Source organism: Lactuca serriola, chromosome 7 (genome assembly GCF_051521515.1).
Source record: "Lactuca serriola cultivar US96UC23 chromosome 7, Lser_US96UC23_V15, whole genome shotgun sequence".
NCBI classification, from domain to species: Eukaryota; Viridiplantae; Streptophyta; class Magnoliopsida; order Asterales; family Asteraceae; genus Lactuca; species Lactuca serriola.
In genome coordinates this window covers 61318837-61390925 of record NC_136414.1, presented here as the reverse complement: position 1 = coordinate 61390925, position 72089 = coordinate 61318837, and the positions used below count along the sequence as shown (strand labels likewise).

Here is a 72089-nt window from a genome sequence, read left to right as displayed (position 1 = left end):
ACTTTTCACTCTGTTCTTCGAACTAACAACCAAGGACCCAAACAGCCTAGGGTACCTAAAGTTTTCCACTAATTGCAGGTTTTATGTGACGAGCAATATGACGAAAAATTGTATATTAATAGTGGTTGCTCGCGTCACATGACTGGGAGGAAGGAAAACTTACGAGACTTTCGAAGTTTAGAAAATGCTGGAGTGGTGAAGTTCGGAAACAATCACAAGTGTAAAATGAAAGGATACGGAAAAAGTAACGAACGGACAGTTTACTGTAAATCGTGTTGCTAATGTCGAAGGTCTTCAACACAACTTGATAAGTGTTTCTCAACTTGTTGTGGGAACTGGCAATCAAGTCGTTTTTAACGAAGAAGGCAGCATAATTTTGAATGTTGAAACCAAAGAAGTTTTGTTAAAATCCAAAAGACATGGTGACATGTTCACTCTCGACATTAAACCAATTGTTGGGAAACCTTCTGTATGCTTACTAACGAAATCTTCATCAGATGTTAGTTGGTTATGGAATAGAAGAATTTCTCACTTGAATTTTCAAAACTTAAACAAATTGGTGGTAAATGATCTTGTTCGTGGTTCGTCGAGTGGAGAGGCCTTAGTGTTCAACGCACCGAGTGAGGTTGCGTATATAATAGAGTGGCATTTGGGCCCATAGATAGTCTGACCTTTCCATTTAATCACTGACAAAACCTACCTTTCCATTTTTCTTACATGTATTAAAGTTTGATAATGATACATTGTGTGAAGCTTGCGAACAAGGAAAACAACATAGGCAAGGACATCCAATTGTCATAGATTCGAAAATTATTGAACTGTTGGAACTTCTTCATATTTACTTATGTGGACAATCAACTGTTGAAACACTCAACAAGAATCAGTACATTTTAGTTATTGTTGATGATTTTTCACGATTCACTTGAGTTTATTTTCTCAGGTTAAAATCTGAGGTAGTTCAGACAATGATCGATTTTATCAAGCAAATTGAGAAAAGTTTAAAGAAGAATGTTCGAAAGATCAAAAGTGATAACGGCATCGAAATTAAGAACAATGTTTTTGACTCGTTCTTAATAGATAAAGGAATCTCGCATAATTTTTCTTCACCATATACACCGCAACAAAATGTTGTGGTTGAAAGACGAAATCGTTACTTTGCGAAGCAGCAAGAACGATGCTCACATATGCGAATCTTTCTCAATATCTTTGGGCTGAAGCAGTTTCTACTGCATCTTTTACTCAAAATCGTTCATTCATTCATCGGCGTTTCAGTATTACTCCATATGAAATTATCAATCGTCGAAAGCCTAATGTTAAATTCTTTCATGTTTTTGGTTGCAGGTGTTTCATAATGAATCTCAAGGATAATGTTTCAAAATTTCATTCAAAAGCTGATGAAGGCATATTCTTGGGATATTCACATAATTTGGTTGCTTATCGAGTGTTGAACAAAAGAATACGGAAAATAGAAGAAACGTTAATCTCACATTTGATGATTATTATGTTAAAAGAGTCGAAAAATACTTTGAATAACATCCAATTATTAATGAATCAAATATTGAATCTATAAATGAAAATTCAATAGATTTTGATTATGATTTATCTTTGGTGTTCTTGATAGGGCGGTTGATTCAGAAGTTAATGCAATGGATGATCACATTCCTGAAGCATCAAAACACACTGATGATTCGAATTTAACACATGAAAGTTTAGATTTACTCTCAACGTCGAATTCTCCAAGAATTATCGAAAGTATGCTAAATGATCAAGTGGAGGGGGGCACTTAAATTTGTCTTCTCATATTGAGGGGGAGCATTATTTCGAGGGGGAGACAAGGAGAATGAATGCAAATGTTGAGGGGGGGGGCAAAATCATGATAATCATGTCCAGGGGGAGCAATTGATATGAATATGTCAAATGGGAATCAAAATGAAATTTTTCATGATTCAACTAATAATGTTTCCTTTGCAGGATCAGAAAATGAAGAAATGTACGAAGATGCACCATTGGATTTTGATCTAGCATATCCACCACTGGAAAAATGGACAAGAAATCATCCAAAAGAACAAAGCATTGGGAATCCACAAGATGGAGTTTTGACTAGAGCTCAAATTCGTGCAAAGAATGAGGTACCCAATGCTCATCAAGAGTTTTGCATGTTTAATGTTTTTTATTTCGAAAATAGAGCCAAAGATAGTTAAGGTTGCAATGGAACACTCAGATTAGGTTGTTGCTATGCAATCCGAACTTGTTGAATTTGAACGAAACAAGGTTTAGATATTAATTCTTAAACCTGATGATGTTTTGATTGTTGGTTTAAAATGGATTTTCAAAAATAAAACTAACAAAGATGGTAATATTGTTCGATATAAAGCTAGGCTTGTAGTTAAAGGTTATTCGCTACAAGAAGGTATCGATTATGAAGAAAACTTTGCCCCTGTCGCAAGACTCGAGGCGGTTCGAATATTTTTAGCTTATGAAGCTCAAAAGGATTTCGAAGTGTTTCAAATGGATGTTAAATGTGCATTTCTCAACGGTGAACTTGAAGAAACAGTATACGTTGAACAACCTCCAGGTTTCGTGAATGAAGAATGTAATAACGTAATTTTTCAACAAAATTTTTCATTTTTAACACAATAAGACTAGTATCATAATTCTCAAAACACTTATTTCTCAAATGTCAACAAAAGGAAACACAATCCCAGAATCATAAAACAATCTTTTGCCGGCGTGTACAATCATGTCGGTGCCTTGCCGCGATCCTCGGAACTACCTGAAACACATAACACACTAGGTGTGAGACCCGTATATTATACGGGTTGATTAAAACAAAATGTTAATATAAATGATTAAATGGAAAATTTATTTGAATTTGAAATTTGAAATAACTGAAAATTATGAGAAAAAAAACATGCAAAAAATAAATAAATTAAAATTATGTGTTTAGTTATCAAATTTGTGTACTAAACGGGTAAATTATAACAAAATGCTAAACACAAAGGTTTAAATTCTAAATTTATTTGAAATTGAAATTAAAATTTAGAATTTGAAATTTGAAATTAATAGTCATTATGGTAGGTTTAATTTATGGAAGTTATATTAATGATGTATTGGAAATAAAAAATGAAGTAAATGACAAGTGGAAAATAAATATATCTCAAAATTATGATAAAATGACATGTGGCCAATTGAATGAGAGAATGACATGTGGCAAAATCATTCTTATTTATTAGGGTAGATAACACGGTAAGCATAAAAGCTTAGTGAGTTCCCCAAAATACCACACACAGCACAATAGCCACTCAAGACTATAACTCAGGTAGACCCTCTAGTCGATGTGTCTCAGTGGGACCCTATGGTCCCACAACTCATATGGACCCTCCAGTCCCTCAACTCAGCATCACAATATAATACTCATAAAGCATAAAACAAGTAAATAGCAGGATATCTCATTACACAGTTCATGCACATAAGACCCTCTGGTCACACATAAGGTTTACCACACAAGGTAAGTATAGTGAGAAGACTCACCTCGTAAGCTAATGAATGAAAATCTCGTAATCGGGACCGTGATCTCTACTCTCGGGTCTAGCTCCTGCCTAACACATAATAGTTATCTCTAATTAATATTAGCCCTCAAGAAGCTGGACTAATCCCTTCCTATAATCTTACAGAAGGGGAATATACCATTTTACCCCTCCAATGGTCCAAATGTCCAAATGTTGACCAAACCCTAAAAGTAAACGAAAGTCAACTCCAATCAACGACCCAACTTTGATCAGACTCGTCAAGTGCACTCGGGTGACTCGGCGAGTCCATGCGTGTCCTCTGAATCCTCATAAGGCCTCACTCAACTCGTTGAGTTGACCTTTCACTCAACGGGTTACCACTGATCACGAAACGCAGAGCTACCCGATCCGACTCATCGAGTCATTCCATGGACTCGGCGAGGTTCCTCCATGGAAATGCTCAAACGACCTTCTGAGGTCATATCTATTTCTCTAACTTATAGATCTGACCTTCTAACACCCAAAAGTCACGTAAAGGTCTGAACTTGGCGTTCATGCATGGTATATTTTGCATAATATACCATAAAAACTCCATAAATGCCTCTTAGCTTCAAACCCGAAGGTTTACTCAACTAAAGCTTCATATTCTCAGCTCTTTGGACCTAGAAGGGTCCAGATCTATAACACAAACTAGCAAGAGGGGTTTGAGGCATTCAAAACCCCAAGGATGAAATGATTCAAGCCCTAACCCCAAAATGGAATCTACATAATAGGGAAGGAAAGGGGTTCGATTTTATACCTCAGAATGAAGCTTCTTGCTTGAATGACTCAGAACAGTAACCTTCCTTGATCCCTCTTACTGGAACTCTCCTCCTTCCTTGCAAAATCACACCAAAAAGCTCAAGATAGTTCTTCCTCTCACTCAACACACTCAAGCTCGCTAGGGTTCTCTCTTCAGGGAAGGTAGCCGCTAATGAAGGCCACAAATGCCTTTAAATAGGGCTCATGCCCAAAGATTTAGGGTTTCTGCCAACAGCGCGGACTCGCCGAGTCGCCTCATCGACTCGTCGAGTCCATTCATTAATCCGAGTCATCAGTCGCGATCATACTCGACGAGTTTAGGCGTCAACTCATTGAGTCCCTCTTCCTAACTCAAAAGAAATACTTAAATTATGATACCTGGAAATCCGAATGTTACAAATCTCCCCCACTAGAATCAGACTTCGCCCTCGAAGTCTCACTTAGCAAACAACTCTATGCTGCTCCCACATCTCTGTCTCCAGCTCCCAAGTCAGCCTCGGACCCTCTTCGATGTTGCCACTGGTCCTGAACCAAGGGAACCTCTTTGTTCCTCAGAACCTTGATCTTCTGATCCAAGATTGCGATTGGCTTCTCAATGTAATTCAGGCTCGCATCCACCTGAATATCCTCTAGTGGTACCATTTCCGTCTCATCGGCCACACACTTCCTTAGCTGGGATACATGGAAGGTGTTATGGATCTGACTCAACTCCTCAGGTAGCTCCAAACGGTACGCTACCTTGCCCACTCTTGCGGTCACCCTGAAAGGACCAATGTATCGGGGCCCCAGCTTGCCCTTTTTCCTGAATCAGATCACTCCTTTCCAAGGAGATACCTTCAGGAGAACAAAGTCTCCAACCTGGAAATCGAGCTCGGATCGCCACGTAACTCTTCTGGCGGATCTGGGCTATCAGTAACCTCTGTCTGACCTGTTTTATACGCTCAATTGTCTTAAGCACTATCTCTGTGCTTCCCATCACTCGATGCCCTACCTCTCCCCAACAAATGGGGCTCCGACACCTCTTCCCATATAAAAGCTCAAAGGGAGGCATCCCAATACTCGAATGGTGGCTGTTGTTGTACAAAAACTCATCCAAAGGTATGTATGTGTCCCAACTTCCACCGAAGTCCATAACACATGCTCGAAGCATGTCCTCGAGCATCTGAATCGTCCGCTCACTCTGTCCGTCTGTCTGGGGGTGGTAGGTGGTGCTGAATTGCAAACTCGTACCCAGCTCCTCATGGAACTTCTTCCAGAGCCTGGAAGTGAAACGTACATCTCGGTCTAACACAATCGAGATCGGCACTCCATGCCGTGACACCACCTCTCTCACATATACCTCTTCCAGTCTCTCCGTAGAAAAGCTCTCACTGATAGCAACCACCCAATCTCTCATCCATAAGCTCCAGAATACCCTACTTGATCAAACCGAAGATCATCGGGGTCTGCTCAAGTATAATGCGAGTGATCTCTAAAGAGAGAAACTCCTTGGTCTGCTCATCAAGGTGCTCTGCTCCAATGCCTACACATGATCCCTCTCCGACTCCTGAACTGCCGACTGCTGGTCTAGGCGTAAAACCACCATTCTGAAAAAGAAAACAATATAACAGTATCAGCATACTTAACTTAACTCGATGGATCCCCTACACCACAAGTTCCCTGGTCTTATCTCAGCCTTCCTTGATTCGAGTACAGATCCTCTACTTTCAGTAGTACGGGCCAATACTACCTACCATATCTATCCGTACTTTCCTCAAGGACTGCCTCAACTCCACCAAGTCCCTTCCACTACTACCGCTGATCTCATACTATACTCTTCCTAGGCTCACCCTAAGATAATTACCAACCCACTCTCCACTATCAGCCGCATAAGAAGTCACTGCTATCTCCTCATAGAAAGCTCGTGAATACTATTACATATCACTAAGACTAGATAATTCTTCGAAAGAGAGATCCTACCCTACAACGGTTGGACTCAGACAAGAGTTGCGTAATAGAGCTAGACCTAACCTTCTGAAATTATTTAATCCTCACAATATGTAACGTATCGTATTCATTTACTAGTTATTAAAGGATAACTAGGACTCCTAAAAGCACAAAGCAAGTAGCATTCGAGCATCGAGTACACATAATCAAGCATATATTACTCTGATTATTATATTGACAATTCTGTACTAGCATGCAGTTCTCATTGAGCTGAGACACATATAACTGGCACATAAGGCATCCTTCCTAGATCCTTAGTCCTAATCTAGCATGTTGTTCTAATGAAGCTGATAATCATAGCATAACATAAACTTGTATGGGTAATTTGGGAGTACTTACTTGATCTCGGCCGATTGCATGCACCATACCCTTTTTCTATTTTCAAAGTTCTTTTCTTTCTAAAATTTCTTTTCATTTTTTTTAAACTATTTTCTTTTGAAAACTTTATACCACTTCCTTAGTTTAAGTTCAGTCACACTCGGAGGTGTGCCTGAATCCCTCAAACCAAGGCTCTGATACCAACTTGTAACACCCATAAAACACGACCCAAAATTTTTTGTTTATATTGTTATAAAACCCATATCCAAACAGAGTGAAAATAGAAGATCATGTATCATGTATCTTAATCATCATAATAAAATCCACTAGATAAAACATGTACTAAAATATCAGAGTGAAAATCCCAAGCTAATGACGGTGGTGTGTGCCATGCGATCATCCGAGCTCTTCCTCTTGCTATCGGAAACACCTGAAACCAAAACTGAAATTGTAAGCACGAAGCTTAGTGAGTCTCCCCAAACTACCACATACCATACAAAATCATAACATAGATAAATATAACTCTGGGACTACTCCCACTGCATCGGGACGAATCCTGGCATCGGGCTCACCCCGACATCCGACCGTATCGAGCATCGGGCTCGCCCCGACATCGGGCTTGCCCCGGCATCGGGCTCACCCCGGCACATACATAACATATCATATATCATAAACACATAACATAAACACATAAACTACATCGGGCTTGCCCCGAAATTGGACCGAAGCCCGAAACATATCGCATATAACACAGGACTAGCATAGCATAGATCGGGCTTACCCCGGCATCGGTCTCTCCCCGGAACACATAACACATAGAACATAAACATGCATGAATCACAAAGACATCAAGCATACATAACTACTTCTCGGGATCACCCCGGCATCGGACCGAAGTCTGGAAGCATATAGATAGCATCGGGCTAACCCCGACATCGGACCGAAGTCTGGAACTACTATCATCTAAATGGGCTGGCATTGTGGCCGTAGACCCGTTCCTACTAGATGAAAACTCACCTCTCAACTGACTGCGGAATAGCTCGTGAAAAGGTGGCACCGTCGACTGCTCCACTACTCCCCGACTATAATGACCAAATAAATATTTAGTCAGAAACTGATGGCTTTCCATGGGTAAAATGATAATTTTACCCCTTTGATTTAATTTGGGCCATGACCTAGGCCCACTCCTCTCTCGTTCTCACTAGGACCCAATAAGTCCCCAAATTGCCCAATTTTCTAAATTGGGCCAAACTCTCCAAATGGGCTTTCCTCCCAAGCCCAAACCAATTCTTGGGCCCTTTACTGACTTTTGAAGGCCCACTACGGCCCAACTTCTGCTATGACCAAAGGTAGGCCCAACAAAAGGCCCAATACTTAGAACCCACTGACTGGGCGTACGCTGAGCGTACCCATCTCTACATTGCGCGTACTGCATGAATGGCTTGTACGATGTGCGTACTGGCGTGTACGCCCAGCATACGCTCCTGCTAAGCCACATCTTCCAAAACAACTTAATTCCTTAAGACACTACGTCCATACTGCAGATCTAGGTCCAATACTTCGTCCTAGCCCATAAAGTTGGTCACTTGGTGGCTTGCAATCCAACAAATGAGCCTAACACTAAAAATGACAATGAACTTCCAAAGAAAAGGCTAGATGTCTTGCATGGCTTAATAAGAGTCTCAAAGCTTGCAACTTTACTGCGAAAGGGACCCATTGAGCTTCAAGAGTGGCAACCCTAAGCTCAAATTCGAAGTTGCATGAACAAGATCCAAACTTTGGACCTAAAAAGGTCCAAATATTCCAAACCCTAGATCCAGAATTTGAGGGAGAAAGTTAAGCGCTTTATACCTTCTCTAGATGCCAAAAGATGAGCTTAATCCAGATCTTTGAGCTCAAGACACTCAAAGGCTTCTCCTCCAACCTCTCCTTTTTCTTCTCCAAAGCTTCCTTCACCAAAATGAGCTCACAAAGGTCAAACACACACAACAATGGAGTATGGGGTGCAATTAGGGTTTTCTGAGGGTGAGGGGGCTGGTAAGAAGCCAGGGGTGTGGCTATAATGGGGTATTTATATGACTTAAACCCTAAAAATTAGGGTTTGCCATCTACTCACGTACGCTGCGCGTACTCCTGGTATGTTGCGCGTATGTATGCGCGTCCCCCGAATCCGATGCCACTACGCCCCGCGTACACCCAGGCTACGCCCAGCGTACGTCTTATGGGCAGCCTAATTCTTGGCCTAAATGCTTAAGTCCAACCAAAAGTCCTTTTTGTCTATACTTGGCCCAATCATAAATTAAGGAGAATTAATTAACCAATACCTCGAAATTCGATCGTTACACAATTGTATTGCTATAACATTTATGAGTATTTAGAAATGGAGATTTAAGTATTATATCATGTTTAATTATGAGAGGATAATATCTTATATTCTTGAAACAGATATATATGAGTTGTAATTTACAAGTCGGTTGTGCATTGGTATTACGAAAATGTGTCAGTAACATGATGTTATAAAATGCAGTATCATGTATGATTTGTTGAGTAAAGGATATAAGCATATAAGTCAAAGTTTATTCGGTCCTTTTGTCCTAACGGGAGAAATGATATATTTGGGCCCCTCGGTAATTTGGTGTTGAAGTATAGTGCTTGGCCCATCTAGGACTCAATTGATGTGTTCAATTTGAAGTCTTATGTCGTCATCAGAAATCTGAAATTGGGAAACAAAACTTAGATAATGAGATTGATTCTAATCCATTTCATATGTTCGTATAATATCTAGAAGAATAGAGGAATATTCAATCACTTATCTTAGGGTCAATGTCTGGTTAGATCAGAGTTCGGCAGTTGCTATGGAAGCACACTTTGTTGTTTGATTTAGAAGTTATACTTGTAATTACACTTATAGACTTATCCAAATGGGAGACTGTTGGATTAGGTATCTAAGCCAATAACTGAATTAGTATATACTTGAATTATTAGCAAAGTCATCTTGGGTTGCCTTCAAACCTAGTAATTAAATATAATGACTTTTAAAGAGAGAGAATGATTTATTAATTTATTATATGATTAATAATTTAATTAGAAATCAAAAGGAATAATTTACTAATGTATTATGTGAATAATATATTAATTAAAATAGTAATAGTTAATTAATAACTAATCATAAATTAATTGGAATTAATGTTAGGATTAATTGGATTAATTAAAAGTGTAGGGGTCTAATTATAATTGTTCAATGGTTGAGCAAGAGGTTCCAGAACCTTCCTCCCTTAGGGTGGACGGTTTCTTGGAGGGCAATCTAGGGTTTCTAGATTATCCCTTATAGATAATTAGGGAATAGATAATTACCTAATTTGAAATATTAATATAATATTCAAATTAGGGTTATCCAGAATTTCCTAATTCAAGTATAAATAGACCCTATGAGCTACAAATCTTGGCCACTCCATTCTCATAAGCCAAGGCCGAAATTAGATTTTCTCTCTCCTCTCTCTTCAAGTCTTCTAGTTGCTAGAGTTGAGTGTGAACCATCAGAGGCACGAGATTTCTGGTGCTTGCTTCCAAAAGCTTTGAAGAAGGGTTTCTAATTTGTTTACTATAACAAATCAAAAGGTATGTAATCTTCCTTTATGAATTCTGATTTCATTAGGGTTATTGTAATTTGTTAATTCATAGTATGTTGCATTTATGTGAAAGACGTATATCCCTTTAGTTTGTATGTGTCCTAATCATTTAATTGTTAAATGTTTTTCCGCTTAGAGCATTGTTATTGTAACCTGCGTTTTCCATCAATTACCAAAACCAAGAAGCTCAAAGTGAACATTTTAGAACGATAAGAGCTCCTTTGAAGAGAAGTTGCAAAGTCGGGCAAAGTCGCCTTATAGAATACTATTTTGCTGATTACACTGTGTACACTAAAAAAGTTTGGATGGCGATTCGAGATGAGGAATGAGTTATTTTTATGTACTATTGGTGACTTGGAGGGCCAATTTCCATATTTTAAATTGATGTGGGATGCCAGATGTAGAAAAATATTTTTCTCTGATACAAAAATGCACAACCATGTGTCAGTTAGCATACGACATATGAGCGGATAAATGGGATGCGTATTTGTGGATGTCCGAGAGGACCACGTGGGAAAGTGTCTAAAAGTTGGCTAAAGTTGTTATTTTGCTTTACGGTGAATGATATACATAAACCTATGGTCGATGATGTCCACCAATTATACATGGTGCTTGAAAATAAGCATGGGTTCACTTAAATGTTTGGTAGCATCGATTGCATGTATTGGGCATGGGCATTGTACCCTAACACATGGTGCGGTCAATGCATGTGAGGTGATCATAAAGAGACGACGATAACTGTAGAAACAATCACATCACACGATATTTGGATATGCCATGCATTCTTTGGTCCCATAGAAGCAAACAACATCAATGTTCTTTGCCTATCACCGGTATTCAACAACATTTATCTTGGAAAGGTGTACAATGTGTCGTTTCAAGCAAATTAAGTAGCATATAAGTGTGGGTACTATCTTACTGATGGGATATATCCTAACTTTTGTATCTTTATGAAATTATTTACATTTTAGAACGACGAAAAAAAATAAAGTTTAAAATGGCCTAAGAATCAGCTAGGAAGGACGTTGACCGATCATTTGGTGTACTTAATAGGCGTTGGAAAGTCCTGCAAGTTCCGATGTGATCATATGAGGTTGCAATGTTGCAAAATATAATGTACGCATGAACCATATTACATAATATGATTTTAGAAGATGAAAAAAAAGTGATATGTCGCTACGATGAAAACAAGATCTTGCAAACCGTCGAAGGTGTGGTTGTTGGTACGCCAGAGTATAATGCAAACAAAAAAGAAGTACATGATCGCGAAAGTCATCACACCTTTCACACTTATTCGGTGGAACATATTCACAAAGACAACATACAACTCGTAATCGATGATTGACATAATGATTTGTTTGATGATTTAGGTGAAGATTCAAATTTTTCGTAGGATTCGGGTGACGATTCGAAGTAATGTAGCATTTTAATTATTCTTATTTTTAATTATGTGCTCTTATTTTTATTATGTAAGTTTTATTTTTAACAAATGAAATATTTCTATTTTTATTATTTTTGTGTTTATTAACAATTATTTTAATTAATTGTATTTATTTATTAGATCATAGTTTTTAAAATTATAATAATTTTATTTTAAAAAAAAATGAGATAAAAGTGAAATGTGACAATTTTTTGGATTTCGAAGAGGAAGACGAAAATGAAGTAATAATATATCCGTCCTAAAATAGACGAGTAGATTTTCAAAGTCAAATTTTCTTAAATATATATACTTTTTTAATTTTTAAGTATTATAGTAGTTGTCAATTTTTTTTTTATTAACTTATTATCACAACACAACTTTAAAATTTAAAATAACTTACCAAGTTAAATAGAATTTAACTTGAAGAAAATGATGCATATATGATTTAACAAAGCAAACACCGCCATTTGGATTTTTGCTTTACCTTTTTCCCTTTCTTTTATCTATCGCTTACTTCATCATATTGCTTTCCCTTTTACACTTTATTTTTTCATAAACTTATCAAACTAGAATACTACTACATTTATTTTAATATTGAGTGAATTAAATGGTTCTTCTAATTGACAAAAATTTATGGTTTTAGTTTAAAGTTCATTTTTATACAATTTTGTTCTTATGTATGAGATTTGAATGGGTCTGATCTTTGAGAAGTTAGAAATTAGGTTGTGCACCTCATATGATATAGTTAGGTGTCGGTATTAAAAAAAATATTGAAACTATATTGTTGTAATGGGATAGATTTTTCAAAATTACAAATACCCTAATAAAAAAACGGAAATGCAATGCTATAATGGAAATAAATGAATATAGATTGCCATGAATCATACATACTTATAAAGCTAGCATTTTTCCTTGAACCTCATGCATTTAAAACCCCCATAAAAATTTGCAAACACTTCATGCATTTGAAACCTCATATTTTAATTAATACCACTCAAAAGTCTCTTAATAATTATTAACAATTCAAAGGTTTTATAACTTATATAATATATTTAATAAACAATTAATTGATACTCTACTATAAAAAGGTCAATCTTTTTGAGTAGACACACAAATACAAATCACATACAAAATTCACAAAGAAAACAAGTTTAAAGTTTTTTGTGTTGGTTTGAGGCTTTGAACAATTTCTCGAGCTATGTTATTAATTTGAAGTTTTTAATTTTTAAGTTTGTTATACACTATTTTTTTTTTTGTATTTTCTTGATTTAAGTATTCTTTTAAGAATATCATTGTATGTTGTGGTTGAAATTTTAATATAAATTAGATTAGATTCATGTTATCGATTATATGTTATGGATGGTGATATATATAATATTTAATTAACTATTGTATATATGTTTGTATGTTCATGTTGCTTCAAAACAATAATTAATTAAAAATCATGGATATGTCATATTATCCATATTATCCATGTAATCTTTTTTAAAAATGTAAATTGTCTATCTTATCACTTTATATTTTAGTATATGTTTAACATTTTAATTATAATAATATGTGTTTTTTAAAAGTTTCTTTCACTTATTAATAATAACAAGTGGTTTTAAAATTAATAAGCAATAACTATAAATAATAAAATCAAATTACATGGATATGTCATATTATCCATGCAAGTCTCTTTTGAAATGCAAATTGTCTATCTTATCACTTTATTATTTAGTGTATGTTTCACATTTTAATAATAATATTAAGTGTTTCTTAAAAGTCTTCTTTAACTTATTATTAATAATAAGTGGTTTAAAATTAATGAATAATAATTTTAAATAATAATAACATCAAATAATAAATTACATTTAGCTATAAATAAATTGTATTTTAAATGAACATCATTATTGAAATTAAAAAATAATTGCATAAGTAAAAATATAATTAATCAATAATAATAATTGTTAAAAGTAATACTAAATATATAATTATATTTAATTCTATTAATGAAGTATGTGGGTTGATGTCAATGAATATTATTGTTAAAAATAATAGAGATTATTTATATATATATATATATATATATATATATATATATATATATATATATATATATATATATTAGTGTAAAACAATTATCTCAAAGTTAATGTCAATAACATAACCATTTTAAACATATATTTTTCAATATTTTAACAATATATTTTTAATCTTCGTTGCGCAACGCGTGAGAATTCGTCTAGTAACTAATATAACAAACACCAAGCTTTGGTTTCTTTCTATTAGTGCATTGTATTTGAGTATCGACCAACGTCATATAAAAACAAAGTAATGATTGGGTGGGTTTTTGAAGGTATGATGTTGTAATACCCAAAAATAAAGGAAGTACATTGCTATAATAGTGTAAAAAAAAATTCAAAGTATAAACACGTTAATAAAAAATGAAGTATAATGGGAAAAAAATGAAAACAAGATGCTATAATGAATAAATATAAGAACTTATGTTGTTATTTCCAATATTTAGGCTTGTCGTAGATGAAAAAGTATATTGTTATTTCTAGCATTTAAACTTTTTCAAATTTTATTTTTTGGTTTACTTTATTACTTTTTAATCTCAAAGGGGTAAAACGAGTTTGAAATACCAATTTATGGATGAAAATGGAATAAATCAATCTAAAAAATAATATATGAAATATCAAGAAACTTAAGTCGGAAGGTGTACCCACGGTTTAGGTGAAAGGTGGTCGGAACCACATCTCGGAACAGGGTGTGGGTGAGGATAAAAGTGTGTGTGTGTGTGTGGGGGGGGGGGGGTATCCCCTCACCGTTGTCTCTCTCTTGCTATGATCGGTTCATTTCAATGTAATTTATTATTTATTTTGAATTGAATTGAATTCCAACGGTAATAAAAAAATAGTGTTTCTTTTTTTAATTACAACTGATCATTTTTTAAATCGATTTACAACCCTATAAATACCCCTTCTATTCCACAATCATAATCACACCTTCTTCTATCCTTATCCTCTTCATTTTTAAGAAAAATAAATCCAAGAAACCCAATAACCTAAGCCCAAAATCTAATAGAAGAAAAACATGTGTTTCTAGTTCAATTACGCTAACTAGAAACATTTTTGCTTTCAATCTATCGTTCCCAGTTTATCGTCCCCAACTTGATGCCCCAATTCAATCTCTTCCATAATTTCAATACCAAAATATTCGAGAATACTACCCCATGCAAGTGTCAAACATTAACCCCAACATGTTCAATAACTTTGTTGTTTTTTCCGATCAACTTTCACCAAATCAACTCCACAGACAAACCCCACCTTATCACTCTCAAACTCACACCCCACCCTACCACCCTCAAACCCATAGCCTCGATGACTCGGATAAGGAAGTCATACATGAAACTCAACCCCTCACCCTTCCATGTCGTAGAGGAAAAAAATCATGGAAGAGAAAAAAAAAGCCAAGCCTAAAGTATGGACTCCAACAAAAGAGTTATTGTTGACACAATCTTGGGTTGACATTTCGAAGGATTTAGAGCTAGGAAATGCACAATCGATTGACCATTTCTGGCTATAAATTTTTGAAAGATTTCAAAAGGAATTAGGTGAACGTGATGACTACCGTACTAAACACCAACTAAATTCAAAGTGGGGAGATATCGTGAAATGTGTTTTGAAGATGAATGGGTTGTACAACAATCTAAAAGCTCAAACGAGAAGTGGTCAGGGTAATGAAGAAATTCTTCAACAAGCTTCGCATTTGTTTCGCGACGAAACGAGAAAGATGTTCAAGTATAATGATTGTTGGAAAGTGTTATCTTATAGTCCAAGATGGAAAAAATTTAAAGCCACCATCCTACTTGGAGGAACACCAACAAAAAGAACAAAAACAGACTCAAGTGGATATACAAATTTTTCAGATGCTCGTGGCGGGTTAGATTTAAATGATGACGACGAGCTCAAGCTAGAAGAAATTGTCTAACCGATGGGTAGAGACAAAGAAAAAAAATGAGTGGGAAGGGGTCTTCTTCCAATGCATCGGATTTCAATAGTGAAACAGAAGAAATGCGGAAAATGAAGGAGACGTTTGATCAAATACAATTTGAATTACAATAAACGTTTGTCATGTGCCAAAAAAGGCGAACGAGGAAATAAAAGAAATGGAATATATGTAGTTATTGATGCAAAATACCGACAATCTTTTGGGACAGTACTTCAAACTAGTTTTGAGGATGAGAAAGAAGATCATGAAAAAATGTTTCACTTAGATTGTTTCATGTTTGTTTTTTTAATCTTTGTTGTTCTTTTTATTATGTAATTTTTATTTTTAAGTAATGAAATATTTCTATTTTTATTAATTTTTGTGTTTATTAATCATTTTTTAATTAATTCTATCTATTTTTTGAACTATAGTCTTTAAAATTAATTTTATTTTATTGTAAAAAGATAAAAGTGAAAGGCAGGGAAAAACGACCATTTTTTAGGGTTTGAATAGTGAAAAGAAAGTGAATGAAAAATTGACATGGTACAAAAAAAAAATGAAAGGGGAGTAACCTTGTGGTCTTAGGGGTAAAGTGGAACACATTAATGTACTAGGAACCGCATGGTACAGTTTGTGAACCGCACCCCAGAAACACCACACTCTAGGTGCGGAGTGGATGTGTGTGGTTTGTGTTTCTTGGACCTTCTCTCTCCTCCTTATTGACTAATGCTATAAAATGTTATTATTATTTTTTTTCTTTTTTAGTTTTTATTAAATTATATATACACTAAAACATTATAAAAAAATATTAAAATTTAAGGTTTTTAATTCCCTACAATAAGAGTATAATATTTGTATAAACTATATTTAAAAAAAAAAAAGGAAGTGAAATATGACTATTTTCGGTGTTTTAAAAAGTGAAAGGAGAGTGTGAGAAAAATAAGGTGGTGTTGATGTGGCACAAGAAAAATGTAAGGCGAAAGTTATGTATATCCTTAGGTCTAAAACATTATACTTTCTAATCTACTCAATTACAACATAGAAGTTTCAGTTACTTTTTTTTATTAAGATGAGGTTAACGTGACCCAATAAAAATGAAATGTGAAAGTTATGTACTCCTTTGGGTCTAAAACATTTTACTTTGTAAATCCACTCAAGATATTTTTTTATTAAGACATTGTATTGTATTTTTATGTCATTTCTTACATTTATCAAAAGTAAATAAATTTTTGTCGAAAATAACTTTTGATAAGGAATTTTACTAATAAAATATCTAGAAAGTATGTTGTTATATCTAGAAAATGCTATAAGAAACAAATAAATGAAAGCAAGATACTTTAAATTTTAAAATATATGCAAATTTAGCACATTGTACTTCACACATTTAGTCAAATGAAATACATTTTATAATGTTGTAAATAAAAATAGTTTAATACTGAGTTTCATAACACTTAATTAAACAACAACAACAAATAAGCAACGTACTAATTTGAAACCAATTTAAACTACAAATATATTTCAAACATTTACCTAGACTAGCAATATATTTGCACTTATTTACCAAATATAACAAGATACTTATATTTCTATCAATAATATCGGTATGAATAATATCAACTGAAAAAGATACATTTTAAGGAAATCTGAGCTCTTCTTAACGTCAAGCATCCAACATTTACACTCTATGGGCGTTGAGATTCACCATTCTTGTTAATGAAACAATACCATCTATCAAATTCTATAAAGTTGAATATATGTGCAAAGTAATAAGGCAGATTTCAATAAACAACAACATTATCACCACATTCTAATGTCGATTTAAATTCAAGATCTTTAGGCTAGACAAAATTAGCCGTTGTAACTCTTGCTTGTAGAATATCTTTTTGCAATACCATATAATGGCAACGTGAGATATGTTCCCTTGTGAAGAAACACGAACACGGATAAGCAAGATGTTATGACCGAAAGAAATAAAAGTGAGATGTTATAACAAACAAATAAATGAAAATATGTTTATATTTCTTGCATTTAGCACAAACTTAAAATGGGTAAATGCATTTTTTACAACATTCTACTTTCATCTCTACCTATCACAACATTTTACTTTGAAATTCATCTAATTATATAAAATGTCATTCAAAAATACAAAACAATTTTCACTGCTATAGTTACATAGATTTAAAAAAAAAGATTTAATTTGACAAAATTTTCAAATTGCAATGTCTTAACTCTTAACAAGAATAAGGTTTGTGATAAAAAAAAATGAAAATATAATGGTATAACTAATAATAAGAGAAAAAATATTGCTAGTTTTTGTAATTATCAAAACTTAAAATCTATAAACATAAAATAAAAAAGTCACTGTTGTCACAACTGTGAAAAAAAATAACTCACACATACATGTATGATATAAATAAAAGTATGTTGTTATTTCTTGTATTTTCCCTATTATCTAGGGTTGAATGCTCAAAATATAGCAATGTGCTTTCCTTGAGACTCTCTTAACCAAGAAACAACAAATTATTAATTCTTTTTTATATACCTCCCTTAGTCCTCATGTTCTTTAATTTTCCCCAAACACTATTGTTTTAATACTTGTATATTTTGTAGATGATGAAATCCATCATTTATCTCATGCATTATGGGTAGTACACTTTTGCTTTAGTACTTGTATATTTTGTTATGGTTGACCAAATAAGAAAAATGTTTGATGAGTCGTTGATATGGCACTGATATGGAAGAGATGACGCTAGGGATGGGAAAGATGATAAATATGCATACTAATACCCTTACACGGGAAGAAAACACTACTAAAGAGCTTCAAGTGTGCGACACTTACAATTTTTATGTCTTTTTTACACATTAATATCTTAATAATGATTAGCTTATAGATGATTTTAATTTTGTTTCTAGAAGAATCAAGCAACAGTGAGACTGTATCCCATGGAAAGATGTCTTGATGATGAAAATGACGCAAGTATGAGCTCATGGAAATTTCTCTTTGTAGGTATTTTCAAATTACAATAATTATAGTTTGTGCGGATATTAATGTGTTATAGATGTCTTGATGGATTAAAATTTTTGTTCTGCTGAAAGACAAGGTAATTACTAATTGATGATAGTAAGACATTTACTCCGCTTTAATTAAGGTCGGACTCTTTGGTTGAAATTCATTAATTGAGTTTATTAAAGAATTTAACTTTAGCACGTTTTATGTATCTATTAATTGTGTCATATCATCGTGAAATGTAATGGCAGGTGATATTTTGTAGTACAGAGAATGGACTAATGTTTGCCTTTTTTATATTTATACGTTTTAGTTATTGACTTATTGTAGATTAAAAAATATATAAAGAAAGAAAAAAGAGAAAAGAGAAAAGGGAATATAATGGATGATGAATTTGACTTGGAATCTTTTTGGCCCGATTATTTGACTAGAAAATGACGTAAGAAAAGTTTCATATTTGATATTCCTCATGAAATTTAGATCACGTGCCACCCACATGCATTATGATTGGGAGGATAGATTGCATGAGAGGGGATCAGTAGTATTTCATAGTTTTCTTTGATGACGAGGTTGAGAAATATTTATTTTAACAGGTTAGATTGAGAGTAAGTTTTTACTTGATCTTATTTTATTTTATTTTTAGATGTGATTGATTATGTTTTGGTTTTGGCTGTTCATTTAATACTTTTTAAAGGTTAGTTTTCAATTTCAGAATTAATTCAAAAGTTTTTAAAGAATTAATTGATTCACGATATGGTTTTATTAATCCCACGAATGAATAGGTTTTTCACTTTTTCATTTGCAAGTGTGTCGTTTAGCTTTTTATTTCGAATTAGAATAATTAAAAAACGTATTCAGCTTGTAGTTTGATTTAAAATTTGAACTAATTCAATACTAAAACCTAAACATTATTAAACCCTTAGAAAATAATCATATATGGAATCCTTACATCGAGTGTGGTAACCTTATTTAACAAAACAATCACGAGGTCCGTGAAAAACACCCCATGCATCACAAACATAAGACAAAAGGTTTTCATGTTGTCACTTCCACCTTGAAAAGCAAAGCAAAGATCATCATATTATTTGTTTGCATATGTGAATCATCCGTTGAGAAACATTTAACAATCGTAGTTGTCACACGAACATTTTGAGGAGTAGGTTTTAGTCTTTTTAGTTATTTGGTTTTGTTATTACTTATTATAGTTTAATAAGCATAGAATACAATTTCATTGACCAGAATTGAAGATTTGAAGTAGTTTTATGTTTTTTTAACAAACAAAATGATGATATTAAAAAGAAATCCAAAAACGGGACCCAAACAAGAAAATACTCATAACCACCAAACAAAAGGTTTTAAATGTTACATGCTAAAAAAATGGAAAATAATCCAAACATCACAATTAATGAAATTAAAGTAGTGTTAAGTGAAACAACAGCAACATGAATCATGAATGATGGAAACCTTGTGAACGGCACATAGGGGTGTAAGTGAGACAAGCCAACTCGTGACAAACTTGAAACCGACTCGGAAAATACTCAAAATCGACTTGACCTTAATCGAGCCGAGCTCGAGTACTAAAATACTCAGCTTGTAAGGCTCGCGAGCTTAGTATAATTTACATATATGTCATTTCTTTATAATTGTTCATTTATAGCATATATGACATTTCTTTATAATTATTCATTTATGACATATATGGTTGATATTATATTGATATTAGGCGATTAATAGTGGTTTTTTTGGTAGGTTGGACATTTGCATGTGGAATGTTTAATATTTCTTACTCAATTTAGTGATTTTGATTTTTTTTTTTTAAATTTGTCGAGCCGAGCCGAGCTCGAGACTATCGAGTATTTCACGAGCCCGAGCTCGAGCTTAAAATCAAGGCTCGAGCCGAGTTTCGAGCTCGAGTATTTTAGTTGAGCCGAGCTTCGAGCTTGGTAGTATTCGGCTCGACTCGGCTCGTTTACACCCCTACAAGTTTTGGCCAGGATTTTCAAAAAGAGAGTCAGACATACCATTGAGAATATGACAACGCCATTTGTAATCATCATTTTCCCACTTTGATCTCCTTCTTGTTGCCTCCAAAGGTTCATCTTCAACAGATTCTGGTAAGACTGACATGAGTGTACTCAGAACATACACCATTTTCATAGTAGTGAGGAGAAAGTGCATCTTCTTCTGTCATCTATGAAAATCTTGCCCTTCAAACTTGTTCAATTTGTCAAACTTGCTTGTCATATCCTTCACAGAATCGCCACTTGTCATGATCACATAAATACTTTAATCTTTATTATAATTTCGGGGTAATAAAAGGCTTGGAAATTCTGAGAATCGCGTGTACACTTTCAGATTAAAATATTTGGGTGGTACTCCCAACCTTTAATCGGATAAGACTCAGAAGAGTTTCAAGAACAGAGAATATGAAGTATGATTTTCGTGATTATTGTACCAGGAAAATGATGACCAAAATGATTAAATACTTCATTTGTCTGAAAATTGTCAAGACAAATTTCTTTGTCCAAAAACTACTCCAACTGTCAAAACAGTCATAAACTGTCACAAAATCGAATCATTAATAAAGGTCAAAACGAAGTCAAAAAACCGGGTTCATTTACAGAAAATTCAGATTTCTAAGGGGATGCCGCCCCTTGGACCCCGCTCCCAGGGGCGCTGCACCCGGACCCCCTTTCGTTTAGGGGCTTCGCCCCTAAATGACAGTCTACTTTGAATCTTGAATGAACTTAAACAAGTGTGCACTCCGCACCTTCCTTACTTGTTTAATATTCTTCAAGATTGATTTTTGGTCAACAACTCAATCCATTACACTTAAATACACATTGATGAAACAAAATCACCAACAAATTAGTCATTTTTATGGTACCTAGTAGCTTCAACCGTGAACACCCCCGTAAGATCCAAATCCTAAAGCCACTTGTCTCGTTGATCATTAAGTTGCACATCACAAAATAGATGGTCCAATTCCTCTATATGCCACAACTCCACACCTCCATGGTTATCTTGACTCCAACACCAATACCTAGTATTATTTGACCATTTATCTCTAACAAGACACTCTGTCTTTCACCAAATAATACAATCTTGAAATCTATTCTTTAACGGGATTATAACATCACTATATCCAACTTGTTTTCGCAAGTTAGAAAAGAAAAACAATACCTTTCTCATTCACCCGATGACAAGAAGCAATAATTCGCTCCTAAACACCTCATCCTTTAACTCGATAATCACCACCATGCACGCCACTATGACATCCATGCAAACACTTGGTTATATAACCCATAACATGAATCAAAGACTCTTTTAAACAACTAAAATTTATTCAAGAAGCTAGAAAAGAGCTAGAGCAACCAAAAAATTACAAATTAAGAAGAGGATTTTGAAGCCACCTTGTCCAAGAAATACTATTTTATTCAATTCTTACTCGAATACGTGGATTGTTGAACATCTAAAGGTTTTATGAAATATTAAAAGTGTAACATCCATAAAAATTTATAAAATTAAAACTTTTCAAAGCAACCCTTTTTCTAAAGGAGTATTTACAAAATCATTGTTTCCAAAACATTACTTTAAAAATCAGAATCGCTTTCAACATAGTTTTCAAAACATTCACATTATCAGAGTTCCCCAGAAATCATAATTCCAAAACGCGAGGATGTGTACGGTCACGCCTTCACCTTGACATGATCCACTAAAGCACCTGAAACCATAAACCAAAATTGTAAGCACGAAGCTTAGTGAGTTCCCCCAGAATACCAACACACAACAGATAACATATACCACAAACAACATGCATACAGAGCCTTCAGCATGTCTGGACCACCTCACCGAGCCTTCTGCATGTCTGGACCGCTCACAGAACCTTCAGCATGTCTGGACCGCCTCACTGGGCCTTCAGCATGTCTGGATCGTTCTTATGGCCTTCGGCCTGACTGGTCTGCCTTATAGGCCTTCAGTCTATCTGGGATGCCCTGGGTCTGTTGTCCTTCAGCACTAAGCAGGTTCACCTCAACCCAACCATACACACAAACCATGTTGACATATACATAACAGATAAGCATACATATAACATATCTATAAATATCATCGGGTTCGTTGACTGGCAGCACAAAGCAATACAGTCTCAACCCAACCACACTACATCAACACATGTAACTGGTAAACATATAGCCAAAACATATAACAGGCAGATCTAACAGATCACTAAGCATAACAACATACCCAATATCAACCATCCAAGGAATGCATGGTCGTATATATTCAGAGGTGAGATAGTCACCCGGACAGATGATCCCACTCTAGAACCACAACCAAAAGAGGAACAGGTAAGACAGCTTGGATCAAGAGTCCTCAATCTCTCCTACATGACTAAATACAACCCATAACGTACCCTTCTACTAACAGATAACCAAAACTAATGGGTCAGCATTGGTGCCTTTGACCCACGGGTATAGTGAGGCGAAACTCACCTCATACTGCCGAATCGCATAGACGATCCCTGGCTGCTATTACCAAGCCAACCCCATCAACAGTTGATCCCTAAGAAATCTCTGACTGCAGACTCGCTAGAACCCGCACACTATCAAACACCACAAATGCCTAACTATTAATAACTAGATCTTGACTCAAATCATGAGTCCAATTTAGGGTAAAAGACCTTTTTACCCTTCCTCAAACTTGGACCAAGACTAAGGCCCAAGCTAAATGACCAAAAGCCCAAAAATCCAATTAAGCTTCTAAGGCCCAAATATGGCCTAATTTTCCAAATTGGGCATAATCCCTTGCATGGCCTTCACTCAATAAAATCCAGCAAGACAAAAACCCAAACCATAAAGTCCAGGTGGCCCAACATGGCCCAATACAATCCAAGTCCAAAACAAAGAAGCCCAAAATGACCGAGTACGCGGGGCGTACTCCTAAGGTACGCTCAGCGTACATGAGGCTGCGCAGAATCCACCATCGGGGTGACTCCTCGGGTACACGGAGCGTACCCTTGCAATTCCATTTCCTTTCTTAAGTGCTTAATGGCTTTAGCACTTGAGCCTATACTTCAGATCCACGTTTCAAAAGTACTCCCAAATCATAAAGTCTCAAACTTTAATACTTTAGACGTCCAAAAAGGGCTTAATACATGGTCTTAATCCATTAAGACCTCCGTCAAATAACAAGGAACCAAACTAGCTAAAGGGACCTCATTTTTATGCCTTAGGACCCATCCTAGGGTCTGAAAGGACAGCTCAACACGTCCAAAACAATGGATGCACAATATTGGGACTTTTGGGGCAAGAAGAACACCAAAAAGCTACTAAAACAAGATCTAAACAATCCAAGCATAAAGGTAGAAGCTTTATACCTTCTGGAGCTTCTTTATGAAGTGATGATCCAAGATCTACTAGTTTGCTTCATTCTTCAATCACCTTGATGCAACTTCTTCTTCTTCAACCACACAAGAAACACACTCTTAGCTCACATACACAATAGAGAAGCTAGGGTTTGCCAAAAACGATTCCATAACTTGGAGGCTGAAAAGATGGGGGGAAAGGGTCCATAATGATGCTTAAATACTCCACAAACCCTAAAAGTTAGGGTTTTCACCCAAACCTATGTACGCCTAACGTACTCGCATGTACGCCCTGCGTACTACTCATGCTCCAGAATTACCATCTCGCCACTAGGGCTTCCCGTGGCCACTTATTTCCAATCCAAGGACCAAAAATGATATAATTAAAACCCAAGGGATGATTTTGAAGTTACTTGAAAGATGAGGTGTTACAAAAAGAGTATATTATTTGCGTATGTATTATTCGCATGTTGTAGCATGTTCTTGGATGAAAAAAATACAAAATTGAAATTAATAAAAAAAAAAAGTAGGCTTGAAGAGAGTCTTCGGCCAAACACTACACAAATATGCTCCAGACATATAGCATACATGTGCATGTACATATTGTGTTTTATGGACATATTTTATATCAAGAACGAAACAAAATGTGTATATATTATTGAATGACAAAATTTCTCTTTACCAAGGAGAACACGAGGATTCGATTCCCGTTATCTACCTAAAATGGAGTCATTTATTTAATATCTAATATCATAAAATGTAAAATGTGAAAGGTATATTTAGCCGTCAAAATAAGTGATTTTGTTATTCTTTTTTTTTTTTTGCCTAATATGATGTTACTATAGTTTAGATTATTTTAATAGACAAAATTGTAAAAATAGTCGATGTGGTATGCATCTTTTGGGGGTTTTAGTCCAAACTATGATTTTTTTGGCTTCGTGGTCCTTTTGAGCTAGTTTTGTTGTGTTTTTTGGTCCTCCTGAATAGTGAAATGACTGTAATACCCTTGGGGTATTTATTTTTCATTTTTCTTTTATTTCTTCTTAAATTTAATACTAATTTATTTATTTTAATAATTAAAAATAATAATAAAGGGCCCACCTTCTCTCTCTCTCTCTCTCTCTCTCTCTCTCTCTCTCTCTCTCTCTCTCTCTCTCTCTCTCTCTCTCTCCGAACACTGGAAGTATGTGACTAGGGCTTCTTCAATTTCTTCATTTCATAAATCCTACAACTATTATAGCAGTATAAGAAATTGAAGTAAACTTCTTCAATTTCTTCACTCCAAACATGTCCAAGATATTCCAATTCTCCAAAATCTTAAACCTAATTTCGATTAATGACAACTCCTAAATCCCATTTTTAAACACATTCATCTCCATCATCATCATTATCATTTTCTTCGTGAAGGTTTACCCCTCCAAAACCCTTGAAAATCCTATCAAAAGCCTCTATTCAAATGTCTTCATCTTCATCATTTGACATTTATTGTTGCATCGTGGGTAAGGATAAGGCGGTGAACTTCTCAGGTTCAGTAACATCCATGGATTCGTGGGTAATAGTTCTCCAGTATCGTCAACAAGTGGAGGTAGCTTATCTGCTTCACACCCACACCGACGTCTATAACCTAGGAAGAATGTATGGATGAAGTCAAGTCATAAACGCAAGGAGTTGAAGAGAACAAGAAGATGAGATCTGATTCTCCGGTGGATTACGAGTTCCTCCTCACTGTCGATTCAGATTCTTCTTCTATTATCGTTATTCCTGTTTCTCAACTTGATTTCATCAATTGTCGTCGACACATCAACAACATACGATTGGGGTGTGATTTTCTTGTTGGCCTTTTTATGGAGGCGTCGCAGGCTACGACTGAACAAAAAGAATGGAGAGTTCAAGGCTTACATGAAAGAGATTTGATTGTAATGATATGGTTTCGGTTTCAGACAATTTTTTGATGTCTTCCTATTGATATGAGTTTGCTCAATAGTTGTGTCTTCGTATTGATCTGGATTTGATTGTAATGAATCTCTTTTTTTGCTTCTTTCATTTTAAGCATTTTACTCCTTTTCCATTTTCCCTTTCAAGAACAACAATTCTTAGAGTTCACACAACAAATTGTGGTGGAGGTTAATGGGGATTGAGGTGAAGGTACTGAAATAGAGAGAATGTTCGAAAATGGTGGTGTAGGTAAGGAAGAAGAAGAAGAAGAAGGGGTGGGGAAGTGGGTTTTTTTTCAGAGAGAGAGAGAGAGGGGGGTCCAATTTAAATATTTATTTTCTTTTTCATTTAAATTAAATAGAAAAAACATTAAAAAAAATTCAGAAGGGCATTACAGTCATTTCAGTTTACTAAGGTATTAAAAACGCAACGAAACTACCTCAAAATGACCACCAATCCAAAAAAATTGTGGTTCAGACTAAAACCCAAAACAATGTATACCACAGGGACCATTTTTGCAATTTTGTCATTTTAATATAATGATTATATCTTGTACTTGTATTGCTTCCTAATAACTATATTAATAGTCATCAGGTGATTAGTGTAGTGGAACATTTTTGAATATTTATGATATTATGGTTTCAACTTTGTTCACATTGAGTCATTAAACTTTTTTCCGTGATTGATTAACCCATAAATTATTTATAATTGTTCACATTTATCTTTTTGACTAGTTGTAGACAGTCATAAGGTTAAAATGTGAAAAAATTTCAAAAAAATTCATGAATAATAAAACATGAAAAAAAGATTCAATGGCTAAAAAAGAACAAAATTAAAAGTTCATTGTCATTATCCCTATTTTGGCTTTAGTGTCTTCCAATACCTTTATGTGCCTTATGACCAACAAGTTTGGCCTATAGACATTAAGAAGTCCATTTTATTCCACACGTATCCTAAAGTTTCATGACATTCGTGGTCTTGGACTGATGTTGGTTTAGTCTCGAAATGGAAACGGTTTTCTTGGAATCGGTTTAGAAACTAGTCTTTTCTCGGACTGATCCCGAACGGTCTTGGACTATTTTTTTTTCGGTTCGATTTCAATATTTTTGGTTTGTCTATTTCGGTTTCGAATTTTTCCGTTAACAAATGTGTGTTTAACATCAAAATGATAAATTAAGATTTATTAAAAATGATACATTCAAATTTAATTAGAAAAAGAGTTGGATAATGTATGGTTAAAAATTATGTACTTAATACAAAAATGGTGTGTTTATAAAATTTGGCATTTTGGTCTTTTTTAGACCCATCTTATGTCGGTCTAATTTTTTTTGGACTAGGCCCGGACAATGTCGGGCCCATTGTTTTTCAGTTCGGTCTCGTTTTAGACCGGTTCATTATTGGTTTTTTTCGTGGTCCTATCTAAGATTTATTTTTTTGTGTATGTTTTATGTCTTCGGTGATGGTATAGTGAAAACGTATTTCAAATTTTCATAAAAAATTTATATCTATTGTTCAAACAAACGACCTATAATTTTTTACTTAGAAGAATATAAAGTTAAAGACGATGTATTAATATAATTTTTTACTGAGAAGAATATTATTTTTTGACTTATCAATAGTTAGTTATAATTTCAGTGACCAAATTTAACTACTAACTTATATCGTAGGGGTTTTAACGTTAATTTTGAATTTGTAGAAGATTTATAGCAGAAGGTGGTTAAAACTTTTTTAGGTCGAGTTTTCCATTTTGGAATAAAGTTAAACTGAAGTTCAGAAAAAATGAAGGTTTTGATTTTTTTTTTTTTTTTTTTTGTTCCTACGATTCAATTGTTTTTATCATTTTAATTTATTAATTATCGATATAAAAAAAACATTACCTGTATTTTATTGTCTTTGGCGAACTAAGATTTAATTCTATATGAAAAGGAAAACGAACATCCGTCACATTGTGTGGGTTAATTTGTCCATGTTTAGTCAATACAAAGGAATGCTCTCATATGTTAACATAATTTTTTTTTTAAATATGGGCTTTTGATTTCCATTAATAGATTTATACTTTATAAATGTTAACTTGAGCATATTATTAACAATTTCAAACAGAATTAAATAATAATACAAATTCAAATGAAAAACGATCATACATCAAAGATTAAATGGAAGTTATTGAAAACAATTTGAGTACATAATGCGACTGCAATATATTTGTCAAGCCACTTAGCCACCAATTTCACCATTATCTCCACCACCAGCACCACCGCCACTACCGAATCCTCCTCCAATTGCTTTTCCCACACCTCCACCGAAGCCTCCACCACCGCCAACTCCCCCACCACTGCCTGTTCCTCCTCCAAATCCGCCGCCAGCACCACCACCAAAGCCTCCACCACTACTTCCACCAAATCCTCCACCTGCCCCACCACCAAATCCTCCACCAGATCCTTTCCCAATACCTCCTCCAAATCCTCCTCCGGAACCACCCCCACCAATTCCACCGCCACCACCACCTCCTCCTCCCATCCCACCACCGGTCCCTCCGGCACCACCTCCCATGCCTCCGCCAAAACCACCTCCAACTCCTCCACCCGTCCCACCACCACCTCCCATACCTCCTCCACTACCTCCACCAATCCCACCACTACTTCCTGCTCCTCCTCCACCTCCTATTCCTCCACCGGCTCCACCACCTCCTCCTCCTCCTACTCCACCACCCGCTCCTACTCCCCCACCAACTCCACCACCCCCTCCTGCTCCTCCACCACCTCCAATGCCACCTCCTGCACCTCCACCACCTCCTACACCACCACCACCTCCTACTCCCCCTTGATCACCACCTCCTTTTCCTATTCCTCCTCCGCCACCAGAACCTCCACCAGTTCCACCTCCCACTCCTCCACCACCTCCTTTGCCTATTCCTCCACCACCGCCAATTCCTTTTCCAATCCCACCACCACTTCCCTTCCCTATTCCTCCACTTCCACCTCCGCTTCCTTTTCCAATCCCATCGCCTTTTCCTTTCCCAATTCCACCACCACCACCTTTGCCAATACCACCGCCGTCGTGACCATGGTTTCCCTTCTCTTTCTTATGATGCTTCTTGCCTTTACCATCATGACCTTTTTCTTTTCCAACACAATCAGGTTTATCGACCTTCTTAACATCACCTCCGATCGTAAAACCAACCCCATCCCCACTGCCAAAACTAAAAGAACCTCCACCACCACCGCCTCCACCCCAACCACCACCTCCACCAAAGTTCAATCCTGGTTGACCATCAAGAAACCATTCTGGTTTCTTTACTTCAACCACATTGTCACCACCATCTTTCTCAGCCGCCACCAATTTTCTCCCCTCGATACAATTAATTCCCACTAACAAAGCAAACAACAATCCCACAAAAACCTCACCCTTATAAACTCCACTCTGTTTCATCTTGCCGAGCATTCAAATTGGTATATCAAAAGGGTACTCGAAAATGGGGTTTATATATACATTTCTCTTGTGATACAAATTCAATTTTCTACAACTTCTCAACTGAAATTTACACTTTTTCTTAAAAAAATTGTATTATTAGTATTAATATTTATTTCTCAACCAATCCAACTCTACTACTCATGCATTTACGTGACTAGCTTCATACTTGCATTCAAAGCCACCGTACCCCAGGTACTTTCTTTTCTTCCTCTTTAGTTTCACAGTTTATTATAATATATCCATTCTTTTGGAATTATAATTATAATTGATATATATAGCAATGTTAATCACTTAATCAGTATTCATCGATTTTACATTTTGAAAAAAAAAAAAAAAAAAAAAAAAAAAAAAAAAAAAAAGATAACTAATATGTTCTGATAGAAATTTTCTTATTAGAGAAATCAAATAATGTATATTCTTATAACATTATGATTTGTATCGTTTTGATTTAATATTGTTTGGAATAATGTCTTAAAATTAAGATTAAATATATTGAATAAATAAATAGATAATAGTTGGATATATATGTTTTTATTGAAGTAGCCAGTATCGAATTATTTTTGTTAACATAAATGTTTAAAAGTCATAGTACACAAAATAAATACTGTGTAATACATGGTATGATTTGCAAAAATAATGGGAAGCCATAAGTTATGGCTTTTATTTAGAGTTGTATACTGTAATTACATAGAAATGTTTGAGAAAAATAGTTGTGAGCTTTTAAAGTATATATATTTATATAAGATACATAAAAGATAAGTGATTTCTTAAGGATAACCTAATAATTTTGTTATAAGAGTTAGTTTCTTTGAATGTATTTACCAACGTTTTAGAGCTTTTAACAAAAGAAAATGAAATTAAAAAATAAACAGATAAGATGTAACTGTTGTAACATGTTATTTTTCGTTTTCTTCTTTATTGGGGAATAGTTTTTTCAACCACAAACTACCCAAAAAGGAAGAAATTGAAGTTGGGTTTTATTAAGAACGGTTGGGGCAAACACCTCACGAGCCTCTACACTCATCAACTCAAAAAAACCAACTCTTTATTTCTTCCATATAGGAGTATTATTTTTTTGCCATTTTTGTTATATATTTTAGAGTAAATTACACTAATGGCTCCTATGGTTTGGGATAACCTACGCGTTTGGTATTTAACTTATTTTTTTAACTCGGAAGGTCCCTAGTGTTTGTTTTTGTTACATGTTTGGTCCTTGTCTTACCTAAAATGACTATTATACCCTTATTTAAATAAAGTAAAATAAGAGAGTAAAATACATGAATGATCCCTATGGTTTAGGGTAATTTGCGCGTTTGGTCCCTAACTTATTTTTTTAACTCGGAAGGTCTCTACTATTTGTTTTTGTTACGCGTTTGGTCTCTATCTTACAAAAAAAAAAAACTATATTCTCATAGATTTTTTAACTTATTTAAATAAACACACCCCTAACCTCACCCTCTCACCTTACCTTACCTACCCCATCATTTTTTCTTATTTAAATAATAGTATTTTTAGGTGAGACGGGTACCAAGCGCATAACAAAAACAAACAGTATGGACCAAGTGCGTAACAAAAACAAACAGTAAGGACTTTTCGAGTTATAAAAATAAATTAGGGACCAAGCGTGAAAATTACTCCAAACCATAGGGACCATTCGTGTAATTTACTCTAGGTAAAATAAGGTGAGGTGGGGTGTGTTTAGTTAAATAAATTAAAAAATCAATGGCAAAATAATCTTTTTAGATAAGACAAAGACCAAGTGCGCAACAAAAACAAACAGTAAGTACGTTCTGAGTTTAAAAAAAAATAAGTACCTTCTGAATTAAAAAAATAAGTTAGGAACCAAACACGTAAATTACCCCAAATCATAAGGATCATTTGTGTAATTTACTCTATATTTTATTTGTAATTTTACGTTAGCTAATTATTAGAATATAGAGAAAGACACTTAAATATGTTATGATAAATAATTTTAATCATTCTATTTATAGTTTAATTACAAAAAAGGGTAATCGCACGAATCATCCATGTGGTTAGATTCAATATGCGAGTTTCAACCTAGTTTTTTTTTTTTTTTTTTTATAGAGACGGCTTTGTGTTATTCTTTTATTGCAATTTTCATTTTTGAATGACATTAAATAAAATCTATATTGCTTCTGTTTAATTTCCTTTTGTTTAATTCTTATTATTTAACTATCTTTTATTATTTTTTTTATTATATAACTATAATCAAGGTTGTAAAAATCGTTCGACGTTAGGTAGTCGGTGGACTAGAGTCAAGGGATTAATCGGTTAGGCGGAGATTAATCGGGGGATTAATCGGGTACCATTAATTGCTAATTTGTTAGATTTAAAAAAATTAAATATGACTAATATGATATAAAAGTTCATAAATACTATTAATATCATAACAAAATAGGTTAATATGATAAATACAACACTAATCATACCTCAAATAGTTTCTATTGAGATATATCTTCTTCAAAGTGTTAAAATTTCATCGGGTTCTACTGTTTCAGTCATTTTGTATGCATGGATTAATCGTTAGGCGCTCTCTAATCGGTCGAGTAGCGCCTAGGGATTAATCGGGACCTAATCGGGATTTTTACAACATTGACTATAATTAATATAAGATGGATCCACCACCCCACCCTTCCCCCTACTCTTCTCTTTTCTCCCCACATTGATCATCTCTTCTCATTGGCCACCATCTCCGGTCACCATCCTACATCACCTCACACCACTCACCAACTGAAAATCAACATCACTACCCACCATCAAATCAACATCACTACCCACCATCGTCCAACATCACCATTCACCACCGCCCTTGAAATAACCCTAGTGACACTCAAATACCCGAAAGAAATGAAAATTTATAAATCAAAAACCAGATGTAAAAAACCACTCCTGGCCACTACAACCTAAATCTGAAGAGAAAAACTTGTAGAAATCGAGCTAGAAGGGATCTTGCAAAAATCAAGCAACAAAAAAAAACCTCATAGGCGTTTAGAAAAACACTATGTTTCTCTCTCACCAAGGAGGCAAAAAGCATTGATGTTTTAGAAATCGAGGGTTCTAGATGAGGATTTTTGTTATGAGGTTCAAAATCAATTTCGGTGGTCTTAGGTGGCTGGCGACAGAGGAGTGGCATCGGTATTGAAATGTGCAAGTGAAAAACAAAAAAGAAAATTAGTAAGAGTAAAATAGTCATTTTATGTCTGACGTGATTAAAACATGCTAGTTTAAAACTAATCCAAGATGGTTCAAATGACAAACAAAAGTTAAAAACAAAATGGGCATATATAGTGGGGGAAATCTTCAGAAAAGTCCCAATATTTACGGAAAAGTTACACTTTAGTCCTAAGATTTTTTTTTTTGAACGAAAAAGTCCTGAAAACCGGCAAAAAATTGCAGTTTGACCCTTTTTGACCGGTTGAAACCAGTACCAAATTAATTTGGGACTATTTCGTAAACTAATCCAAAATATTGGGACTTTTCTGTAAACAAAAATATTAGGACTTTTATGTAAACAAAAATATTATGACTTTTCTACAAACAGAACCATTATTATTATTATTATTATTATTATTATTATTATTATTATTATTATTATAAATAAGAATACTATTTTTTGAACTTGTTATTATTAATATTGTTAATAATACATATAAATGAATTAAATGAAAAAATAATATTAATGACATTGTTTAAGGGTGGAGGTGGAGGAGATGGTGATGCTTTTAGTATTGAAATCGCGAATGTCTACTTGTAGATTTTTACTTTGTATATGGTCATTTCATATTTGTTATTATTGTTTTCAATTCAGAATATTAATACTTAACAATTTGAAAGAAGTTGCATATTAATAGTTTAAGGTAGTAGAGTTTCTCACTTTGTATATAAAATTGTTTAAGGTTGAAGAATTACTTTCCGAACCCAACAAATCCACTACAAACATCTGCATAGGTAACCCATATCAAAATTCAAAAGTATTAATTACAATATTTTGTTTAATAAAAAGTAATAGGAATAATTCAAAAGTATTAATCAAAATTCAAAAGTATTAATCCAAAAAACATGTCCTATTACTTTTTATTAAACAACACATTGTAATTAATATTTTTGAATTTTGATATGGGCTACCTATGTAGATGTTTGTAATGGATCTGTTGGATTTGGAAAATAATCCTTCTACCTTAAACATTTTTATATACAAAGTGAGAAATCCTTTTAGTTTAAACTATTTATAAACAATTTTTACAAATATGCAACTTGTTTTAAATTGTTAAGTATTATTATTCTGAATTGAAAACAATAACAACAAATGTGAAATGACCATATACAAAGTAAAAATATACAAACAAACATTCATGATTTCAATGCTAAAAGCAACAACATCTCCTCCACCTCCACCTCCACCCTTAAACAATGTCATTAATATTATTTTTTTCATTTAAATGCATTTATATGTATTAGTAACAGTATTAATAATAACAAGTTCAAAAAAAGTGTTCTTATTTATAATAATAATAATAATAATAATAAAGGTTTTGTTTGTAGAAAAATCCTAATATTTTTGTTTACAGAAAAGTCCTAATATTTTTTGTTTACAGAAAAGTCTCAATATTTTGGATTAGTTTACGAAATAGTCCCAAATTAATTTGGTACCGGTTTCAACCGGTCAAAAATGGTCAAACTGCAAATTTTTGCCGGTTTTCGGGACTTTTTCGTTCAAAAAAAAAATCTTGGGACTAAAGTATAACTTTTCCATAAATATTGGGACTTTTCTGAAGATTTCCCTATATATAATGGACTAAACAACAAGGACTATTCATGTAATTTATTCTTAAAAAAATAATTCTTAGAAAAGAAAAAAGTATGTATATGATAAATAACATTGTTAACTCTATGTATTTTATTAAAATTATTATTGCAAATTGCATGAAAGTCACTATATTACTATAAAATTTTGATTTTGACACTCTATTTTTTTTCTCAATTATATGACTATATTTACAATTTCGTTGCAATGTCAACCAAATGACCGATTCTTCCTGTTCTCCCGATAACAATTTTTTCCAAATTGCAATAAAGTCACTTTGTTTACCAAAATTTTAATTTTTACATTGAGTTTTAAATTGCAAGAAAGTCATTATATTACCACAAAATTTCGATTTTGACATCAAGTTTTTTTTCTCAATTATATCATTACATTTATATTTTTGTTACAATATCAACCAATTGACCGGTTCAGAAGATATTATTGTGGTTTAAAAACTCGATTTGTGCAGTAAATAAATGAAGTGTACTTGTGGAATTCAGAGTGGTGATAAACATCAGTTAACCAATGGATTATGTGGACGCCTTTGTATCATTCTTTTAGATGTTCAAGAAACAGATAAGGCACGCGTTGATCTTTGAATGATAAACACATTATAGGGGAACATGCACTTTGATTTTGAATGTTCTTCGAAAAGAGGGATCCTTACTCCTTAGTATATAGGATCTGTCAGTGTTTGTTTCAAGTCATGTTACTTGTTTAGAATATTTTTTGGTCGTTGAAGGTATGTGGACATCTAATATGTAGGTTACTTGTATCGATATCTATGCTCCTCAGGTTTGATAGAGGATTCCTTTAAAAGCTTATTCGAATCAGGGAAAAGGATTTTATTTTATTTGATGATTTAATGACGTCTAGATGCAATCAAAGGTACAAATCAACTTTTTGCAGTCTTCGACAAATAACTTAAAGATTTTAACTTCATTTCACATTTAATTTCACATTTTACCAATTGTTAAAAGACCTATGTAACCTTATTCTCACATGTACTATTATCAACTCAAGAAGGAGGGACATTGACTCGATCTCAATCTGTCATATGTCCAAAAGACGTGAATACCCTCCTCATCCTCAATCATCGAAAATAACCCTTGAAAGGTTGTTGAGTTTAGTCTAGACGTGTACTCTAATGACAAAAACAATATATATGTGGATGTGAATGTGAATGCAATACGATTTACATAAAGAGGAAAGAAATAGATTTAGGCTTATTAAAAATGTGGATAACATTATATTATTACTTGAGACACATAATAGCTTCAAGTCAAAATACAATCAATAAAACATGCTAACCTCCCTCTCTTATTCCTAGATAAGGAAGAAAGAAGGAAGAAACGATCAAGACTCCATATGTAACACCTTCGGTTTTCATCTATCCATTTGCCACTGCAAACAAGATTAAATATAATTCAAAGCTTTGGTAACAGAATGCTTCAAGAATACTTGTGAAATTATAGAGTTAAAAGGGTATTTGAGTAATTTTAAACAAGGAGGAAATCACATGGAATTGAATTCCAACAGAATTCAATTATGTACTCATAACAGTGTGATTGGAATGTAACTGAATCCAAATTCCAGCCAAAGCTAATAAAAGAAGGAATAGAAAGGTACCTGGTTATCCACTTAAATTTTCAACCGAATTAACATCTTCATCATCCCCTTCCCTTATTTTTGCAATTTCCTCTTGTGCCCTTTCAAGAATCTGCTTCTTCTGCAATTCCAACTCTCTCTGAAAATCCATCCTCATCTTCTCCAAATCCATCATCTGCTGTCTTTTTCTACCTTCGATCTTCTCATAAATCTCCCCAAAATTCTGAACAGATTCAGCCAACAATCTAAATCCATCATCATCTTTCCTGTCATCAGAATCATCTTCATCAGACTCTGATTCCCCAGGGCTATCCCTCATCTCATCCAAGGCATTTGATTGATTTAAATAAACTTTGGTATTCATAAACACATATTCCCCTGAATCAACCCCACAAGGCAAACCATTGTGTTGTTTCTTTGGAGATAATAACATATCCATTCTTTTAAAGAATCCCCATTTCCCATGATACCCTTCTGATCCTCTTCCACCCATACCCATATCCTCCATTTTTGCTTTCTCTTTCTTATACTTCTTCTTCAATGTCTCCAACCTGTTCCTACATTGTGTTTCATTGATTTCCATTTTACACATCTCTGAAACCTTTTCAGCAACCTCAACCCAATCATCTCCCCTTAAACTCTTCCTCCCTAACTGCAAATACCTATCGCCCCACACTTCTAACAGCACAAAAGTTGCATTTTCACTCCATTCATCCCCTGACCTATCAGGAACACCACCATAAGCTTCTTTAGAAGGATTAGCATTGGTACGAGGGGCGAATTCATAATTTGAAACCAAATTATCTAATCGTCGCTTCTTCTGGTGACGCCTAGAAGATTCACCTGCATCAATTCCACCTCCGGAAACCCTATAATATCCATGTTGATATTCATCATCGTCTTCTTCTTCTTCTTCATCGTCCTCTTGATAACCGTATCTCTGATTCAAACCTTCGTTTTCTTCTTCAAATTCATCGTTTTCGTACTCGTTGTAAGTACTATTACCATGGTAATTGTTGTTGTTACGAACAGGACGTCTTGGGCGAACCGATGGATTGTAATCCATTTACGAACTACTCCCATGTCAAGAAAAAAAAAATAGATATCTAAGTAAATTAATTGAAAACAACCGATACAAAAACACAAAACCCTACCTTTAATGGAGCGAGAAAGGGGAAAACTGAAAATTTTCGATCCGCTGAGATGAACCCTAATTTCACATGAACATTTCGAAATTTCGAATATTGTGAATGAATTTTTGAGGGTATGATACGAAGTGAACGAAGCTTCCTAGTGTTTGTCGCTAGGGTTTTGAAGTCGAATGGAGATTGCAGAGAGCGTGGGGTTGATGCTAAAATGAGCTTACGGGTTTGAACTGCGCGATTTGATGCTTCTTTTTGACTTTTTGATGTTCGAAGAGTTGTAGTTTAAAATTTGACTTTCCTTTAAATGAAGAAGAAATGGGCCTCGATTGCTTATTCGCATCCACTCAAAATCCAACACCCCCAAGGCCCAACATACAAAATAAACATCAATTTACTCTATTCATTTTATTTTGAACAAACAAGCATCGATTCACATATTAATAGCCCTATAAATTTTAAGATAAACATATTTCTCAAATGAAATAAGAATAGAGTAGTAAGTGAGACAAGCCAACTCGCGAGAAACTTGAGACCTATTCGGAAAATACTCGAAATCGACTCGATCTTAATTGAGTCAAGCTCGAGCTCGAGCTACTCGAGTACCTTATCGAGCCGAGCTCGAGTACAAAAATACTCAGCTCGTAAGGCTCGCGAACTTAGTCGAGCTTAGTGTAATTTACATATATGTCATTTCTTTATAATTGTTCATTTATAACATATATGTCATTTCTTTATAATTATTCATTTGACATATATGGTTGATGTTATATTGATATTAGGTGCTTAATAGTGGGTTTTTTTGTAGTTTGGACATTTACATGTGGAATGCTTAATATTTCTTACTTAATTTAGTGATTTTGATTTTTTTTTTTTAAATATTAGTTGAACCGAGCCGAGCTCAAGACTATCAAGTATTTCATGAGCTCGAGCTCGAGCTTAAAATCAAGGCTCGAGTCGAGTTCGAGCCGAGTTTCGAGCTCGAGTATTTTAGTCGAGCCGAGCTTCGAGCTTGGTAGTATTCGGCTCGTTTACATCCCTAAATAAGAATCCTATAGAAATAAAACATAATGATCTTAATTAAAAAATTAACTTTTAGCTTAAAAACTAGTTTTTAGTTGATATTTTAGCTTATGTATTAATAATGCTTGATAAAAAAAACATTAAAAGCTAGAGTGCAAATGCAAAATGACCTATTAGGACATTTAGATATATAACTAAAAAAAATAAAAAAAAAATAATACAGATAATCAAAAGCATGGAATATTTTTGAAAAAATTTCATAAGCCTATAAAAAACTATCTCAAAGTAAATTATCAAAAAAAAAACTACTTTCTAAGCTAAAAATTTTGTGGTTTATCAAACATGCTAGTTTGTTTTGCCAAACATAACTAAAATAAAAAATATATCGTAGACATTTCATCGACCACATTACACGTCTCCTCTATCATCCATATCTCAACATCCCAAAATAAAACACAAAATGAAAATGAAACAATAGACATATTTACTTCATTGTTGTCGGTTTAAGTTGAAAGTATATTTTAACATCCTATTTTTTAATAAAACGTGCATCCAAAAAATTTATCTTTGGAAATAACATTTACATAATAAAATGTACTTTCATTATATATATATATATATATATATATATATATATATATATATATATATATATATATATATATATATCCTAAAAATAGGGAAAATACCGGCAATAGTCAAAAAATGGGGGGTATTTTCAAAAAATAGACAAAAAAATGAAATTTTCCAGATATAGACATGCATTCCGCGGAGGTAGCTCCGCTGAGCTCCACGGAATCTACTGTAGTTCCGCGGAATGGTAAAATCGTAAATAAATCATTGTATTAATAAATAAATAAATAAATAACTCAAGATTCATTCCGCAGAGCTACAGTAGATTCCGCGGAGCTACCTCTGCAGAATGCATGTCTATATCCGGAAATGTCTATTTTTGTGTCTATATTTTGGAAAAAAAAAACCATTTTTTTACTATTTCCGGTATTTTTTCAAAAGAATATATCCAAGTTTATATCATATAAGTCATAATAAAACAAAACTATACAAATGGCATACTCGTGTATTATTACTACATTAGCCATATTTCTAAAAGTTCAAGTGACATCTACCACCTAAGAATAACAAAATATCTTTAATAATCATATTTAAAACAATTTATCAAAAAGCTAAATATTTGGAGAAAATTGATTTTGTCAACCAAATCCATTTTAAACTATTATCGAACCTACTAAACTCACTCCTTTATAAAATCTACCTTACATGAGACATAATTTTGCTAAAGTTAAATTTGAGGTTTTAAGCTCATGCAACAGACAAAGCAACATTATAAGGTGTTGTTTGTTTTTTCTGAGGCAAAATGTCTGCAGTCTGCGGATCACATCTGTAGACCTCTGCAGTAGAAGAGGTGGACCAAACGTCTGCAGTCTGAAAAAAGAAGATTGTTTGTTTTTTTAACATCTGCGGGCTACTAAAATAAACTGAAATCTAAATAAACTTATTTTTTTAAACTTTAAAGTGATTTTTTAATATTTTTATGATTTTGTTATAAATAATTAACAAATCTAGATCAACTTTTATGTATTATTGTATAAAAATAAAATTAAAAAGGTATGAATTAGCATATATATTTGATAAAAACCAACAACTTTGGTTGCAAAATTATAATTAACCATTATAATTAGTGATCAAAGAATTTGATACATAAATTGATGAAAATAAACTTCGATTTTTTCAATTAAATCCATTAAAAACGTACCATAAATATTTTCTCGAGAAATTGACGATATTGTATTAAATAATGTTTTATAAAATTTGGCAAAAAAAATATAAGAATATATTATGATTTTTTTTCATATTTATATAAACAAATTTAACGACTATTATTATAATAAATCTTTATTTATAAATTTGTCAAAAATATCATGTTTGTATCGTCAAAAGTTTTTTTTTTAAGTTTTGTAGTTTTTTTTTCAAATTGTTATCATTAATAAAGTTGGAAAAAAATATAAATTAAAAAAAAAAAAAAAAAACTTGAAAAAAATAAAGATATATATGTTTTTTTAGGCTAGAAGATGTCTGAAGATGTTAGAAGACTTTGGTCCACATCTGCGCCAAGAAGAGGGCGCGCAGACATTTTTAGGTCTGCAGTCTTCAAAAAAACAAACAGTCTGCAAAGGCTAATGTCTGCGCGTGGTCTGCACGGCGTAGACAGAAGAGGCCTTGCAGATCTGCAGACAAAAAACAAACACTGCCTAAGTAACAAACACGTCATTTTCATCACCATCCCCAAAACAATTGGCTTCAGATTTGCTAGACGCTCAAGAGTCTAGGGGAAAGAATAAATTTCAAATTTCACAAATGGTAATCGCAATCCCCATTGTTATTTTGGATAGATATTTCAAAATATAATGTCTTAATAAGTTAAAAAATTCAAAAATACAATGCTATAATTAGGTTGATTTTTGAAAGTACAACGTAGGCTGTTATAGTACACAAATAAATACAACCGATGGAACAATCCTAAAGTAGGCACACATGATCAAAGTCAGGTGGTTGTTGCATGTAAATCGTCTTGTGGAAATGACCATAAAGAAATGCATTCTTCACATCTCGACAAACAAATCTTTGCATATATCTTTCTGATCTTTGTAGAACTTTCTAGAGCATTGTGAAGCGCGCTATCTAGGAGGTGAGGTAACAACATATTTAAGCATTGCATATCATAGGCTTTTCTTGCAAGTTTGACATACATCTCATTTGCCATTTCGTGCCATAAGATAATGGCAAGAACCATCCAGCATGAGAGTAAACAATGGTGTCTCATGTCTGAGCTAATACCATTTCTCTACAAAATTTTGTATACTACACATTGGGTCGAGAAAACATACAAACGAAATTAACCTATTAGAAAAACATCAAAGAAGGCTGAACTACAATCTGGTTGAGAAAACCAAGTAAAAGTTGGGTTCAGTGAGAAACCATATGATGATTATTTGTGTTTGTATATATGTCATAGAGCTTACATAAGGATCTGTTGCTTTTGTTGCTGTTTTCTTAACAGATCCATTGCAATAATGCTAGCTAGACCTTGGATCTTGTTTATCATATTAGACAAATAAAAAATATATCATAATAACCTGACGAAGTTGCAAAAAAAAGTTAAAGATTTTACCTTTCCGAGACCACTGATTCCAACCATGAGAGCAAGATAAGATAAGATAAGATAAGATAACCCCATTTAGAGTTTAATGGAAGAATGAACAAAGGTTTAAAGGGATCAAGATTCAAGAAGCAGATGAAGATGAAGATGAATGTGAAATAATAGTAAGAATTCTGAGTAACAGCTAACTCCATTGATAATGATAAGAGAAAGTGAAAACCCATGTGATGATCTGATGGATAAAAGGAGAGACTAATTCCAAAACAAGAAAAGCATAAGAAAAGCAAGAATTCCACTAGATATGTACTAATGTACGATCACCCGAATATTTCTGAATTACGAGTTTACAACCGATGCTATGAAAACTTTTGAGTTGATAAATTTCTTAGTTGTTCAAGTAAAGACTAATACTTATGTTTAATCCCAGAATAAACTTATTAATTGTGTATAAATATATTACTAACACTTTTGATTGATTTAATTTATAAGTTACAGTTTTAAAACATAAGGTGCCAAAGTAGATCACGATGGGTAACATCTTATGTCATATTATTAACTACTGATTAGAGCATTAATTTAGTGAATTATGGAATTATTAACATATTGTTCAAATAAGATGATGTTTAGGCAGTTTAATAGGTTATATATATTAAAAAAAACTAGTTGTAAAACCCGTATGTTATACGGGTTATATAAAACAAAAAACTAAAATATGAAAGGTTAAATAAAAATTTGTTTATATTTGAAATTTAAATTTAAAATGAAACATATTAAATACTATATGAATAGTAGTATTATAATTTATTGGGTATTTTTAATTAAAGAAATTATTAATTGAGGTGTAAATATGATGTGTTAATTAAGAAAAGATTAAAAAAATAAGAAAATGACAAATAGAAAAAAACATTTAGTCAAAAATACCAAAAAATGACATGTGTCAAAGTTAATGAGAGAGTGACATGTGGCAAAATTATTTTCATTTATTAGGGAGAATAAGAAAATGCAAATCTAACCAACAACCTTAAAACATTTTCCAATACTTTAGTCAAAAATAGAAATTAACGATTTTTCAAATTAGCCACCATTTTAGTGCATCACAATTTATAGAAACGTCATAATTTCTTAGTAAGCATTGAACTTTTGGATGTAATTAACATAATTGGGCTAAAATTTGATTAGATGATCCAAAAACTTACCCTTCAATAATCACCATTCCTATTTTTCGTTTTTTACCCTGATTTACTTCAACTTTTGGTTTGAGCTTTTAAGCTCATGCCACAAACAAAACAGAGTATCAAACACGTCATCTTCTTCACCATCCCCAAGACAATGGGCTTCAGCTTTAGACACCGTCAAAACACTCCTCAACCACTCCTCATGCAAAGTAGAAAACTCCGACCGCCTTTCACTTGACCGGAAACTTACTCCGATCTTTCTTTTCATAACCTCCCCCGCCTCACAAGCCGCCTCCACCACCTTTTTTGGAATTCCCGCCATTAACGCCACCTGCATCCCGTAGCTCTCCGGGCATGCACCGGTGGTTAGCCGGTAGAGAAACACCAACTTCTGGGTGTTGTTGGTTGACAGTGACGTCACGTTTTCAAAAGCACATGCCATGTGTTGTAAGGTCACGTGAGGGTGTGAGGCGAATTCCTTCGTGAGTGGGTGGTAATGGGTGGCAAATAGTAACCTACAGTTTACCTTTTCAACAAGATGACGAAACACCTGTACAAATAGCCAATTTAAGTTTTATTATCATTAAATTATATGAAAAGGGGTGTAAATTAATGTAACCATACTCACAGCATAAGCAATAGCGTATCCATCGAAAGTGCTTGTTCCTCTACCCAACTCGTCAAGAATCACAAGAGAATCTTGAGATGCGTTTTGCAAAACCGAGGCCGTTTCTGTACATTCAATCAGAAAGGTACCTAGAGTGGAAGAAACATAATAGTTCAGGGGCTAAACTTAAAGATTCCTTTTATGTATTTTAGATAAGAGAATAACTTACTTTCACCCGTCATTATACGATCAGTAGCACCCAAACGCGTGAAAATAACATCAGCAGCCGAGATAACACATGTTTCACATGGGACATAGCAACCTAACTGAAAACAAAAAAGTAACTTACAACTTTAGTCCCCGTCCTATGAAAAAAGTTACAAATTTAACCCATTTACCTGAGCAAGGATAACTGCTAAACAGGTAGCGCGAAGGAGGGTTGACTTCCCGCCCATATTCGGACCAGTCAACAGCAAAGTACGAGGATTGTAACCAAATTGGTTATCTCCAAGAGACAAGTCATTAGGGACAGGTGTCCCTCCGGTTTCCCCAAGCGCATACGGATGCCATAAGCCTCTCATATCAAGTGTGGGACCCGACGAGTTTGAGCGAGGAACTATAACGGGTCGACACATGGCTAGACGGGAAAAGTTTGACGTGGCAGCAAAAGATCGGAGAACGTCAATGGAGTTTAAAGCGAGAATAACTTGAAACCATTCATTTGATTTCTCCATGAATAACTCGATCAAGATTGATAGGATTTCAGCGTCTGAATCCTTGATCTCATGTGCTTGATAATTTGGGAAATCACTGTCGATAGCTGCTTCAAATTGGGTGAGAAATTTATCAATTCCATCGTTCCCACTTAGCATCGGAAGACTGAATATTTTTAGCAACAACGAGAGGACATGATCTTCCTTTTGTAACACCTTCAATAAATCCAATCCAACACGTAAACCTTTAACAAGAGACCCAAATACTTTCACCTGCACCATCAAACACCAGATTGTAAGTAACTCACATATCCCTATTTCCTTAACATATGAAAAGAAAGAAAGAAAGACTTACTCGTTGCTTTAATATTTTGCTTCCAATCAGTGGCAATAAAAGCAAAGCAGATGAATGAAAGGTGGATTTCACTTGTCCAAAAAACCTTTCCAAATCCGGAAGCTTCCGGAGATATTGAGAAATAAGTGACATGATATCTGGATGACCCATGAGTTGTTCAACCACATTAAGCCTATGGTTTATTTCCTCAACATCTTGCAGTGGATGACATAGCCATTTCCTTAAGAGTCGTTTTCCAGAAAATGTTAAGCAGTTATCAAGATATTTGAAAAGTGTTCCTGATGTTCCTCCATCTGCATTATTACTGAAGATTTCAAGATTGGCCATTGTTTGTCCATCCATTCTAAGGCATCCTCTGTAGACTTCATAGGGTAGAATACTTCCATTCTTTAGTGCATCATCCAACTGCTCAAAGTTCAATTTTTAACATTAATTCTAACATGAAACAACACATTAGTGTTTAGAACTTAGGGTTTATGGATCTCAGTAAAGATCTTACCTTTAACCTGGATAAATGATTGGAAAGTCCACCAAGAGCACATAATGCAATATCCTGATGAGCCACTTGATTAAGTGCAAGATCCCATGGATTTGAGGAGCCTTTAAAATACCCTTTCATTTGAATAAAAGTTCGAACTTCATAGGAATCAACAAAATCAGTGGCTGGAACTGATGGAGTCATTTGTGAGGCAACGGAACCTACAAGGGCAAATTAGTAAAATCAATTGGGACATCAGAATAAGAAAGAAATAGAAAAACATGTAAATTAAAGAAAACTAAAATGTACTTACCAGTTAACGAATACTTGTTAAGGGCCTTCTGAGCCTCTTTGGATAATCCTACAATTCATGTTATTTTTCATAGTGAGGAAGCATATGGTGAAAAATGCAAAAAAAAAAAGTGGCAATGTACTTTCAAAAATAAAAATAAATAAAAGGAGACTTTACCTTGACTTTCAAAAAGAACTTCTGAAGGAGACACCTGTATGAGAAACCAAGCGGAATAAGAATGCAGTTTTAGCATTAGATTTGCAGTCTATGATATAAATTAGGGTTAAATGAAAGAAATGGCAATGTACTTTCATTGTACTTTAAAAAATGTGCATGTCATCAAATTACAAAACAAATTCCACTGCTATAATTAGGTATTTTCATAATATAATGTCTTAACAAGAAAAAAAATTATAATGGGTAGTTTTCAAAGTAGAATGCTATAATAAACAAATAAATGAAAGTACATTGCCATTTCTTGTATTTGAAAGCATACCTGCATCAACAAAGCCCCTAAAGCTGCACATGAAGCATCATCACTGACTGATCCAACCCAAAACTGTAAAGCAGCACAATCAACAAAGGCAAATCCATATGCAGTTGAACCGTCATCAAGATTTCTTATACCCTGTACACAAATAATGATAATGAATATGGTTATATTTAAATAATATGAATATATTGGCAATGACAACAAAACTATATAACTAATAAAAAAATATACCTCCTTTATAGCAAGAAGATGAACAGCTTGAGGCCCAATGTTACCATTGACCAATGTTGATGGTGTAAGCACATTTACTAATTTTCTTTGAATTACCTGTAAAAAGTTAGAAACTGAATATTTAAATAAATAATGACATGTTATCTACAAATGACAAAATATGACACTTATATAAGTGGAAATACATTTAGAGATTCTTGGGTTGTTTTAGCAAAATCTTAAAGGACATAGAACTTACAGCAGTAGATCCTCTCGATTTTGCTTGTTCTGATGTTTCCAACTGTTCCACTCGCCCAACTTTATACCTTCAAATTTTACATAAAATTGGTGAATAGTTATTTAATGATATCCCATGAACTTGTAACAAATCAACAAAGGACAAGATTTTGAGCATATCAGTAACATACCCACGAGCCAATAGCTTTTCAATAGCATCATCAATTGCATGCTCAGTGATACCAACCTAAACAAATGCAAAAAATAGATGCTAATTTACTATAACAACTTCAAAAAACAGTAAAGATAATCTAATTCTAAGTATATAATAATATATATCCACCACTACACAAATACCTGTCGACATTTCCCAACACCACTCATTGTTATTTTCCAATCAAGCTCCTTATGTCCAATTTCAGCATCTAGTTCATAAAGCTCATAGAATTTTCCCTATAACAGAATTCAACTATGACAAATCAAGCATTTGTATCATTTTGAATAGTAGATAATGAGAAGCTGGAAAAAGGCACATGATTACATGACCACTTTAAAGTGTGTTCAAAGAGACAAAAACTAACCACTTTAAAGAAAATAAGAACATCCATGTATTGACTTTTGACACCCCAATATTGTTTCTGAGATGCTGACATTGTCCTCAAAACATCAGGTGGTATGTAAAGTGTTCTCTTATCATAAAGAGGATTGTTTGGCCTTCTTCCATTAGCATCTTTGATTCGTGAAGGATGAAGCCAGTCAAACTTACTAGCCGTTTCAGATGCCACATCATCTTTCTTGTTTTGAGAAGGTAAATCATGAGAAAAATATGCACTTCTTTTATTGTTCATAGGCGTTTCAGATGCCACCTCATCTTTCTTGTTTTCAGACAGTAAATCATGAGAAAGGTTCGCTCTTTTGCTATTGTTCATAGGCATGTCAGATGCCACTTCATCTTTCTTGTTTTTAGCAGGTAAATCTTGAGAAAATTTCACTCGTTTGCTATTGTTGATAGAGAAATCAGCAGTGGTACCAGTAGTAAAGCCAAAGGTACAACCATCTTCCTGGACTCGCTTCAAACGTGGAATCAGTGGTTGTGCACCTGGAGTTTCTGGCCCTGTTATATCACTATCACTTTCTATGATCAAGGGATGTCCTTTATCCCCTTGACAAGCTGTTTTTTCTACATCAGAAACATTTTTCATTTTTGAAAAATTAGAAACTGAACCCTGCTTCTCTCTTCCATTAGAGTAACTACAGTTGTTAGATATTGAGAAGATATTATCACAGCTGCTATCTAACAAATTCCTGCAGGTTGTGATCAAACACCATAAAATTCAACACACATTAGCATTTCTTCATGGAAAACAAGGCATCAACTTGCCCACTTCATGTACCTCCAAAAACTACAACACATCTGTCCATTCACATTAACTCAAAAGTTACATAAATCAATCAATGGAAAGATATTTGGAAAACATTGATTACATCTAAAATTATGGAAACACAAAGAAAGTTATATCTTCTTTTATAGTTAAACTCAATTGCAATTCATTAGCTGAAGAATTTTAGCCACCAAAAGAAACATGTACATGGTATTGCTGTGAATGGAATGCAATGCAAATGTTGAGGTGATGCAACCTTCTTAACATACTTACACGTTTGGAGGCACCGGTGAGAATATGAGCATGAGGGTTACAGCGGGCAGGGTAAAGTAGTCAAGGGAGATTTAAAGGATTGCAATGCATCCAAGGAATCGGCTTCCATATTCCAAAGCCTATATTGGTGGATCTATTCGTTTTAGTTTTAGTTACCTAATGATTTCATGTTTAACCTACTCCATAATAGTACGGATATGGATAGAGGATTCTATTTAACATCAATAAGCGAGTAAAGTTATGCGGTTAAGTAGCAAACTACAGCTTAATTCGAAATTTAAGTAAGTAAATCACATAGAAATGTACCTATCACGAGGCTTCTCGACACTGTTAGGCTTGACGAACTTGTGCTTGATACTAGAAAATAACGGGCGTTTCTCCTTCTCTGGCGGAGTGTCCGTTCCAATGATTTCATTCGAGAAATCCACTGCAGATGAGTGAATAATAGGCTGATTAGATGAAGGTAGATTTCTCCCATGTATCTTCTCCTCAGAAACCGCCTCAGAGTCGCCTGTGACAGCTGCACCGCCGACCGGTTTTTCAATTTTCGGCTTCTGAAGGAACGAGAGTATGGATTTCTGGCGCTGCATCGTTTGGGCGTATGAATGGGGACGAAATTTCTGAGGGTAAAAGTAGAAGTGTTTAGAGGGGGGGAATTTGGCATTTGGCGCCCTTTTGAGATATGAATTCACATATCCCCAAATTATTACCGACTCAATTCACCTACTGATTCGTCACTCGGTTCCAAACTCCAAAGTCCGAACAAAACATGCCAAAGTTCTGGGCTCGGCCAAATGGGCCAAGCAAACTCACTTTGGGCTGATACATCTATTCAAATTTATAAAATTTAACCTCCATTTTAGTTTTTAGGGAAAAAAAAAAGGAAAACAAAAACGGTTTTCAAATCGGTTCAGACCAATTTTTTAACCGGCTTGGTTTTTTAGGATATAGTCATATAGTGGTAATTTTAGTTTTTTTTTTAATTGGTATGGTTCTTTATTGTCGGGATGAAAAAAGTGAACTGGTGGTTAAAAATAGACTTTCTTGATTTTGTTTGTAATTGATTTCAATTATACAATATTAACCCGACATTTAATCTTTAGGATAGTAAAATCTATTGGACCAGACCAAATCGGGCCGGTTTTCGCAAACTGGGTTTTTTCGTTATGCATGGTTTCATATTGGATTTGGATCCAATTATCTTATACATCTCTATTTGAGGTGCACATAAAGGGTTATAATCTGATTCATTCTTATTCTAAATCAGGGTTGGTCAAGGTAGGCACTTAAAATCGGCTTCCCCAAATCGGTTGTACTCCTAACCAGATTTTGATCAAAATGTTTAAACTGGTCTAAAATCATATCTACATTACGAGTATTAAAGTGGGCAAAAAAATATCTTTGAGAAGTTGCCATCCTTTTCCCTAGGTTTACACTACACAAACATTGGCACATTTAAAACTCGTGTTGTAAAACAAAAATCCATTAGCCTAACTCTTTTTTATATTGCATGACTAGACCTGGCAATGGGGCGGGTTTGGAGCGAATCGACTTTGATCCAAACCCTTTTAACAAATTTCAAAATCTGATCCAAACCCGCTCCATAACCCGTAGGGTTTTGAATAATCAAACTCATACCCTTATCCACCGAATCAGCAAATATCCAAACCCGCCCCGTAACCCGTAGGTTTTTTGAATAATCAAACACATTTTACTTAAATCATAAAATCACATTTATTAAATAAAACTAAGTTTTGATTTAGAAAACACATTGTGTACTCGAGGACTTTCTATTCTAATTAAAATCATTATTTTAGTTACTTTCGATTGGTTTTTGATCGTCGATTGCGTTGATAGAGAATAGAAATTACAAACTTTCTTCCGGTTGATAAATGACCTTATTGATTTATAAATGAAATTGGTGATTACATGATGAAATATAAATGAAATGAAATCATGACTCATGGGAGAATACTAGAAGTCTTAGAAGTTGAGTACTCGAGTCCAATGTAAAAACAATTTAGTCTTTGGCCTTTTCTCTTTGGACTTCGGATTGGAATTTAATGTAAACTTTAGGCAATATAAAATATAAATTTATATTTCTAAAATTTATATGGGGCGGGTTATAAACGGAGCGGATCGGTGATGATCCATACTCGACCCTTTTAATAAAAGGGTTAGCGGGTACGGGTCGTTAACGGGTAAACGGATCAAAAACTATGCTCCAAACCCATATAATTGTTAAGGGTTTGGATCGGATCAGGGTCAAAACCCGCTCCATTGCCAGGCCTATGCATGACCGACTATGCTATCCTAATTCAAGTACGATGCTTGGAATCATTGAGAAGCCAATCATACATTCACTAAAGAATAAAGAGATTATTTAATTTAAATAATATCATCTTTTATTTGCTCTTAAAGTACTAGTTTAAAAGGTTCGATAGAATTGATCCGATATTGGATTTACATTATATGCAACAAAATGTTAGATATATGGTTTAGTGGCACTTGGAAATCTGAGAAACGTGATAATCACTTTCAAATCGAAGTATTTGGGTGGTACTCCCAAATCCTCAATTGGATAAGACTCAGATAAAATCAGATAGAAAAAAAAAAAGAGAATGAGATGGTGTAATTTCGTGAGTACTAGAAAAGTGACTAAAATTGGTTATAAACCTTACTTATCTGAAAAAGCTGTCAAAACTGTCATATAACAGTTTTCTCAACAGTAAAAACTATTATAAATCCGGGTTTTGTATAAGGATTAATGCAAAGTCAAAATCGGGTCAAATATTCGACCCCAGCCAGGGGCTCTGCCCCTTGGACCCCGCCAGGCACGCTGCCCCTGGACCCCCGATCGTTCAGGGGCTTCGCCCCTAAATGACTGTATACTTTGATACTTGATCAAACTTAAACAAGTGTGTACTCCACACCTTCCTTACTTGTTTAATATTTATCAAGATCATTTTTAGTCAAAAAAGTAATCCTATTACACTTAAATAACATTGATGATAACAAATCACCAACAAACCTCCCCCATTTAAGTGTAATCTTGATTAACTTAAAATGAAACATAACACCAACAAAACTGATGTATAAATGAAATGTCGTGACGATTGAATTTCACATTAGTATATTATATAATCCAAATATTCAAATATCAGGGTATCACTAAGGATTGAACCCTTTCTATCCATAGTGAATACATGAAGATAATATACACAACGGTTTACATTCTCATAAGTTCTAACTTGGCACTATATTTTACTAGCTTGTATCCCATCCTTCAATAAGCATATCAAAGCCAAGTCCTAACTTCTTGAAGCAACTAAACTTCACGCTTATATAGGTAGTTCTTTTATTCTTGCACCTGCAAATGCAATTTTTCAAAAGAACTATTAAGAATATAAATTCAACCTCCTTAACTTGCAGTATTGAACACATACCTTGGGATGATGATAATAATGTGTTCCAATCTTCAAATATCAAGCATTCCACATTGAATTCAGCATCTAATATTACATTAGATGGGAATTGTGTGTCTCAATATAAAAGATTTTAAGTGGACTTTAAACCCATCCCTATAGCTGCCTTATGCACAAGATCTCTTGCTAAGCCTTTTGTTAGATGATCGGCTAAATTAAATTGAGTTACAAACTCCACAAATATCACACTAGTCATGATGAGCTCACGAATCATGCTATGTCTAACACCTAAATGTCTAGATTTCCCATTGTACACTTGACTATAAGCCTTAGCCAAGGTATCAGCACTATCACATCTGATAGAAATGGTAGATATCGGTTTAGGCCATAATGGAATTTCATAAATCAAATTCCTTAGCCATTCAGCTTCTTTACCAGCAGCAGATAATGCAACAAACTCAGACTCCATGGTTGAGTTAGTGATACAAGTCTGTTTCTTAGATGCCCAAGAAATGGAACCTCCTCCAAGAAGAAACACCCAACCACTTGTAGAGGAGTGATCCTCTAATTTGTTAATCCAGCTGGCATCTGAATAACCTTCCAAAACAGAAGGATATACACTATAAGTTAAACCATAATTCATGGTCTCTTTCAAGTACTTGAATACTCTACTCATAGCTTGCCAATAATGTGAGCTAGGACTACTAGTATATCTACTAAGCCTTCCCACAGCATATGTTATATCAGGCCTAGTACTAATCATGGCATACATTAGACAACCAATAGCCCTTGAGTATTCTAGTTGAGACACTAGATATCCTTTATTAGGTAGAAGCTTAAGACTAAGATCTATTGGAGTGCTAACAGGAGCACAATTCTCAAAGTTAAACTTTTTCAATATCTTCTCAATATAATGAGATTGAGAAATTGAAATCCCATTGTTTCCTTTTCTAATTCTTATACCAAGAATTACCTCAGCATCCCCCATGTCTTTCATATCAAAACTAGATGATAAGAATTTCTTGGTTTTATCAACTTATTCTAAATCAGTACCAAAAATCAACATATCATCTACATATAAGCAAAATCATGACTCCTTTACCAGAAGTATCAAATTTGCTATATACACACTTTTCAGCTTGGTTTAATACAAAACTATTAGACACGACAACATCATCAAACTTTTGATGTCATTGTTTTGGTGCTTGTTTCAAACCATATAATGATTTCTTCAACTTGCACACTTTGTGTTCATTTCCAGGCATCACAAACCCTTCAGGTTGTTTCATGTATATTTCCTCATCCAAGTCACCATTCAAGAATGCAGTTTTCACATCCATTTGGTGAATCACAAGATTATGTATAGCTGCAAGAGCTAATAATAATCTAATAGTAGACATTTTGGCAACAGGAGCATTAGTATCAAAGAAATCAATGCCTTCCTTTTGTCTAAAGCCTTGGATAACCAATCTGGCTTTATACTTATCAATTGTGCCATCCACCTTCATTTTTCTTTTGAGGATCCATTTACATCCTAATGCCTTGCAACCAGGAGGTAAATCAGCCAATACCCAAGTATTGTTATGCATGATAGAATCAATCTCATAATGAATTGCCTCTTTCCATAAATGAACATCCCTAGAAGCCATAGCTTTACTGAAAGTCTTTGGATCCTCTTCAATATTAAAACAATATTGATGTTGAGAAATAGTCTCATTCCTTGTTCCTTCAACCAAATATAGTTGAAAATCATATTTGAAAAACTTAGCTTTTCTAGCTCTGGTGCTTTTCCTAGGTTCAGGTACAGAACTTGCACCACCAAAAACATCTTCAGCTTGAGTAGTACTCTTGCTGGAAGATTGACGAATCATGTCCCTTGGTCTAGGTATAGATGTAAATCTTTCTTCATCAAAGATAGCATCTCTTGACTCTATCACTGTGTTTACAGACACAGAGTCATTAGATTCTAAAACATAGAATCTATATGCTTTGGAATGCTCAACATATCCAATAAAGATACAATCTATACCTCTCTCACCAAATGTTTTCCTTTTGGGTTCAGTGAGCCTTACAACTGCTCTACAACCCCAAACTTTGAGATAACTCAAATTTGGTACCTTTTTATACCAAAGTTCATAAGGAGTATTCTTACTCCTTTTATTTGGAGTTCTATTCAAGATGTAACATGCAGTTAACATTGCCTCACCCCAAAACCCTTCACTTAAACCGGAATATGACAACATGGAATTAACCATTTCTTTCAAAGTCCTATTCTTCCTTTCAGCTACACCATTTTGTTGTGGTGTATATGGAGTTATGGTTTTATGTATTATTCCAGTTGATTCAAAATAAATTGGATCATAATACTCACCACCTCTATCAGTACGCAATGCTTTTATTAATTCATTTTTATGAAGCTCAACTTGTTGTTTATAAATTTTAGATTTATCAAGTGCTTCATCCTTAGAATATAGCAAATAGATATAACAATATCTAGATGCATCATCAATAAAAGTAATAACATACTTCTTGTTTCCAAGGGAAGGTGTTGCATGGAAATCACATAAATCACTATGTATAAGATCCAACACCTTGCTTTCCCTAACAACATCTTTGAAAGGTTGTCTAGTGATTTTAGTTAGCATGCATGTTTTACATTTTTCATTATTTTTCATATCAAAAGCAGGAATAAAACTTATTTTAGACATGTCTTTTAATCTCTTGCAATGAATGTGTTCTGGTCTAGCATGCCATAATTCAGATTTATGAAAATTATTGCTAGTACTACTAGAAGCCATGCAAACAGAATTATCACTGGAAGGACAATTAATATTAAGCCTAATCATTCCTTTACATATATAGCCAAATCCTATAAAAGAACCATGTCTTGACAAGATATACCTGTCACTTTCTAACACTTGTTTGTAACCACAATATTTAATACAATTTCAGACACGAGATTCTTACGAATCCCTGGAACATATAAAACATTGTTCAAACACAAACATTTCCCATAAGTAAAAATAAGTAAAACAGATCCTATGCCCTTGATTGGTTCAGTTGCAACATTTTCCATCTTCACAACATATCCATCTTCAATTGGTTGAAAGTCCTTGAACCAATATAGATCTTTGTAAAGATGACTTGTTGCTCCCGAATCAACCCACCATGCAACTTTATCATCCTGCACATAAAATGCTTCAGAAATCACAGAAATATAATTCCGAATATATTTAGAATTCTGCAATGAAACAGAAATCTGACCTTGTTGCTTTTCTAGATCCTTGGATCCACTTGCTCCAACACCATCCTTATTCACTTTGCGAAGACGACAATATTTCTTGAAGTGACCCGGTTTGTTACAATTCCAACGAACCAACTTAGCCTTCTTGTTGTAAGACTTGTCATCCTTTCCTTTAAACTTCCTTTTTCCATTAGACTTCTTTTGATTCTTTGATCCTTCTCCATCCACCATGTTCACAGAAGAGGAACCAACTTGTTTCTTGCCTTTGGAATTGTTATCAAGTTTTTGAGTCCTTAAGGACTCTTCAATCCGTAAATGTAACGCCCGTAGATCTAGGCTAGTCAATTTAGAGATAATAGGGGTCGAAAACGGCTTTTTGGCAAAATATTATTTATAATAAATAGTCTTAACCAAGTTGTATAATATGTCTCAAGGTTTCCGTACATATAAAGAACGCCGAAATTCGAGTTATAACGAAGAAGTTATGGCCCGTCGAAGTTTTACGGCAAAACCAACACAACACCGGGAAGCGTAAATAGTAAATTTATGATGGAGCGACTTTTAGCCTTAGCAATCTAAACCAAAGTTGTATTATACGTTAAACCGAGAACATCCATAAAAAAGAACAACCAAATCTGACTTCGTATGATGAAGTTATGATTTTTCTAAGATTCAACTTAGCAGTGCACGACCCGAAACTCGAATTTTAGTTCGAGCAGTTTTTGGCTTACGCGAGCTAAATGAGAGTTGAAGATCTCATTAATAGGAACTCAACGGTAAAAATATAGACAAAAACGGAGTCCGTATGAAGGAGTTACGAATTCTTCTCGGTCATTTTACAGTCTAAACGCCTCCTACTGTTAAATTTGAGATAGGTCGAGAATTAGCCGACAGAGTCTAAATGAAAGTTGTGGATCTTGATTTTACCTACGCGTTGAAAAAAAGAACGTCGAAAACGGAGCTCGTATGCGATAGTTATGATTTTTCTAAATTTGAAGGCTGATACGCGATAGGGGGTGACGTGGCACCACCAGAATTGGACACGTGGCAGCACCATAAGGCTGCCACATGCCCCAACTCGGCGAGTAGGTCCTCCTACTCAGCGAGTCCATCAGGAATTCACCCTATAAATAGAGGTTCCGAGTCTTGCCATTTCTTCACACCTCTCAAACCTTCTTTCTCTCTCTACACTCTCTCTCTCTCTCTCTCTAAGCTCCCTAACCCCCCTAAAAGCCTAGGTAAACCCCTAGAACCTGAAGGAAGCCCCGAGGCTCCCTAAGTCCCGAGAAAAGAGCCTTTCGGATCGGGAACGCTGCTCCTGCGAAACCCCGTTTTTGCGAAAAATTTGTTGTAAGTGAGCTACGCCTAACCTATCTTTAGTATAGCTTATGTTTTAATATAGTAATGTTAATAGGACCTTATAATAAGTACTTGGGCTATTATTATGGGTTATATAAGTATTTTTAATGCTTATATAATAGTAATAACAGCTAGACTATTAATTAGTCTCGGTGAATATTAAACTAAACTCTAGTGGTAATGATACTAGGTTTTGTCGAAGGAAATTGTTTTAAGAGTAACGAAGTGTTGTCCGAGTACCGAGTCACCACCTTACCAGGTGAGTGCATAGTTACTTTCATCTTACACATAGATATAAAATATTTTATATAAATTACGTGCTATGCGTTCATATTATCTGAATAGTTGTTGTCTATGTTGGATGAACGATTTTATACATGTTTTAAATGATTTAAACTGTATATGTATTTTATATCTACGATAATGTTGGGGTAAAACATGGGTAGATGTAATAGATGGAATATGAGTTGGATGATGAGTTAAGAGGTGTTATAGACCACGATGTGAGGGTGAAAGTTGGACGATGTGAGAAGCCTTTTCCCAAACGATGGCCCCGTCATTCAGCAGAGTATGGATGACAACCACGGACTATTCTATACAGTCCAGTGGAACACTAGCAGGCTCGTAACATGTAGGTGTTGTGAACGATATGTTCACCCGATGTACTCTAAACCTAGGTGATCATGTAGACTTGATGCCTAAACCCTGGTAATCATGCAGATTTGCTTCCTAAACCCTGGTGATCATGCAGACTTGATACCTAAACCTTGGTGATCATGCAGACTTGATGCCTAAACCCTGGTGACTATGCAGACTTAGTACCCGTTGTGTAAATTGTGGCAACGATGGACTTCGTGCCAATTCCTTAGGATGATCCTTAGAAATGAATGAACGAGAGATAGCTGATTCTTATGGTAGATCCTTAAGAATAAAGAAGATAATGGGGATGGGTAATTGGATTGATTGCTTGATTGTTTAAACATAATAATTATATTATTGTGGGTTGAAAACCCTATGTACTCACCGGGTTTCCCAACCTGACCCACTCAGTTTATTTGTATCACAGGTGTCGATATGAAGTTACATTACACTGAGAGATTTAAAAGAGATGTAGATCACTAGTGATAATGAATGTAAGTTTTGTTTATGCTTATGTTACTGTATTGACGATGACATCCCAAATGTTTTAAAACGAATAAAAATACATTTCTTCAGAAATGCTTTGATAACGTATTTATCATATTTTACTAGGAACAAGTTCCACAACATTTTTATTAAAAGAAGTACTCTGATTTTTATAAAGCATAAACAAAATCGGTCTTTTCTGGCCGTGAAAATTGGGGATGTCATAGTAAATGGTTTCCAAGTTGAGTCAAAGTCAATTCCTCTTTGTTATGTTTCAGATTGTGTTTAAAATCCTTCCAGGAAGGGGGCAGTTTGTCAATGATCACAGCCACAACAATGGCTTCATCCATTTTCAGATTGTGTTGAGCAAACTGTCCCAGGATCCTTAACATTTCATGGTATTGCTCCATAACAGGCCTGGAGTCAAGCATCTTGTAACCCATAAAGTTACTGACAAGAAACTTCTTGCTAGAAGCATCTTCAGCCATATACTTGGATTCAAGAGAAACCCCTAGTTCTTTTGTAGATTCGAAATTTGGATAGATATCAAAAAGAGAGTCAGACATACCATTGAGAATATGACCACGACATATGTAATCATCATTTTACCACTTTGATCTTCTTCTTGTTGCCTCCAAAGGTTCATCTTCAACAGATTCTGGTAAGACTGGCATGGGTGTACTCGGAACATACACCACTTTCAGAGTGGTAAGGAGAAACTTCATCTTCTTCTTCCATCTACGAAAATCTTGCCCTTCAAACTTGTTCAGTTTTTCAAACTTAATTGTCATTTCCTTCACATAATCACCACTTGCCATGATCACAGTTTACTTCGATTTTTGTTAGATATATGGTTTAGTGGCACTTGGAAATCCGAGAATCGTGATAATCACTTTCAAATCGAAGTATTTGGGTGGTACTCCCAAATCCTCAATTTGATAAGACTCAGATAAAATCAGATAGAAAAGAAAGAGAGAATGAGATGGTGTAATTTCGTGAGTACTAGAAAAGTGACTAAAATTGGTTATAAACCTTCCTTTTTCTGAAAAAAACTGTCAAAACTGTCATATAACAGTTTTTCTCAACAGTAAAAACTGTTATAAATCCGGGTTTTGTATAAGGATTAATGCAAAGTCAAAACCGGGTCAAATATTCAAAATTTGGTCAAATATTCGACCCCAGCCAGGGGCTCTGCCCCTTGGACCCCGCTCCCAGGGGCGCTGCCCCCGGACCCCCGTTCGTCCAGGGGCTTCGCCCCTAAATAACAGTATACTTTGATACTTGATCCAACTTAAACAAGTGTGTACTCCACACCTTCCTTACTTGTTTAATATTTATCAAGATCATTTTTAGTCAACAAAGTAATCCTATTACACTTAAATAACATTGATGATAACAAATCACCAACACAGAATCATCTTAAGTACTAAATGGAATAGGTATTAGTTTGGTAATGGTTGGAGTAGCAAATACGGATTCGTCAAGAATATCATTTTTTTGCAGTAAGTAGGGACATAGATTTAAACTAGGGGTGGCAATTGTGAACACGACACGACAAAAATACATGACACGAAACGAAATTGGGACGAAACAGAAATTTGAATTCGTGTTCGTGTCAAGTGTAAAAAACACGATGTCGTGTCGTGTTCGTGTTCAAAATTCGACACGATATTGACACAATTTAGCAGTTATTTGTCGTGTTTTTCGTGTTATATATGATTAAATATTAATTAAGTACACTAATTGTTATATCATGTTATTTTTTTGTGTCGTGTCGTGTTTGTCGTTTTTTAATTGGTTTGTTTTCGTGTTAGTTAGAAAAAACACGACATCGTGTCGTGTCGTGTTCGTGTTATATAAAACATTGTCGTGTCGTGTCGTGTCAGACAAAAACACGACACGATGGCCCGATTTGCCACCCCTAATTTAAACATCTATCGTTCGATAAAGATAAGTAAAGTCCCTTCGGTCAGTTAGTTTGCTTAGATGATACCCACTTGTCTTCCCTAACGTTCAGAGTTATTCTATTCTAAGAGATGAGCATCGTTTGAGCTCCCTAAATGAATAAGAAATTAATTTGATCGTTATGCATTGCTAGTTAAAGTGACATCAAATCATATTCTTCACTATAAGATACTCAAGTGATATATGTGGATAAAGTCACCCACTGTCTGGACCATTCAAATAGTTTATGATTTTAAACGATTCATTAAGTAGATTGTCACATGTAAGTTTATTATCAACTTGTAATATAGTACTCGCAATATTACTTTCATGAATCATAAAATTAAGAGCTTAATATCTCCATATTATGTAATTAAGATTTTTTTCTTTTTGGTAACGATTTTACTTCCTAATCATCCAACGATTATTGTGTGTCATTTGGAATAACGAGCATGTTGCTCTCCTGCATACAAAAAATGGTTTAGCAAAATTATTTGTTAAATGTCCCTAGTTAATTGGAAGACAATTACTAATGAGAACAAAGCTAAATGTTTCAACATGGAACATGATATCTTTGTAACATCCTATTTCCTGTCAAATCTTATTTCAAGGTCGTGGGCCGGAAGTTGATTGTGTAAAGGCTCTAGGACTTAAGGAAGTAAATTTTAGTCCTTTTTGAATGAGGTAATGATGGCTAAGAGATTTAACCCTTGAACTGCATATTGGGCCGATAGGTTAAAAAGGGAAAAGTCATAGGTCGGGGTCTTGCATGAAATATGGACTTTTGTTCGATAAGTTTTTAGTCCAAGATATCTAAATAATGTTGTGGGGATCTTTGATACCTTTTTGTGGATATAAAGATCATCAAAAACGGATTTGGAACGAAGAAGTTATGACCGTTTGAAGTTAGGAGGGTTTTGGGTTAAGTCGAGTACGTTGGGTGTACAACATGTATGTTGAGCGTACTAGGCAATGGCTAATTGTGGAGGATCAACCTGGTACGCTGGGTATACCAAGAGTACATTGGGCCTATGCGATCATAACCTAAATCCTAATTTCGGGGTTTTGAGCCCTATAAGCTCCTTAACTTCCTCAAACCCTTTTTTTTCAGCCTCCATCCTCTATAACCCTAATATCGAAACCTTATCCCCATTTGTGAAATCCATGAGTTTTTTATCTGCTTTGGAGTGTTCTTGGTGCATCTTGGAGAAGAAGGAGTTGATTGAAGAAGTGTTGGTTGCTTTGGAGTTTGTACATCTAGACCTTGTTCACCTTGATCTTTCTTCTGGAGTTATAAAGCTTGAATCTTGATGATGCATTTGTTAAATCTAGCTAGTTTTGGATGCTATGAGTTTTTGGTCACTTTAGTGCATAAAGTTTAGATCTTGAAAGTTTGTGACATTGTTATGGATAAAGTTGGAAACTTTATCCATCTAAACATCATTTTGGTTCAGATCTAAGGGTTGGAAACTTGGACTTAATGCATTAAGCAAGAAAGATGCACTTTTGGTCATTTTGAAACTTAAAAGACTAGATCTTGGTTGTTTGGACCATTCTAATGGATAAAGTTAGAAACTTTATCTATTATGGAGCTACTAGGAACCATATAAATGTGATCTTGTTCCTGATGGGTTTTAGGTAAAACAAATAAACTAGAAAACAATTTCTAAGTTCACATGCAACCTACTTTGGATTTATGTTTAACTATTGAACATACAACTTTGAATTGCAAAATAAGAACCCTAGAGGAGGGAGGATAATTTCGAAATTAACAAACTAGGGTTTAAGATTAACATACCTTTCAATTGTTATAGCAAACAATTGATAATCCTCTTGATCTTGGTCTTGATCTTCTTGGAAGCTTAGCACCACAAGTGTAATGTCTCTAATGGTATCACACCTAAGAACTAGCAATAAGGAAACTAGAAGGAGAGACGATGAAGACAGTATGCAATTTCAGCCAGGGTTTCTTCCAAAGTATCAGTGACCTAAAATGTGAGCCAGGAGGCTCCTTAAATAGTTGAAGGATCTAGGGTTTAGGGGAAACCCTAGTTATCCTTTGCTTAGGGCCTAAGCAAAACCCAAGGGCCTTATCCTGGACCCCTTGGACGAATTCTATAGGGTTTCCCCTAGGGTTTTCGTCCACCTCCTTCCAAGGGGGTTCTGGATCCTTCCATTCAACTATCAGTTAATTGCAAACTAGTCCCTGCATTTTATAATTAATACTTTTAACCCCAAAATTAATTCTGATTAATTTCTAGCTAACTATTAATTAAACATAATGATTTAAAATTAATATATTAATCTTTTAACATATTAATAAATTCATTAATATTAATTTATTAATCTTATAATAAATTAATATCTCTCCATTCATAATTTCCTTGTCCGGTTGCTAGGTTTGAGGGCAACCAAAAAGGACCGTGCCGCTATCAATTCAACTACATACCAATTATAGTTATGGTCTTAGACACCTAATCCAACAGTCTTCCACTTGGATAAGTCTGTAACTATAATTACTAGTATGCCTTCTAAATTTGACCAGCAAATTGTAGCTTCCAAAAAGCTGCTGCCGAACTCTGACCCAGTCAGTTACGTGTCCTGAGATAAGTGATCATATAATCCTTCGTTCTGCTAGATATCCCTAGAAAAAAGACATGGAATGTAATCAACCTCTTTGTCCAGAATCCATGTTTCCCGATTCCTGATTTGTGATGATATAAGACTTCTAATCGAACACATCAATTCAGTCCTGGTTGGGCCCAGCACAAAAGTCAACACCAAATCATCGAGGGGCCCACATATATCGTTTTTCCCGTTAGGGCAAAAGGAACGAATAAACATTGACTCATATGCTTGTATCTTTTACTCATCAAACCATACATGACAATACGTTTTATAACACCAAGTTACTGATGCATTTTCGTATCACCAATGTATAGCCGACTTGCAAATTACATCTCATATATCTCTGTTTCAAGATCATAGATATTATCGTCTCAGTATTACTCGTGATGAATTCCATGAAGTAATACTCTGAGCGTGAGTTTATCCAATACTCAAATCTCGCTCTCTGAGTACTCATGAACATTACAGCAATTCTATTGCCATGTCTATCCTTAGACAATCTACAATCCAATTCATGACAGTCTTAATTCACTACTTACTTCCAAAAGTACGAGCGACTGTGGAGTTTGAACAATCATATTATTCGGGAAGTAAAACATGCAAAATATGAAACACAATAATAAACAATTGACAAAAGGTAGTAAACTCATAAATAATACTTTATTATTTAATCACCAAAAGTCAATTACATTTACTTTGTTACAAGTTTCAGGACAAAAATAATCTAACTACTAAAACTAATATCATCTTTCAGTCCTATGCTCCGAGCATGCTGAATATGCTTAGCCCTACTCAGACCCTTTGTGAGGGGATCTGCTGGGTTATCTTCAGATGACACCCTCTTCACTATAAGATGGCCTTCTTCTACTCTATGTCTGATGAAATGGTACTTTCTGTCGATATGTCTGGTTTTACCATGATCTCTCGGTTCCTTTGTCAAGGCAACCTCTCCTTCATTATCGCAGAACAGTTCCATAGGCTCCTGGATGGTTGGAGCAACTCCGAGATCCCCGATGAAGTTCCTCAACCCAGCTGCTTCTTTAGACGCTTCACTCGCTGCTATGTACTCTGATTCACAAGTAGAATCAGCCACCGTATCTTGCTTGGAACTTTTCCAAGTAACTGCTCCTCCATTCAGTAGAAATACCCAGCCAGATTGAGAATGGAAGTTATCTCTATCCGTTTGAAAGTTGGCATCACTGTAACCATCTACTCTCAAAGTATCATTGCCACCAAGCACAAGGACCCAGTCCTTTGTCCTTCGTAAATACTTGAGTATATTCTTAACCGCTATCCAATGAGCTCTACCTGGGTTTCCCTAATAACGACTGACCATGCTCAAAGCAAATGTCACATCAGGGCGAGTACATGTCATAGCGTACATGATCGATCCGACAGCGGAAGCATAAGGTACACGACTCATGTCATCTATTTCCTCATCTGTACTCGGGCATTGAGTCTTACTCAATTTGGTATTGCTCTGGATAGGTAGCTCTCCCTTCTTGGAATTTTCCATACTAAACCTCTTTAGTACCTTATCCAAGTATGTGCTCTGACTAAGTCCAATTAGTCTCTTCTTTCTATCTCTCAATATTATAATCCCAAGAATATAGGCGGCTTCTCCAAGGTCTTTCATGGCAAAACACTTTCCAAGCCAAGACTTAACTTCATTCAAGGTTGGAACGTCATTACCAATGAGTAATATGTCATCGACATATAACACCAGAAAAGTTACTATACTCCCACTAGCCTTGATGTACACACAAAACTCATCTTCACTTCTAGAGAAACCAAACTCTTTGACTTTCTCGTGGAAGTAAAGATTCCAGCTGTGAGATGCTTGTTTTAATCCATAAATGGATTTTTCAAGCTTGCATACTCTATTGGGAAACTTTGCATCAACAAAACCCTCTGGCTGACTCATGTAAACATCCTCAGCCAATTTCCCGTTAAGCAAAGCAGTCTTGACATCCATCTGCCAGATTTCATAGTCATGAAAGGCAGCTATGGCGAGCAATATCCTGATAGATTTAATCTTGGCTACTGGCGAGAAAGTTTCATCATAGTCAACCCCTGGGGTTTGTGTGAAACTTTCACAACCAGTCTAGCCTTGAATGTGTGTACATTCCCATCCATGTCTGTCTTCTTCTTGAAGATCCATTTGCACTCAACTGTCTTACGACCTGGTGCATTATCAACCAAATTCCAAACTTGGTTGTCATACATGGACTTTATCTCGCTGTCCATTGCCTCTTTCCACTTGGAAGCCTCTGGGCCTGCCATTGCTTCTTGTAAGAGACTGGTTCATCTAAGTTCACCAGTGTCCTATCACTGATGAGCGTGTCACCGTTTGAAGTAATATGAAAACCATACAACTCAGGTGGCACACTCACCCTAGTGGATCTTCGAAGAGGTAATGATTTATCAACTGGTTTAACAGGAACTGTTTCCTCTGGTTGAGTGCTAGTGTCATCTAAGTTTCCTTCGTTGGTTGACTCTTGAATCTCTTCAAGGTCAATGGTACTCCCACTGTCCTATTTGAATATGTGCTCTCTTTCTAGAAAGACTTCTCTTCGAGCTACAAACACCACGTTCTCACTAGTTCTGTAGAACAAATATCCAAAAGACTGCTTTGGGTAACCAATGAAAACACATTTCTCACTTCTAGCTACTAGCTTGTCATGAGTCTCTCGTCTTACGAAAACTTCACAACCCCAAACTTTAATATGTGCCAACGAGGGAACTTTCCCCGTCCACATCTCGTAAGGTGTTTTGGCAACCTTCTTTGTAGGGACAAGATTGAGGATGTGGGCGGCTGTCTCTAAGGCATACCCCCAGACGTGAATAGAAAGCGAAGCACGACTCATCATAGAACGAACCATGTCTAACAAGGTTCGATTACGCCTCTCAGCTACACCATTTAATTGTGGTGTCCTAGGAGGAGTCAATTGTGAGACTATCCCACATTATTTTAGATAGTCGTTGAACTCGATACTAAGATACTCCCCGCCTCTATCGGATCTAAGTATCTTTATCTTTATGCCCAATTGATTTTCGACCTCATGCTTAAACTCTTTGAACTTTTCAAAGGTTTCTAACTTATGTTTGATCAAGTAGATATAACCATATCTGCTATAATCATCAGTGAAAGTCACATAGAATCGATTAGCATCCCTTGTGGTTGACCTGAAGGGCCAACACACATCTGTGTGTATGAGATCCAACAGACCTTCACCTGTTTCACAAGACCCTGTGAATGGTGATTTTGTCATCTTTCCCAAAAGACAAGATTCACACATATCATCTGATTTTAGGTCAAATGATTCCAACACTCCATCCTTTTGGATTTGGGTTATGCGTTTCTTGTTAATGTGTCCAAGGCGACAATGTCACAAGCATGCCTTGTCTACACTATTAGACAAGTCAATATTAAGTACACTATTTCCTAAGCTATCAACACAAGTCACTGTTTCATACACACCATCACAAGGTAAAGTTTCAAACACAAAAACACCATTCTTATAAACAGAAATTGAACCATTCAAATCATTAAAAGAATATTTAAAACCTTGTCTAAACAATGCATGAAATGAAATAATGTTTCTCGTCATCTCGGACGAATAACAACAATTCAATAAATCTAATCTAACACCATTACTAAGCAAAAGTCGATAAACTCCGATCTTGGTTACTGGTGAAGACTTATTGTTTCCCATGATCAAGTTTATCCTTCCTCGCTCTATCTCCTCACTTTCCCTTAGCCCCTGCAAATCAGAACAGATGTGAAAACCACATCCTGTATCAAGGACTCATGAACGAGGAGATAATGTGTTATTAGAAGAAATAGTGTAAATACCTGCTGAAGATGGCTTCACTTTGCCATCTTTGATATCCTGCAGATATTTTGGGCAGGTTCTCTTCCAATGCCCTTTTTGATTGCAATAAAAGCAAACAACTTCCTTTGGATCAGAGACATGGGGAATGGAAGCATTGGGCTTAGCTTTCGGGCCATTGCTAGATGACCCTACTTGGACCTTTGCCTTCCAGTTTTGCTTAGGAGGACCTTTCCTCTTTTTCCCCTTTCCCTGTCCAATAGATGGAACAGGAGCACTTGTAGAAGTGGAGGCTATACTTTTACCCTTCATCCCTGCTTCAGCAGTCTGCAACAAGTTGTGCATATGAGCCAATGTCTGCTCAGTGTTGTTCAAATGGTAAGTTAAGATAAACTGACCATAACAATCAGGCAACGAGTTCAAGACCATGTCAATGGCCAATTCCTCATCAAAATGAATGTTGAGCTTGACCAAATGCTCTATGTAGCGTTGCATTCTTTGCACATGAGATACAACCGACTCCCCCTCTTTCATCTTGCAAGCCATGAGTGACTTGACTACTTCAAAATTTTCTTGACGAGCTCACGTATGGTACTTTTCCATAAGGTCCTTGTTCATCTCAAAAGGCCAGTGGTCCTCGTAGTACCTCTATAGTTCTGGGGACATGGTTGCGACCATGATGCATGCCACTTTGGTAACATCATCATAGTGCTTCTTGTAGGCAACATACTCTTCGGGAGTGGCTTTGGACTCATCAAGTTCTTTGATCTCCTTTTCAAGGACATACTCTTTGTCCTCGAATCTGAGTGCCATCTTGATGTTACACATCCAATCGTTATAGTTAGAGCCATCCATAACGACTTTGGAGCAAATGTTGAGTAAAGAGAAGTTATGGCTGGAGGATGAAGAAGCAGAAGTGTTTCCAGGAGCAGACATCTGAAAAGAAGGATAGTTTTAGTTTAGATTTCAAGACACCTCAATACAATAACCCAAATATATAATATCAAGGTTAGGACCCAACTATGACGATTTACAACTTAGAAATAGGATGCCGAGATCCAAGTTCAAATCTCATAAAGGTAGGTGAATGACGATTCACCAATTCCACCATTAGACAAAATAAACAAAATGAAATTCCTAATTCTTTTGAGACACATTAAAACTATTTAATAGCATGTTTTAATCTCGGATTATGCTCTACTATTTGTGACTTGGATACCGAGGATCACAAACTAGATGTGAATAACCATGCAAATGTGCTTGGTAACCTTATTGTCTTTATCATTAACTATTGATGTGCCGGTAAACCACACACGCTCCATCAAAATGATAATTATAAGATACCCATTACTACTCTTTATTAGTTCCTTTTAGTGTGCTGGTTAACCACACACGCTCCACTAACGACCAATAAAGCATAATGTGCAATTTCATGGATTAGCATACTTTTCACATTTTTCCTAAAGTAACTAGAGTTGGGATTTTGAAAAATAATGTTCTAGTACTTTCTTTAATAGCATTATACTTTTAATGAGAAGTACTTGTCATATCAAATCCGCTCTGCTAACGACCCTCCACTAATCAAGGAAGCGGTGGGTGAGAGTGGACACCCATTCAACTACCATTTTATAGGCAGTTTCCTTATACCCCCCTTATAGACTAACTTCGTGAATGAGGCCTACTAGCGATTTGACTGACCATATTCTTATACATATATAATATTAAACTTTTAATTATAATATATATATATATATATATATATATATATATATATATATATAAGGTGTGTTTTAAAACATTTTAAAACTCCAAGGGTTTATATAAATTTCGAAATTTAAACTATTAAATTTTAAATTTAAATAAACCAATTAATTAGATTTAATATTTATCTATTAACTAATTTTTAATTAATTTATTAAATCTTGTAAGGATTATCTAATTAAATTAAACTATTAATTTAATCCTAATCCTTATCCCTCTAAATTTCGAAAATTAGGGTAAGGATAATTATCCAATTAATCTAATCAAGTAATAATTATCCAAAACAAGAAACCCTAAAACATCTAGCATATTTCGAAATTTACAAGGGAGGAGGCTAGGGTTTTCAAAACCCTAACCCTAATTTCGATTAGGGTTCTTTGGAGGCTAGGGTTTTCGAAAACCCTTTGATCCAAACCCTAGAAATCGAAAAAATGGCCTTTAGGGTTTAACAACTATAAACCTAATTTGCAATTCAACAAGGGAAAATGTCACTGTAGCCCCACTAACTTACAAGTTTTGGTTTAAAAGGTCCCTTATTTTATTTTTTGGCTTTAGAAGGGCATAAACTAACATTTAACCGGCTAATTTGGCCATTTTTTATAAAGTGAAGGGGTCACCCGGTGACCCCAATCCCAATCATCATTATTTCTTGGACATGTCATTAAAAGAAAGCCAAGTCATTAAACTAAATCATATGCCACGTGTTAGTGTATCGATAAATGACACCAACCCTTCCTCTCCAAGTAATTTTCGTCTTTAATCGGTTTCATCTACCAATATCTTCTTTTTCTTCTACTGTTCATCCAAAAATCAAACCTGGATTTTTTCTATGGCCATTTACATGAAGATAGATCTTCATTTTGCTGGTTTGTTTACGAGGTATCCAGTGATCAGTTACTCAGATGGAGTGGAGCAAAGGTTTGAGGATGTGGATTTTGTTGGAATGGACAAAAACGAATTTCTAGTGTTCATTCATAGATTCGCAAACGAGACATGTGTTGATGTGTACTTTTGCATGCCCGATATCGAGTTCCCTAAAGGACTGAGGATAATAGCAACTGAGAAAGACTACCAGGAGTTTATCGAAGTAGGGTATGATTCTGGTTGTGTAATTTCTGTGTACATGGATCATGTTGGTGTTCATGTTCATCAATGGATTGTTGATGAGATGGCTGAAGTATGCACCCCCGAGGACAAGTTTTCTAGTGTAGGTGAAGTAGTAGAAGAGTTGCATGTTGAGACAGAATGAGGCATTGACCTAGATGAAGTACAAGTGCAAGGTGATTTGGCGACAACATTGAAGATGGAGATTGCATCCCCATGAACAAGACCTTGAATGATTTATTTTTGAACAAGCTCTGCCCCAAGGAGCAACCAACTCCAGACACTCCACCTCAAGAGGATCCATCTCATGAAGATCCATTTGATCAGATGGATGAACACGACCCAATTCATGAGGAGGTAACAACTTTTAATGAAAATGTTCATTGGAAAAAACAAAAACCTGTGTTAGGAATGAGATTTGAAAATCCTAAACAATTAAAACATATGTTGTGTAATTATGATGTTGCTAAAGGATATCAATTGTGCTACAAAAAATGATAGTAGGAGGCTTTTAGTTAAATGTTGTTCAGGGCAATGCAAGTTTAGATTGTGGGCTTCATGGATGAGTGAGGAAAATTCATTTCAGATTAAGTCTCTTATAGATGACCATAATTGTGCTAGAAATTTTAAAATGGGGTCAATCGTAAGCTTGTATGGATTGGTAGCCATTTCACATCTAAATTTTTACAAAAACAAAAAATGAGTGTTAGGCTACTAAAGGAAGAAGTAAAACAAAAATTTGGAATTGATGTGAGTATGGGATAGTGTAGAAGAGAAAAGAAATATGCAATTGAACTTATTGAAGGTACACTAGTTGAGCATTATGCCAAGCTTTGGTCATATGGTGAAGAGATAAGAAGACCCAATCCAGGATCAACTGTCAAATTGGATGTCAACAGTATGCCTGATGGGAAGACATATTTTAGTAAGTTTTACATATGCTTTGAGGGGCTGAAACAAGGTTGGAAAGGAAGTTGTAGAAGAGTAATAAATCTGGATGGTTGTTTCTTAAAGGGATTATGTAGTGGAGAATTGATATGTGTCGTAGGAAGAGATGCTAACAACCATATTTTCCCAATAGCATGGGCAGTTGTGTGTGTGGAAAATAAAGAAAATTGGAAATGGTTTTTGGAGAATCTTCAAGATGATCTACAAGTTGATGATGGTAGTGGTATCACCCTGATGTCAGATCAACATAAGGTATATCACTTATTATACTTCATATTTCTTGTTAATAAAATTCCATTTCTTACCATATGAATTTAAATTGTATAGGGCTATTGGAGGCTGTGAAGGAAGTAATGGCTAATGTTGAACACAGACAGTGTGCAAGGCATATTGTTGCTAACTTTAGGAAAAGGTTCAGTGGTATGCATTATGAGAGGATGTTTTGGAAAGCTTGCAAAGCATCAACTGAACCTTTATTCAATGCAGCAATGAAGGAAATACAAGTACTAAATCCTGCAGCATTTGACTACCTTATGGAAAAGAACCTAAAGTCATGGAGTAGAGCTTTCTTTAGAGAGGGGAGGATGTGTGATGCAGTTGAAAATGGATTATCTGAAAGCTTCAACAATGTCATTAGAGATGCAAGGAAAAAAACAATAATCACAATGTTAGAAGAAATTAGGTTGTATGTTATGGAGAGGCAATTCAATCTCACCGTCAAAGGTTGTTCATGGCCTGATTTGAAACCATGCCCAACCATTACAATCCTATTGAATCAGTTGAAAAGAGCTCAAAGGTTTTTTTTTCTTTTCTATTAATACTTTATTTAGTTTTTCCACTATACACCCTAATTTTTATACCATTGCATCAGGTATTGGCAGGTTTTACCTACTGGTTTAAACCAGTTTGAAACAAGGAATTTGGCAGAGTCTTACGTTGTGGATGTGGATAGGAGAACTTGTTCATGTAGAGTGTGTCAACTAAATGTGTATGGATGTGTGCATTCAGTTGCAACAATCTCATACCTTAACAGTGATGTTGGTAATTATGTGGATCCAATGTACTATGGAGCAATTTATAAGACCACCTACAAGTATCCTATGCGTGGGATGAATGGTAGCAACATGTGGTCACCTACTGAATTCATTCCACCTTTGCCACCATTGAAAAGAAAAATGCCAGGTAGACCTAAAGTTAATAGAAGAAAAGATTCAAGTGAAAGGGGTGCTAGACATACTGTGTCAAAGGTTGGGAAAAAGATTATGTGTAGTGTATGCAAACAAGCAGGACATAACAAGGTTACATGTTCTAAATATGAAAAGCCAACAAAACTAGAGGTAAGGAAAAGGAAGAGATCAGATGTTATTGATGGGGAGGGAAGCAGTGCTAAGAAGGCAAAATGTATGACAAATGAGGAAGGAGGGAGGGGTAATAAGGGCATTAATGGAAAAGTTGAGGAAGGAAGCAGTGGTAAGAAGGCAAATGATGTTATAGATGATAAAGGGGGGAGGGGTAAAAAGGGCAGTAATGGAAAAGTTGGGGAAGGAAGTAGTGGTAAGAAGGCAAATGATGTTATAGATGACAAATGGGGGAGGGGTAAAAAGGGCAGTAATGGAAAAGTTGGGGAAGGAAGCATTGGTAAGAAGGCAAATGATGTTATAGATGATAAAGGGGGGAGGGGTAAAAAGGGCAGTAATGGAAAAGTTGGGGAAGGAACCAATGGTAGGAAGACAAGAAAGAAGTCGGAAAGAATTTTGAAGAAAAAACTTGGTACACGGGTTGAGGGTAACAATGGGGAAGGCAACACTATTGACAAGCCAATGGAACTAGAATAGGTTAAGTGTGGTCAATGTTGTTATGTAGTCAATGTGTTTATGAGAACTGATTTCGGGTTAAGTGTTTTAATTTGATGTTTTCTACTCACTTTGGTCATGCTAAACAATGTTGGATTAAGTGTTTCAATTTTATGTTATGTACTCACTGGGGTGTTATGTAGTCACTTTGCTTATGCTAAACAATGTTGGATTAAGTGTTTCGATTTTATGTTCTGTACTATTTAAATTACTATGTTATGAACTCACTGTGGTGTTATGTATGCAAAAGGTTTCAATGTCCTAATGATGGTGTGTTGTGTTTATGGACGTGCATGGTATTGGGGTCCATTATTTACATTAGTGTTGGATATATATGGTCCCATTTACTCTAAGTGAACATGGCATTGATGTCTATTATTGACATTAGTGATTGAAAGTCATTACAAGGATAATGTAAATAACCATAACAATTTCCTTGACAAGGACATAAAAAACTGCTACATACGAATTACAACTTGTACACAATTATGCCAAAGAAAATAATCCAACTTAGAACTAAAGACGTCTTCAGTTTCCAATCTTTGATTCAAGCTTCTTTTTTGACCTAGCCAATCCTGCAATCATAACTGCTTCAGCACTCATATTCTTAGTGTCTGTTTCTTCTACCCAACAAATAAAACCATTACGAGGTCCCTAACAAAATCAATTTAGAAGTTAGAAGTGTAGAATGCAAAGATAAAAACAAATAAATTATGGGATATAGTGTCCTGATAAAGAAAGTCAAACAAACCTTAGTGAGGCAAGCATAGAATGGTCTTCCAGGGTTTGATGAAGTGGAATACATTCTGATTATGGCCAAACATCCACATGAGCATTTCACCATTTTTGCTTCGTTATTTCCGAGAGCTGCTAACTTCAAAATGCAAACAAGAACATGTACAAAGAAATGGGATCTATTGTCGAGTAAAGGAGGTAAAGTACTTATAAAGAGCAAATGACGAAAATATCCCAGCCGAGTAAGGAAGTAGGTTCTTAAAAATTGTAAATTCCGAAAATACCCCTTGACGAAATTACCCCAATGTCTGACCTCATTAACATCTGTCACAGTTGGTGTACCAACAACAATTAATTTTCATTAATTAAGCCAACCAAGTGTCCAAATCGTTAGTCTTAATCAAGAACATTGATCCCAACAAATCAAAACGCATTCAAGGTGTTTACATTTCATCGAGATAATATCAAAATGCATGTTACATGTTCCCAGGACTTCAAAAAACATCCGTAAACAACCACCACTAGATTACCACAAACATCATAGACGATTACCACAAACACAAACGAACACACACAATCCTAATAACATATATTACAATAAAAACCTTAAACATAATAGACGATTAAGACGAACACTAGATTATCATACCACTACTATTCACCTCCTTGAGAATCACTTGCTGACTATCAAGTGAAGGATGAGAATCATTAGTAGGAGCATCA

General features: G+C 34.9%; 2 protein-coding genes and 1 long non-coding RNA gene across 3 annotated transcripts; all 3 read right to left on the bottom strand.

Moving 5' to 3' along the window:
- Positions 1-35435: 35435 nt before the first annotated feature.
- LOC145062684 (Alcohol dehydrogenase transcription factor Myb/SANT-like family protein) lies at positions 35436-37256 on the bottom strand. Its single transcript, XM_079010268.1, has 3 exons — positions 37004-37256; positions 35871-36922; positions 35436-35645 (listed from the first exon to the last, which is right to left on the bottom strand). Exon 2 carries the CDS (start codon positions 36913-36915, stop codon positions 35875-35877), a length of 1041 nt encoding a protein of 346 aa, XP_078866394.1. The 5' UTR covers positions 36916-36922; positions 37004-37256; the 3' UTR covers positions 35436-35645; positions 35871-35874.
- Positions 37257-40428: 3172 nt separating this feature from the next.
- Positions 40429-41802, bottom strand: LOC145060958 (uncharacterized). Its single transcript, XR_013687069.1, has 2 exons — positions 41205-41802; positions 40429-40894 (listed from the first exon to the last, which is right to left on the bottom strand). It is a non-coding gene; the product is annotated as an uncharacterized LOC145060958 (long non-coding RNA).
- A 427-nt stretch (positions 41803-42229) lies between these two features.
- Positions 42230-48084, bottom strand: MSH7 (MUTS homolog 7). Its single transcript, XM_079010093.1, has 15 exons — positions 47714-48084; positions 46334-47057; positions 46110-46205; positions 45944-45999; positions 45775-45841; positions 45537-45632; positions 45309-45440; positions 44990-45023; positions 44834-44881; positions 44542-44741; positions 44043-44447; positions 43373-43960; positions 43204-43300; positions 42996-43123; positions 42230-42917 (listed from the first exon to the last, which is right to left on the bottom strand). The coding sequence occupies exons 1-15, from the start codon at positions 47995-47997 to the stop codon at positions 42432-42434; spliced, it is 3441 nt and encodes a 1146-aa protein (XP_078866219.1). The 5' UTR covers positions 47998-48084; the 3' UTR covers positions 42230-42431.
- Positions 48085-72089: the final 24005 nt, after the last annotated feature.

Coding starts and splice junctions, on each gene's coding strand:
- LOC145062684 (XM_079010268.1), bottom strand. CDS start 36,915: ATGGATTACAATCCATCGGTTCGCCCAAGACGTCCTGTTCGTAACAAC.
- MSH7 (XM_079010093.1), bottom strand. CDS start 47,997: ATGCAGCGCCAGAAATCCATACTCTCGTTCCTTCAGAAGCCGAAAATT. Junction 44,448..44,541: donor ATCATTTATCCAGGTTAAAG/GTAAGATCTTTA, acceptor AACTTTGAGCAG/TTGGATGATGCACTAAAGAA. Junction 42,918..42,995: donor GATACGCTATTGCTTATGCT/GTGAGTATGGTT, acceptor CTATTTGTACAG/GTGTTTCGTCATCTTGTTGA.